Raw genomic sequence first — 72,089 nt, 5'->3', positions numbered from 1 at the left:
AGACTTAGAACCCATGCTTGAGCCAAAGCCTCCATTAAAACCACTGCCCCACCCTGCATTTGATGCTGATCCCCAACCAATTGCTGCCCCAGAATTAGAACCACTATAAGAGTTATTTCCAGAATTGAAGGCCTGATTTGGCTCCCTCTGCGTGTTGCCTTGGCTTTGGTTATTACCCAATGGGCCTGGCTGGTTCTGCCGGCTGGCTAACATGCCCATGATGCCCCAACTGCTGTGTAGCGCTGCCTGGGCTGCAGCCATCATGGCTGAATTAATGCTGAACTCACCAAAGTTTATCCCACCACCCATATTACTACTTTGGTTGTTTTGCAAACCAGCTCCACCCCCTCTACTATTACCAAATCCACCCTGATTCCCAAAGCCACCTGGATTACCACCAAATCTTCCACTTCTTTCTGTCTATTGCTATTGTGCTTAGGTTTGGCATTGGGTATTTGAATGCTGATTCCTTTAATGATCAAGTCCTCTCCACAAAGAGATTGTGCAACCCACATATGTTTATTGCGGCACTATTCACAGTAGCAAAGACTTGGAACCAACCCAAATGTCCATCAATGACAGACTGGATTAAGAAAATGTGGCACATATACACCATGGAATACTATGCAGCCATAAAAAAAGGATGAGTTCATGTCCTTTGGAGGGACATGGATGACGCTGGAAACCACCATTCTCAGCAAACTATCACAAAGACAGAAAACCAAACACTGCATGTTCTCACTCATAGGTGGGAACTGAACAATGAGAACACTTGGTCACAGGGAGGGGAGCATCACACACCTGGGCATGTCAAGGAGTGGGGGCCTGGGGGAGGGGTACCATTAGGAGAAATACCTAATGTAAATGACGAGCTGATGGGTGCAGCAAAACAACATGGCACATGCATACCTATGTAACAAACCTGCACGTTGTGCACATGTACCCTAGAACTCAAAGTATAATAAAAATCAAAAATAAATTTTAAAAAGAGAGAGATTGAGCAATCTGATCATCTGCAAATGTAACAAAGGTAAAGGCCCTGAATGGCTTGGAGATGAAGACATTACCACTTCCCCGTACTCACAGAAGAACTGCGACAGCTCATCCACAGTCATGTTCTCTGTACTGCCCCCAAAACACTTTTCTGCTTCTCAAAGTTTCATCTGGGCTTTGCTTAGAATTAGAAAGTTTACAGTCACACCATTGTCCATCTACTATATGTCGCTGTGACATTACTTTCACCTGTGTTTCATATTCCACAGAATGAACAAAGCAAACCCCTCTGAATGACCAGTCTTAATATCTTTTTAGACCTGCACCGTAAGAACTCCAAAGGTACTAAAATGTTTTTTCAGATCCTGTTCAGTTGTTTTCCATGGGAGATCCAGCACTTTTCACTTTCACTGCTGATGAAGCATCTGTCTCATCCATTTTGCTTCTGTTGTCTTTGGGATAGTTGAAAACATATACCAGATTTCCCCAGCCAGCATCGGGGCATGCAGAATTCCTTCTACCAGCCGGAAACCTCTCATACACTGAGACACTGGATTCCTGTAGCAAAGCCTGCGAGCCCCTTGGCCGTAATCATGGACAGCAGCGCCGTCCCATTGTTTTCTGGTGGTATTTAAATGGGCTAATTGTTCTCATCTTCGGTTACCTGAATCTATTCAGACATCTTTCACTTTTCTGCTAGGCTGCTGCTGGTAATCCCAACAGGGACACCGAGGGAGTGACAGATTCAAGCACAGCCCAATAACCACTTCGCTCCCACAAAATGCTAGGGGCTTTTTATCAACTCTATAAAGACAACATCAACTCCTCAAGCAGTCTATTCATATCTGAAAATATGGCATTCCAATGAAAGCCTTGGTAAAATAACCAGTGTCTCCAATGTCCTGATACAAAAGAAAACATATTCTTATTGAACTTATGCAAATAACTACAGTGTCATAAAATAATACTCATGAATAGTTTTTAAATTCTGGAGAAATCAGGTAGAGAGAAAGGTAAATGTTTCAATTTTGCTCAAAAAAGTATATTTTACCCAATTAATGTAAGCTATAAATGACCAAAAGAAAAATATAAAATGATTTACTGACTCTGGAAAACAAAATGGAAAAAGAAGGCCTGGTGTGGTGGCACGCGTCTGTAGTCCCAGTTACTCTGGAGGCTGAGGTGTGAGGATCTCGTGAGCTAGCAGTTTGAGTCCAGCCTGGACAACATAATTAGATACAATTTCTAAGGATAAAATTTTAAAGTTAAAAGGAAAAAGAAAAGGAAGATTAGAGTAGTAGAGAAAATCAGAGGCAGTCTTTGTCTCTTCAAAAATTTTTTTTAAAGGAATCATAAGGGTTTCAGAAAACAAAAGTCATAAACAATTATATCAGTCTTTTATCAGTTAAGGCACATATAATGAATTCTTGTTTTGTTTGACGTTGGCCTAGCAATCTTCACGAATACATCAGCTTTTAATTAGAGATCTGGAAGTTTTTAACCTCATCCAATGGTATGATCTCCAAAGTTATCAGAAATCTATATTCAACAGTACTTATCAGTGTCCTTTCCATAAATTTCTTTGAAAAGGCAAAGTTTAGACTTTAACAAATAGTAAATGGCTTTTTAAGATAATCAAATTAAAACAATTTGGCGGGGCGCGGTAGCTGATGCCTTTAATTCCCAGCACTTTGAGAGGCTGAGGCAGGCATATTACCTGAGGTCAAGAGTTGGAGACCAGCCTGACCAATATGGTGAAACCCCATCTCTACTAAAAATACAAAATTAGCTGGGCGCAGTGGCACATGCCTGTAATCCCAGCTGCTCAGGAGGCTGAGGCAGGAGAATCACTTGAACCTGGGAGGCAGAGGTTGCAGAAAGTCAAGATCATGCCATTGCACTCCAGCCTGGGCAACAAGAGCAAAACTCCATCTCAGAAATAACAACAAAAACAATTCTCTGTGGATAACAAGACTTAGAACAGCCATGATTAAAGATGCAACTGAGGCTGGGAGCGATGGCTCACGCCTGTAATCCCAGCACTTTGGGAGGCCGAGGTGGGCAGATCACCTGAGGTCAGGAGTTCGAGACCAGCCTGACCAACATGGAGAAACCCTGTCTCTACTAGAAATACAAAATTAGCCCAGTGTGGTAGCATATGCCTGTAATCCCAGTTACTCAGGAGGCTGAGGCAGGAGAATCGCTTGAACCAGGGAGGCAGAAGTTGCGGTGAGCCAAGATCACGCCACTACACTCCAGCCTGGGCAAAAGAGTGAGACTCAGTCTCCAAAAAAAAAAAAAAAAAAAAGACGCAAAGACGCAACTGACAAAGAAATTTGATTATTTCTGTGGTATAGAAGTTAATGTAAAATCATATTATGACTGATAACATATACCAAGACATATCAGAATTTAGAAATATCATAGAATATTGGAACACATGTAACCAACACATGTATATGTATACAAATATAATTTAAACACCATTTCTTATTTGACAGTGCTTTCCATGTGATTTTAACATGCCAAACAAGCCTAATATGTCTCTTTTGGACGTCCAGGGACTTCCAAGTTAGTCAGGTGAAAAAGACTTGATTTTAGAATTTGAAATTTGATTTTGGGGGAAGTATTTCAAATATCAAAGTTTAAGATACTTGTCGTTTCTCAGCCTTTTGGCTAAGATCAAGTATAAAATGATTGATGTCAAAATCGGATCACAAATCACCATAAAATAAGTCAGTCATTTAGCCAAAGTGACAAGACGTTTCAAAAAACAAACACCTTTACTCTTTGAGAGAGGAGACTCAGTTTCCCAATCAAAAGACCCAATACAGACAGCATAAAGCCAGCTGAATCTATCGTTCCCTCTCTCCCTTCTCTCTTTTTTTTTTTCGGCAGTTTACACAAAAGGTGAACAAAACCTTTTAATATCCCTTATTAATACTACACTGAAATCTTGTTCATATAAGAAAACCAAATTAGACCTTTGCATTAGTATATTATTAATGTGAAAGCTAATTTTAGTAAAAACTTATAAATAAATCTATGCAATCTCAATCTGCTTTGACCACAAAAGTTTTTTTATAAAATTTTATAACTTTTTACAAATTTTTAAAAAGTCTTCTTTTCCCAACTTTTAATATTCATTTAGTTTCTCTACATAATTTTTAAAATGTGAAATGTGTCCAGCCTCTAAACTAGACAAAAGTACTTTGCCTTTAACAAAAACTACATCTTCTGGGACCTAAATGATGAGAACACATGGACACATAGAGAGGAGCGCACACAACAGGGCGTTTGGAGGGTGGAGGGTGGAAGGAAGGAGAGAATCAGGAAAAATAACTAATGGATACTAGGCTTAATACATTTAATAACTAAAATTAACTAATGGGTACTAAGCTTAGTACTTTTCATATACCAAGACATATCAGAATTTAGAAATATCATACAATATTGGAGCACATGTAACCAACACAGGTACATATTCATCACCTGGGTAATGACATAATCTATACAACAAACCCCAATACACAAATTTACCTATGTAACAAACCTATACTTGCAGCCCTCAACTTAAAATTAAAGTATTAAAAAAAACTGTATCTCATTTATTTTTTATAATGCTCTTCATGAAAAACACATCCTGTTTTTGTTGTTGTTGTTGTTGTTTGTTTGTTTTTTGAGACACAGTCTCAGTCTGTCGGCCAGGCTGGAGTGCAGTGGCACGATCTCGGCTCACTGCAACCTCTGCCTCCCGGGCTCAAGCAATTCTCCAGCCTCAGTCTCCTGAGCAGCTGGGATTACAGGTGTCCGCCACCACTCCCGGCTAACTTTCGTATTTTTAGTAGAGATGGGGTTTCACCATGTTGGCCAGGCTGGTCTCGAACTCCTGACCTCAGGTAATCCACCGACCTCAGCCTCCCAAATTGCTGGGATTACAGGCATGAGCCACCACACCCAGCCCACATCCTGTTTGTTTGTTTTTTTTTTTTTGATACTTTGCATAAAGAGTCTTCCTCTTGTATCTAGCAGTTTTAATTACATATATTAATTACAATGTTATATCTTAGTAAGCCTTATTTCCAGTGAGAAAACTAGGAAGTGATTTTGAACTGTTTTATATCAGTATCAATAGATTAAAACCATTTCATAATTTTGAGGAAAATGTCTTCTCATTTTTTAATTAACAGATCTAAATATATTGTTTTTAATATTAAACATAAGATGCCAAAGTATATAAACTTTACCTTATACGTAATAGTGTTTTAATATTTTAATTTACCTAGCAACGACTCCCTCTTTATGATTCCGTTACTTAACACAACTTTTTAATATTTTAAATTACTAATAAAAAGTTTCTGTGCTTCTTGTTTCCACAATTTTACCTAGTTTCCTGCCAATGTCAACATTTTGCAAAACTAGAGTTCTATATTACTGAAAGGTTCTTGTATCAGTTCGAACCCCAAGAGCGGCCAGCAGACAACACCGGGTGGTGTGGAGCAACACGCTGTTTTAATGAGCGCCTGGGTGCAGGTGAGCTGAGGCCTAAAATGGCGTCAGTACCAAATGAGAACGGGGCAGGGGTTTCATAGTCTCCTGCAAACAGGAAGTGCCTCAGTCTGATGTAACTGCTATGCGTGGTATCCAGACGGCCTCTCTCTGAGCCTTCAGGCGGGTATGTGTCTTCCCGCCAGCTCTCTTCCTGCTTCTGTTATCTTGCTGGCTGCTATCTGGCAGGCTGCTGGCACAAGTGGTCTTGTGCCTTGGGACTGGGCCTGAGAAGGGAGAAGTTATTCATTCCCTTAAGCGTTCAGGCCCTGGAGAGAATCTTTCAATTACGATCAGGACATTGACATCAATACACTAAGATGCAGAATTTTCCCTCAAAACAAGGGTCATTTGCGTTGTTCTTTTATAGCTAACTCTACGTCTCTACTGCCCCCAATTCCTCCTTAAACACTAGTAACCACTAATCTGTTCTCTATTTTCTAATTTTGTCTTTTATTATTATTATTTTCGAGACAAAGTCTTGCTTTGTTGCCCAGACTGGAGTGCAGTGAGGCGCTATCTCGGCTCACTGCAACCTGCGCCTCCTGGGTTCAAGCGATTCCCCTGCCTCAGCCTCCCAAGTAGCTAGGATCACAGGTATGTGCCACTACTCCTAGCTAATTTTTTTGTATTTTCAGTAAAGACGGGGTTTCACCATATTGGTCAGGCTGGTCTTGTACTCCTGACCTTGTGATCCACCCACCTCAGCCTCCCAAAGTGCTGGGATTACAGACATAAGCCACTGCGCCCAGCTGTATAATTTTGTCATTTTGAGAATGTTAATATAAATAAATTCTAGGGGAAGTTTACCCGTCACCCTCTGCGGGTTCACTGAAAATAAACTGGAAAAAGATAGATTAATAGGAGAAAAAAATCGCACATAATTTTTTTTAAATGACCACACTATAGGGGAAGAGCAGGAGAATGATTACCCAAATAACCCAAGAGATGTAGAAACCTGTTTATCCTTTTTCATAGAGTAGGAAGGAGATTGAGAATGTAGACAGTTCTTCTGAGGGATAGTAAATCATTAGAGAGAAGTGAATGAACCTGGGAGGTGTTAGGCAGACATTATGGGAAAGTGAGGAATGGAGTTGCACAGGAATTAAGGTTGTCTTATTATGTGAATGAAGTCCCCCAGGTAATCTCTGGGAGCTGCCCTTGGAAGAATAGATGAAAAGTGTGTTGGGCATGGTGATTACTCCTAGCCTCATCTCTTTTCCAGTAGTTAATCTTTTCCAATTATTTTCTGAGATCTCTAGGGAGCGGATTTAAGACATTGGAATTTCTTTTAGAAAGAAAGCTTTGTTGATCAGACAAGAAAACTCCAAAGAGAGTATTTCTCTGCATTTGGGAGAGAAGGAAGGACAAGGTTAGAGAAACCTTGACTTTCAGGCAGCATGCAAGGCTTCCTAGCATGTCAAAGTGCCAGTCTTTGGGGTATCACTTGCTGAGCCCCAATAGATTCATATAGTATATGAACCATTGAGACTGTTTTTTTTCACTCAGCATAATTCCCTGGAGATTTATCAAAGTTGATGCGCATGTCAAAAGTCCTTTCCTTTTTATTCCAAGTGTCAGTGTAGCACAGTTTATTCAGCCATTCAGTCACTATGATATCTGGGTTGATACCAGTTTTGTGTTATTATAAATGTCAACTGAAGAATGATGTTCATAAATTTGGAGAGGAGAGCTTTATTTCTTATAAAGAGTTGCAGCCTGTAGGTTGGCCATTCTTACAGGCTGGGAAATGCAGCCTCTGGTCAGAAGCTGAAAACAGACACTTGAGGGTAGAAAGAATAAGACATGGATTTATGCTAAATGAAGTAGCAAAATATACATATTCAATAAGTAATAGGAGCAGTCGTGAATATTCATGAAAGGAGAAACCTACATGTGCAGTTGAGCTTCATGCCTCTTCAGGGACCCATGTTCAAAAACTAGTGGCCATAACAATCTGAGGGGAGAGTTTTTGGCCCCCCGACATCAAAAGGTGAAGCAGAGGACACAGCCTCACTGAGCTAGACACAGCGACTCATGCCTGTAATCCCAGCACTTTGGGAGGCTGAGACAGGTGGATTGCTCGAGCCCAGGAGATCAAGACTGGCCTGGGCAACATGGCAAAACCCTGTATCTACAAAACACACAAAAAATTAGCTGGGTGTGGTGGGGCGTTCTTGTGATGCCAGCTACTTGTCAGGCTGAGGTGGAAGGATTGCCTGAGCTGGGGAGGTGGAGGCTGCGGTGAGCCATTATCATGCCACTGTACTGCAGCCTGGGTGACAGGGTGAGATCCTGTCTTAATAAAAATAGTAAAAACAAAAACTCTCACTGTGCATCCTCTGTAGACTGGCCAGAATGACTCCATGGTCAGTGGTCTCTATCAGTAAGGAATGCTAGTTGGTTACCTTGTTGAAACTTCAAAAGGGAGGGGCAGCATCAGGCAGTTGGTTGATATCAGAGTGGAGTGAGTCTTTCCAAAGGGCTGGTTTCTGTTTAACTCTTAGGAAAGAAAGCCTAATGGTGGTTAGTAAGGGAGGGAGTATAAGGAGGGAGTATAAAGAGGGGTACAAGGAGGTGTGTCCAACCCCAGGTTTCTCTGGGGTTCCCTTGGCCAAGAGGGAGTCTGTCCAGTTTGTTGAGGGTCTTAGGATTTCATTTTGATTTCTCACCAATAAAGTGACTATAAACATTTGTGTACAGGTTTTTGCATGAATATGAAAGTACATTAGACTTATATTCCTGCTGTAACGAATCATCACAAATTTAATGGCTTAAAACAATATAAACTTATGATCTTACACTTAGGGAGGTCAGAGGTCTGCCTTTCTTCTGGAGGCTCTAGGGAAAAAAAAATCCATTCTTTGTCTTTTCCTTCTAGAGGTTGCTGGCATTTGTTGCTTTTGGCTTCATTAATCCACCTAATTTAATCACCTCTGCAAAAAACCTCTGCCATGTAAAGTAATGTGTTCCCAAATTCTGTGGATTAGGATGTATACATCATTATGGGGCTATTATTTAGCTGGGCACAATGAATTTTCACTTCTCTGGGTTAAGTGTAACTGCCCAATGGGTTCACCTTGCCTGCTGCCTAGACAGAGCTTATTTATCAAGATAGGGGAATTACAATACAGAAAGAGTAATTCACGCAGAGCCAGCTGTGCAGGAGACTGGAGCTTTATTATTACCCCAATCAGTCTCCCCAAGCATTCAGGGATCAGAGTTTTTAAGGATAATTTGGTGGGTTGGGGACAGCCAGTGAGTCAGGAGTGCTGACTGATTGGGTAAGGAGATGAAATCATAAGGAGTCAAAACTGTCTTGCACGGAGTCAGTTCCTGGGTGGGGATCACAAGATCAGATGAGCCAGTTTATTAGTCTGGGTGGTGCTGTTACTGGAGGGGGTCCTGATCCAGACCCCAAGAGAGGGTTCTTGGATCTTGCGCAAAAAACGACTGGAGGCAAATCCATAAAGTGAAAGCAAGTTTATTAAGAAAGTAAAAGAATAAGGAATGGCTACTCCATAGGCAGAGCAGCTGCTGTTTTAATGGTTATTTGTTGATTATATGCTAAACAAGGCATGGATTATTCAGGAGTTTTCTGGGAAGAGGGTGAGCAATTCCCAAAACTGAGGGTTCCTGTTTTTCAACTATATAGGGTAACTTCCTGGCGTTGTGGTGACATTTGTAAACTGTCATGGCACTGGTGGGAGAGTGTTTCAGCAAGTGAATGCATCGTAATTAGTGTATAATGAGCAGTGAGGATGACCAGAGGTCACTTTTGTCACCATCTTGGTTTTGATGGGTTTTGACCAGCTTCTTTATCTCATTCTTTTATGAACAAGGTCTTTATGACCTTGTGCTGACCTCCTGTCTTATCCTGTGACTTAGACTGCCTGACCTCCTGGGAATGCAGCCCAGTAGGAGAAGCCTTATTTTACCCAGCCCCCATTTAAGATGGAGTCGTTCTGGTTCATGTCCCTTGGACAGTGCCAGCTGATTCATGAAGTGCAGGGGCTGTAAAATATCTCAAGCAGTGATTTTAGGTTTTATAATAATAATGTTATTCTCCAGGTGCATGACTCCAAAACCATAATTTCTAATCTTGTGGCTAATTTGTTAGTCCTACAAAGGCAGTCATGTCCCCAGACAAGAAGGAGGTCTGTTTTGGGAAAGGGCTTTTATCATCTTTGTTTTAAACTACAAACTAAGTTCCTCCCAAAGTTAGTTCAACCTATGCCCAGGGATGAGCAAGCATTATTTGGAGGTTAGAAGCAAAATGGACTTGGTTAGCTAAGATCTCTTTCACTGTCTCAGTTATAATTTTACAATGGCAGCTTCACAGGTATCCAAGTGCAACAATTTGTTCATATGATAGTTGTATGTATAGTTTTTTATGAAATTGTCAGTTTTCCATATTGACTGCCTCAGTTTATAATCCCCTAAGCAACATGGGAGTGACATAGTTTCTCTACAACTTCACGAGCATTTGGTGCTGTCACTCTTTTTTTATTTTAGCCATTCTAATAGGTGGTTAATGATATCTTACTATGGCTTTAATTTGCATTTCTCTAATAGCTAAAGATGTTGGATATACTCATGGTTTTTACATGGCATCTGTATATTCTCTTTGGTAAAGTATCTGTCCATATCTCTTTGTCTGCATTATTTTTAATGTAAATAACCAGCAGTTCTTTAGAAATATTTTCACCAGGGGTAATAACAGAATTAAGCCATTCTTTGGATAAATTTTTGACCTCCATCTCTGGGGAAATTTTAGTGTAGTGCTTCTAAAACTTTAGTGTGCATCAGAATCATGAGTAGAGCTTATTAAACAAATTGTTGCGACGCAACCAAAATTCCAAAATTTCTGATTTAATAACTATGGGGTGGGCTGTAGATAATCTGCATTTCCAATGAACTCCCTTGTGTTGCTGATCCTCTTATTCCAGGAAATAATTTCCTGCTGCCTTTTTTTTTTTTTTCCTTTGAGACAGGGTCTCACTTTGTTGCCCAGGCTGGAGTGTAGTGGTGCAAACACAGCTCACTGCAGCCTCAACTTCCTGGGCTCAAGTGATCATCCCACCTTAGCCTCTCAAGTATCTGGGACTACAGGTGAATGCCACCACGCCCAGCTAATTTTTGTAGTTTTTGTAGAGATGGAGTTTCACCACGTTACCAAGGCTGGTCCTGAGCTCAAGGGATCTGCCTGCCTCAGCCTCCCAAAGTGCTGGGATTACAGGTGTGAGCCACTGCACCACACCCACCATTTTGTCATTGTAAATTTTCCTGTAGTAAACTGACAATGAATGAGAAAGTTGTGCTCAAAAGTGAAGTGCTACCAAAAAACAAAAATGGTTGGAGACATGTCAAAAAGACACAAGAACCAACCTGATCTTCAAAAGGCTAAAACTAGAATAATTTGAACAATAAAATAAGTAATAACTGTACTGGATTACAACCTAAAGAATAAAACAAATATCTCTAAGTCTTGTGAAAGGAAAATATAACTTTGGACCCCAAATTCACTAAGCCAAAGGGAAAAGTCAAGCTGTAGGGTAAAACTGCCTCCCATTGTATTCCTAAATAAAATAGCTACAAAGATAAAAAAGCTGTATACCTCCCTCACAACTTTCCCACAAGGAAATTTCTTGTAGACAAAGGACAGAAAGAACTCAGTCATCCCTCTGCTCCCATGAGACAAATGCATATGTGACTGCTTCCTTTGCCCTATTGTTTCACTAAGCTAGACAAAGGCATAAGTGACTACTACTATAAGTTGTGTATTCAAAGGCTCATCAGAAACTCAAAACAATACAATCATTTGTCTCTTATCTACCTATCCAGATGGGATAATTCCCTTGACCCCCTTCATGGGCAGGAACTGGAATAGTTTGTTTCGCTTAGCCCTCCGCTGGCCACTCCTCATGAGAGGGAACGTGCAAGCAAGCAAGTATGGGAACCGGAGCAACTGAACCAAATGAACGCTGTAACCCACCTGTTGTTACCCTCTGATGGAAGCAGGCTCTGTGCAGCCCCGTGGCAGCATCCAAGCATGTTACAACCAATGCTCTTTCATCTCTGCCATCTGGGGATAGCCAAGTGCCAAACAGTTGAAAGGGTCAGGTTGGCAGCCCCTGCCCTCTCGGTACCTGGGTTCTTGTTCGGCGTCCAGGAAGAATCAGGTCACATGAATGGATTGAAGGGTAATGTATGTGGAGGATTTTACTGGGCAGTGGAAGTGGCTGTCAGTGGAATGGGGAGTGAGAAAGGGGATGGATGGTATGGGAAAAAAAGTGATCTTTCCCTGAAGACTGGCCATCTCCGGCCAGGCCTCTCTCTGAACCCGCACATCTGAAGTTAGCCATGTCTATCCATAGTCTCCAATGCTCAGTTGCTTCTCTGCTCACCACTCAACCACTTGTATGCCCAATGCTCAGCTGCTTGTATCCCCAACAGTCGCTTATGTTGCTCTGCCAGCTGAAGTCTTTTTATGGGCACATGATATGGGCATGGCAGATCAAACAGGCAACATTTGGGTGGAAAAAATGGGGTTGGCTGTTTTTACTTAGGGCCTCAGTTTCAGGCTTAAGGGTAGGGTTTAGCAGGGAGCCCAGCCCTTCTGTATCACTATGACCTGGACGCCCCATCCCCACTTCAAGTTGTCCCACCTTTCTGGACTGAACCATTGTGCATCTTACCTATATTGATTAATGTCTCATGTCTCCCTAAAATGTATAAAACCAAACTGTGCCCTGACCCCTTTGAGCACATGTCAACAGGACCTCCTGAGGCTGTCATGGATGTGTCCTTAACCTTGGCAAAATAAACTTTCAAAGTTGAGTAAGACCTGTGTCACATATTTTGGGTTCATAGTCCATTGTTATATAAATAAATGGGGGAGGCTGGGTGCCATGGCTCACGCCTGTAATCCCACCACTTTGGGATGCCAAGGCGGGTGGACCACTTAAGGCCAGGAGTTCGAGATCAGCCTAGCCAACATGGTGAAATCCTGTCTATACTAAAAATACAAAAATTAGCCTGGCATGGTGGCAGGGACCTGTACTCCCAGCTACTCAGGAGTTTGAGGTGGGAGAATTGCTTGCAACTGGGAGGCGGAGGTTGCAGTGAGCTGAGATCACTTCACTGCACTCCAGCCTGGGTGACAGAGTGAGACCCTATCTCAAAAAAAAAAAAAAAAAAAAAAAAAAAAAAAGAATAAATGGGGGAGAAGGGGCAAGCCTTACTTACATATGAATTCTAAATAACATATCTAAGTACTCTCCCACCAAGGAGGTGAAGTTTTAATTCTCTTCCTCTTGAGTGTGGGCTGGATTTAATGACTCATCTTAAGGAGAAAATACTAACTTTGCCATGGAAAAATCTGGCATACATCATCTTAACGAAATGATCAAGAGGAATATCACCAATATATACATACTGAAGTCATGTATGATATATGATGTGATGAGAAAGGCACCTATCCTTGTGGTACTGTCCTCCCGTGGCAGGGTGAACTCACAAATTGGGGCTCAGTCTGGAAGGACAAGTGGCTTCTTGGCTTCATGCAGGAAAGAGCTCAAAAGCAAGCTGACAGAGTAAAGTGAAAGCAAGTATGTTACGAAAGTAAAGGAATATCAAAGTAATAAAGCCATTTATGACAAACCCACAGCCAGTATCTTGCTGAATGGGGAAAAGTTAAAAGCATTCCTGTTACCGGTAGAAGGTATCCAAGTTGCCAGTGGTGAATCCATATGGGTCTGCAGCAACCTCAATTCTTGCCTCCTGAGAAGGAAGAATTCAACTGAGGGACACAAGGCAGAAAAGGAGACTGAGAGGCCGGGCGTGGTGGCTCAAGCCTGTAATCCCAGCACTTTGGGAGGCCGAGGCGGGCGGATCACAAGGTCAGGAGATCGAGACCACAGTGAAACCCCGTCTCTACTAAAAATACAAAAAATTAGCCGGGCGCGGTGGCGGGCGCCTGTAGTCCCAGCTACTCAGGAGGCTGAGGCAGGAGAATGGCGGGAACCCGGGAGGCGGAGCTTGCAGTGAGCCGAGATCGCGCCACTGCACTCCAGCCTGGGCAACAGCGTGAGACTCCGTCTCAAAAAAACAAAAAAACAAAAAAACAAAAAAAAACCAATCCTCAAGTTGAATTTTCTACACTTCGTTCATGTACTATGTATGTTACTTAAATAACAGAAAGCCTTAGAAATTTTGGCTTAAACACTGGTAAAATTCAAAGATAAGTTTAAGTGCTGCTAGTTAACAAAGCAAATCCAGGAAATTACTAGGCACAGAGTTTACTACTAAGTATCTCTCCAACCATTCTCCCCTTCTTCCTTAGTAGTAAAAGCCCTCATTTTAACTGAACAAATGGCCACTCAGAATATATTTTCCAGCTTTCACTTAGCTTTAAATACTTGTAGGAAACTATGTTTTAGTTAGTAGGAAGTAGCCAGAAATGGTAATATAGTTTGGATGTTTGTCCCCTCCAAATTTCACAATTAAATGTAATCCCTGATGTTGATGGGGGAGAGGCATTTGGATCACTGGGGCAGATCCTTTACGAATGGTTTAGCACCATCCCCTTGGTGATGACTGAGTTCTTTCTGTGAGTTCACAGGAGAACTGGTTGTTTAGAAGTGTATGTCACCTCCCCCATCTCACTCTTGCATCCATTCTCACCATGTGTAAGCCAGCTCCCCCTTTGCCTTCTGCCATGATTGTAAGCTTCCTGAGGCCTCACCAGAAGCCAAGCAGATGTTGGCACCATGCTTCCTGAATAGCCTGCAGAACAGTAAGTCAACTAAACCTCTCTTCTTTATAAATTTCTCGGTCTTGGGTATTCCTTTATAGTGATGCAAAAACAGACTAATACAGATGGGAAAAATGCAATTTCTACAAAATGTCCTTAAAGGAGAACAATGTGCTTTCTGTTTTTTTTTTTTTTTTTTTTTTTTGAGACAGAGTCTCGCTCTGTCACCCAGGCTGGAGTACAGTGGCTGGATCTCAGCTCACTACAAGCTCTGTCTCCCAGGTTTATGCCATTCTCCTGCCTCAGCGTCCTGAGTAGCTGGGACTACAGGCGCCCGCCACCTCGCCTGGCTAGTTTTTTTGTATTTTTAGTAGAGACAGGGTTTCACCATGTTAGCCAGGATGGTCTCGATCTCCTGACCTCGTGATCTGCCCGTCTCGGCCTCCCAAAGTGCTGGGATTACAGGCTTGAGCCACCGCGCCCGGCCTACAATGTGCTTTCTTAACTTTGTTTTTCTGCTGGTGGGAATGTGATTATGATGGCTGGAAGTTGAGCAGCCATCATGGGTCACAGGTAGAGGTATCATAATGAGGATTGTTAGATATGAGTTCTAAATTTCTTTTCAAAGAATCAGTATGTCAGTATGTTCAATTCTTTGCCTTCTACTTTTAAACTTAACTTCATCGTAAAGCAACCTTTTTCGATTACCTGCTCCACCCTGATTCATTCCCATTACTGACTCATTCCGATTACCTGCTCTGTCATAACCATTTTTCCCGCCAAACCACTCACCCTGTCAGTCTCTTTAAATTAGCCAGTCAGAATTAGTTTAGCCTGTGTGGTCTAACCCTAGCTAACAGGGGAACGACACAGCAGCAGGGGCCACATCCGTCAGGGATAGAACCCCTTCCCTTCCCTTGTCCAAGTGTGTGCTCACCGTTATTCCATCTGTAAGGGTGCACCCTTCTATGGAAGTAACTTGGCTTGCTGAGAATTAAAAAGAAAATTCTATATTCGAGTGCTGTTTCTTTCGTGGCAACGAAACTTTATTTATAACAGGATGGTGGAGCAACAGACTAGATGAAGCCTGGATATCTGATACAATGGCAACCCAACTCCTGGACTATATCCAAACTGCTGTTATATGAGAAAAACAGATTTCTATCTTCACCTCTTGTTATTTTGAACTTGATACTACTTGTAGCTGAACCTAATTTGAACTGATAGAAGCAGTCATACAGAAGTTACAGTTGTGCAGAATGGAACTTCACTGTCTGTCATTTCAGCAGTTTGGGAGGCCAAGGTGGGAGGATCCCTTGAGCCCAGGAGTTGGAGACCAGCCTGGGGAACACAGCAAGACCATGTCGCTATAATTAAACAACAAAACAACAAACAACAACAACAACAACACAGGCACACACAAACACCAAGGTTTGCTGAGGGAAAAATGAGGCCTTAAATCCAGCCTGCCCTCTCCTTTCCAAGCTTTGCACTGTGATGTGTGCTCCAGGAGGCTGACATACCCTAATAGCTCTGCAGAAGAGTGCATTTTTATTTAGAATCTAGGCTCTGTGGCAACATATTTCAAAATATCCTCTCCATTCTCCTTGCCCAAGACCATGGGAACCCATCTGTTGCATCAGCATGACCTGGATGTGAGACCTGGAGTCAAAGGGGATCATTTTGGAGCTTTAAAATTTGACTGCCCTTTGCATGGGCCCTGTAACCCCTTTGTTTTGGCCAATTTCTCCCATTTGGAATGGCTGTATTTACCCATTATCTGTATCCCCATTGTATCTAGGAAGTAGCTTGCTTGCTTTTGATTTTACAGGCTCATAGGCAAAAGGGACTTGCCTTGTCTCAGATGAGACTTTGGACTGTAGACTTTTGGGTTAATGCTGAAATGAGTTAAGACTTTGGGGTACTGTTGGGAAGGCATGATTGGTTTTGAAATGTGAGGAAATGAGATTTGGAGGGGCCAGGGCAGAATGATATAGTTTGGCTATGTCCTCACCCAAATCTCAACTTGAATTTATCTCCCAGAATTCCCACAGGGGGAGGTAATTGAAGCATGGGGGCCGGTATTTCCCGTGCTAGTATCATTATAGTGAATTAGTCTCATGAGATCTGATGGGTTTATCGGGGTTTCCTGCTTTTGCTTTTTCCTCATTTTCTCCTGCTGTCCCCCATGTAAGAAGTGCCTTTTGCCTCCTGCCATGATTCTGAGGCCTCCCCAGCCATGTGGAACTTTTAAGTCCAATTAAACCTCTTTTTCTTGTCAGTCTTGGGTATGTCTTTACCAGCAGCATGAAAACGGACTAATACACTCCTGGAGGCAGTGGAGATGGTTTTTAGGTAGTCCCCAGATGTACTTCAAAAGTCTGTTAATATTAAATTAAGTAGGTTTATATTTGAGGTTAGTTAGCACTACCAGCAAGTTCAGACCTCATTGCTAGGAAGAAAAGCCATAAAGGAAGAAGTTTGTTGAGCAGAAATGAAAGAGAATAGAAGCTCATAATATTATGTCATTAGCCAGTATTATATGGTAGTTATTAGAGTGGGAACTTGGGAGTCAAACTGCCTGAGTTCAAAACCTGGCTCTCATAGTGACTGGCTGTTATTCATGGCATGTTTCCTAACCTCACTGTGTCAGTTTTTGCAATGGCACTTCTGCAAGGATGCTGTGGGAATTAACATGACATATAATGTGTTCTCAATAAATGTAAGCAATTACTATTTCTGGGAATCTTTTAGCAAAGGAACAATTCACTACCTGCATATAGCCACAGTTTGTTGAAAGCTTACTTGTGTGTCAGGAACTGTACACAAAGGACCTAATTTTACTTACGAGGAAGCCAAGGCTTAGAAAGTTTCAGGCCAGGCAGAGTGGCTCACGCCTGTAATTCCAGCACTTTGGGAGGCCAAGGCGGGCGGATCACGAGGTCAGGAGATCGAGACCATCCTGGCTAACATGGTGAAACTCCATTTCTACTAAAAATACAAAAAAATTAGCTGGGGTGGTGGCCTGCGCCTGTAGTCCTGGCTGCTGGGGAGGCTGAGGCAGGAGAATAGCGTGAACCTGGGAGGCAGAGCTTGCAGTGAGCCGAGATCACGCCACTGTACTCCAGCCTGGGTGACATAGCAAGACTCCATCTCAAAAAACAAACAAAAAAAGTTTCAGTGCCTTTACCAAGGTTATAACACTAATTCTTGCTCCACTAGAATTCAAACTCGAATTGATTGGGTTCCAAAGCCATGATACTAAGGATCAAAGACAAGGCTTTCAAGATTTCATAAGCCTCCTCTTGTATATTCTCTCTCAAGTTCCTGGTTCACAGCATGTACCAGCAAAGTCATTAAAACTAAAACGGTGTTTGGGAGTGAAGGATGTGAGACATTGAGAGCAACAGCAGAAAGGGTTCGGGGAGTCTTGGGAAGTGCAAGGGTGCTCAGGTTGGGACCTGTGGCAATGAATGGGAGGGCCAGGGAAACTGACCAGAACTCAAAAATGCCTCTTGGTGATTCACAAGAAAAGTCGCCTCTCAAGTTTTTCTATTATTCAGTGCTTCTAAGATACTGTTGCACTGTAAACTACAAAATTAATCTTATGATTCTACAATTATACTTTCTAAATGATCACTTATTTGATGGTTTTGAAGTACAGAAAGTATTTGGTCATTTAAATTATTTCCTTCCACGGAGTCTGTATCACTGAAAGACAAGCAATGTTTGCCTTTATTGTAGATATTTCAATGAAAATGTCAACATGTTGCAAATTGGCATCCTTTGGGTTTGCCAATATGTGGAAAAAAACTTTTTCAATGGAAATTTCCCTCTTTTTAGGGTCGAAAAGACGCTCTGCAACTAAAGTATCCCAGGCAACTTTATTCATTCAAAAAAATCAGAGCGGAGTCAAAAGCACAAATCCATGAATTGGGCGGCGAAGTCTGACTCCAGAGATAACGGCTGAACCGGGTTTGGAGAGACTGAACCCGCGCCGGTGCTCCTCCCGTTTGCTTGGACATGTTTGAGTACCACAGCTCTAACCCGCCACTTCAGCTGCACTGGCGGGTTTGTGGGGACGCAGCAACTCCGTCCCGAGGGCAGCTGAGTCAGCACCCGTGCCCGCGGCTTTGGGCGGCCGCTGGAGGTTCCTGTTAGGCCCGGCCCGCTCACCGGGATGGGATCTTCCCTGCCTCCGTCCAGTCAGCCTCCAGGAGGGCGCCGCCGGCCGCCGTGACTTAAGCAAGGCACTACTATCTCCATCGGCCGCCGCCTCGGCCGTCTTCCTGCCCCGAGTGCGACAAAATCTGGCCAGCCTTCCAGCTGACGCCGCTCGGCCAGGGCCCTGCAGCATCGGGGCGGGATAGAAGGAATCCGCAGACCAGACGCTGAAAGTTGGCGCTCGCGGACGCCGCGACGCCCTCCCTCCACGACGCATGCGCCCACGGGCAGTCAGCGCGGGTCCCGTCTCCGGTGACGTGGCGGTGCGGAGGCGGAGCCAAGACCGGCGGCGGGAGGGTGGGGGAGGAAGAGCGAGGTGAGCGCGGACGTCAGAGTGGAGAGCGGAAGGTCAGGGAGGCTCGGAGCGGAAGTGAGACTAGGGAGTCTGTCCGCCATTGTGGACCCGAGAAGCGGAGAGCGAGAGGGGGAAGAGGAGCGTGCAAGCGGAAAAGACGGGCCTCTTCCTCCGACTCCCGAGCGCGAGGCCCTCATTTTGGGTTCTCAGCGAGTGGCGGCAGCGGCGGCGGCTGGAACAATCACTCGGCCAAGGGCGACAGCCAACTGCTGTGAGTGCACGGGGAGAGGCCCAGGCAGCGGCGGCGGCGGCGGCTCTCGGGTTGCGGTGAAGAATGTCAGCCACTAGCGTGGATCAGGTGAGGGAGCAGAGGCCCCAGGCTCGGCGAAGGCCCGAGTCCCGGAGCTCCACCCTCGCGCGGGGCTTCGGCTCCTCCCCGTCGCCGCCGCTGCCGGCCCCATAACGGTGCCCCGGGCGCAAGTTGCTGCGGTGTAGCTGCCTGGGCCGGGGCGTACGTCTTGGCCCCGTAGCCTGCGGGCGGGCGCGGTGCCGCGGTGGGTGGGGGCAAGGACCGGTCTTAGGGGCCTTAGGACATATCCTGAGGGCGGCAGACATGGGGCTGAGACCGGGCGAGCTCTGCGAGAAGGATTCCGAGTGGCGGGTGGGAGGTTTAAAGGCCGGGGGTGGTTGGGAAATTGGTGGCTGTGGAGGATATGGTGGGTTTTTACTCCTACGCGGATAGTCTAAAATAACTTGTCTTTGATAATGCCTTTGATTAACACACTTTCTCTCTTCTTCCTTTTTCTCCTCTTTACCGCATCTTTCGTCTTGCTACACAGAGACCTAAAGGGCAAGGAAATAAAGGTGAGTTTGGATTTTTTTTTCTTACTGCTCAATGTTGCCTTGATGTTACTTTTAAACTCTGTGAGGATTTTTTGTTTAATTTTGCTCCCTCTTGGGAAAAAATGTAGGATTAGAGAAAATATTCATCATGGCTAAGGTAGCCAAGTTCTATCCAGAACTTCGGTAGTTCGTTGCTTTGAAGCCACTTTATAGAAACCAAAGTAGTACGAGAAACAGTTTCCTTGTCAGTTAAGCAGGAATTGGTGTGAACCTAGTGGTATTTCTTTGGTTTTCCAGTTTATCTGTGTTATGTAACTTCTGCCACAAAAAATTTCTACATATGTATGTAGACACGTATATTCTTAAAGTGGACATTTTGTTTGACATGTCTGGATTACACTGGAAAATGGAACTCTACATAGTATTCCATCACATTAATGAAAATTGTACTGTTAATCACAGATTCTATTGAAGTCAGTTGCAAGGAGGCAACAATACGAGAGAGATTAGAATTAAGTAGGCATGCCATCTTGCACTGTTGTCCTGATTGCAAGGTGTGAATCAATCTGGTATTCTATAAAGGGCTGAGAATAAAATAATTTGTGACTTTCTTTCAGGATTTTATAATTTCCTCTTTAGTAAAAGTAGCATTGAAAGAAAAGTGTTTTTTTTTTAAAGTGTGTTTTGTATTAATATGGAACAGTGCAGTCAGCTGACTACATTAGTCATGTGACATTTAGTTAAGTATAGAACAATAACTGCTTTCTTGGGATAGTGCCAATTAAATAACATCAAAGCAAATTATATGTAACATTTTGTAGTGCTTGAAATTACGCTAAAATTTGCTTTTTGTTGATTTCAGTAACACAGTGTAGGAAATTAAGATCTATAGTAGCCTTTTAGATATAGATTGTCTTTGGTGCCTTTTAAATTCTTGTTAGGGTATTTATTTGCTATTGCAAATTTGGTGAATTTAAAATAATAGGTTTTGGAAATGTAGATTAGTTAATTTCCTTTGAAATGTGGAATTTGTACATGCCAATTACATGGCACCATATTAGGTAACATTTATTGGTTTGTTTTTATTAAAGATGTTTTCTTGCAGTATATAAATATTTAGACATTTTAATTTTTAAAATTTCATTTCTAGAATTTTTTGTTATTGTAAGCATAAACCTGAAATAAAATTGGATATTGATTTATTTTAAATGAGTTTTTAAAAATTTGTGAATTTTAAAAAGAATGATCCTTTAATTTCTTTTTTTGCTAGTCTACCCATTAGGAATTATATAGACTTGGAGATTGTGAAATTGTTGTCATTATTGCCTAGCATAAATTATTTTATCCTAGATCTGTGGGGAGGTGGCACTTTGCAAGGCTATTTGAAATGCTAAGTGTTTTGTGTTACCTGCTTTAAGGTAAGTACACAAGTTCTATGAGGTACTTGTTTGTTAAAAGAGTCTCTACAGCATTGTAAGTCAGTAAAATAAATTTGATTTATGAGTGGTCATTTCACTTAGGTAGGCACTGGTGGCATCTTTGATATTAGACATGAGTTATCTATAAACTGCATAATATATTCACTGTTCGCAAATAAGTATTTTTTGGTTATTTCAAAAATTTTTATCCGTCAGTATCACTTCTGTTAGGTGTATTCAGACACATACACAAAGTGTTTATTTTGATAGTTTTTTATTCTTAAGAAATTTTCTTTCTTTCCCCCTTGTTGTTCAGTTTATTAATTTCATATAAGGTTAGAATAATGGATTGGGATTCCTTGGAGTCCTGAGTTCTAATACTGCCTTTGGCTACTGACTTGCCAAGTGAGCTTGAAAACATTCTACTTGTTTGTCAGAATCTCCCCTCTATAAAATAAAAATAATAACTCTAGTCATAATTCCTGTGGTATGTTGTGAGGATTCTTATAATTACAATAGTTCGCTGCTCTAGTAGCAATTACATTTGCTGGATTTCTTTTCACTTTCCTCACTTAATCTATTTTTAAGATGTGGGAAGACTCCTTTGCATGGAGCCTTGGCAGGAGGGGAAAAATGTTACTGGCCTGAAAGTATTGCTAATCATTTAAGTTCCTTAAAAATGGCAGATGCTACAAGTGCACAAATACACATATACGTTATTTGTATTTTTATGACTCTGCAGGGAGAATTACAAGGCAAAGGCAGCACCACCAGTGAACCTCATATTAGTAGCTATGTGTGTATTTGAGAAAAGCTGTTCTGCCTTAGCTTGTTTCCAGCTAGTAAAATTATTTTACAATTCTGTTTACTTTTATTAAGTTATTTTTCTTTAACTACAAGCTCAGTATTCTAAATATGTGTAATCTTGAATTCAGAACTTAGCAAGCTTATGAAAAATAATATGTCCTTGAAAAGCTGGTGTCAGTTAGAGTTTTGAACACATAATCCTTTTCAGTCAACTTACTCTAATTTCAGAGATTCTGTTTCTTTTCTGAATTGTCTTCAGTTGACAGCATTAGCCTAACACCTAGTTTTAGTGTCTTTGATTTTCTGTATATCCTTAATTACTTAATTCATTACAGAAGCCAAAAGGAATTCTAAATAAGTGTCTTTGATATGGCAAAAATGTTTTTGTAGATAAGTAATAATTCAAGGTTTACTTGTTTTCTAAGTTTGAATTCTTTTTTAATTAATAGACTGTCCCTGTGTTAAATATCAGAACTCTTTATTATCCTTGGCAAGAGTAGTACCAAAGGATAGTAGAAATTTAAGGATAATTATTGCCTATTGGTTCATAATTTAACACTGACTTTGTATTTTTTTTAATATTAACAAGTAGAATTTTTGCTTATTGAAATAAAGGTGTGCAGTGCTTTTATTTGGGAGTACTATGGATGGAAGTGTCAGATGCCATACTTACAGTCTTAGGCCATACTGCCTCCTTTCTCCTCTTCCTAAGTTTATAAATAGCAAATTCATGGAACAGGATTTATCTTTTTCCTCCTCTCCACTCTCTTCCAACAGAGAGGCATATGCATTGTTTTATACAACTATAATTTAAAATAATTAGGTTAAATTTGGCTAAGGTTTAATTTTCAGGAAAGTAGTGGAAAATGTCTTGCATTTTGGCAATATTCAGTTGTATTCTCTCCTCATCCTCCCAAGAAATGATTTCAAAGCACTTTACTGTCATTATTTTAGGCTTCATTTTATCAATCCTCACAACGCCCTTGTAAGGAGATAGAGGGTATATGGTATTGTCGCTGTTTTTGTAGGTGGGGAAACATGATGCACAGATCTGTTGACTTTCCTAACTTGATGTAGTCAGGACCAGAGCAAAGAATCACCTGGCTCCTAAGGCCCATGTTCTATCTTGATTTGACTCTGTTTCATAGAGCAGAGGAAACAGGCGAAGAATCATGTAAGTCATCTGTTCTTTTTTCCCCTGAAGAACTTTTACAGACTATGGAACTAGCTTGGATTTCAATTCTATTTAATGGTTTTCAGACTCCAAGACATTAGTTTGTCGTTAAGTAATATTCAAAAACGAAAGTCTTTACGATCGTTTTCTTAAAGATACACTTCCAAAACTTAAGGGCTAGTTTAATGCAAATAGCTTCTCAGTATATGTGAAGTACTTTTAATTGAACTTTTTTTTTAAGTAGATTAACTTCTTGTACTATATTTTAAGACTTTGTAGACATTTATGCATCATTTAAAAATGACTGTAGACTGTATTTGTAATAGTATATGGGTTGTTCTCAGGCCTAGCCTTAGAAGAGAAAGAATGGAACAAAAGAAATAAGTAAAAATAGCAGTATAATATACAGATAAATTTTAAGTAAGTACTTTTTTTTTTTTTTTTTTTTTTTTAAAATAGAGACAGGATCTCGCTCTGTAGCCCAGGCTGGAGTGCAGTGACATAATCATAGCTCAGTGTAACCTGGAATGCCTGGGCTCAAGTGATCCTCCCTAGACTCCTGAGTAACTGGGACTATAGGCACATGCCACCACACCTGGCTAATTTCTAAACATTTTTCGTGAAGATGGGATCTTGCTAGGTTGCCCAGGCTGGTCTTGAGCTCCTGGCCTGGCAGTTTTTGTATTTGTATGAACTAGATTTTTGAGAACCTAGTGGATATGAGAGATAGTCATAATTTTTAAGTTGTTAGCTGTTGCAAATATTGACTAACATGTATGAATGTAATAGTGAAGAATATTTTTTCCAGAAGTAATAGACCAGGCATAACTACCTTTGATTTAGGAACAGTAAAGCCGGTGTCAGAGGAGAACAGGTATGTCAGAATCTCTTGGACTGAAATGAGTAACCCAGCCTTATAATGGCACTAGAAGTAACCTAAGGCACCCTCTTTATTTTGGTTTCTAGTGGCTATTACATATTTAAATTCCATGGAGCATATTTAGCTCAACTCTAGTTCTGATGCAGTCCTTATCAGACGTAGTTAAATTAACGTTAGTGGAGCCAGGATCAAGTTGACCTTCACGTTGCTCTTGTGGCCTCTGAGGGGCAATGTGGTGTAGTAAGAAGTCTACTTGGAATGCTTTACACAGTAGCATCATATCTTTGAGTGATCTTTGCTACTCATCGGATGGCAAAGATTTAAGGGATTTTGTGTATCTTTGCTCCCAAGCCACTGTTAACTCATAATATTACATTTTAGGTGCTCTATACTCATGGGAAAATTTAGGGATAATGAAAATGTTACGATATTACAGAGGAACACATAACTTAAACCCATCACCCTCCTAACTTCATAAAATTTGGTGATGTTGTACCTTTGAGCAATAAATCTTTAGATATTGAGTTCTTTTTGTTTCTAATTTGTAGACATCCATCGGAAACTTTATCAACTTTTTTCATCTTCACTAGTATAGAATAGTATATTTACATAGTGCCACCCCAGCAAGTATTAGCCTAGTAACACTTCCGTTTAAATGGTTCTAAAGTCATCTTAGTCCTATTTGGATCTTGTAATATTTAATGTGATAATATCTAAGATTATTGAACACTGTCATTTAATAATCAGATGAGATGAGGTAGGTACTATTCATAACCTTCTGAAACAGAGAAACAGTCAAAGGTTAGAGAGGTTAAATCCCTAACTGGAGAGCATCTCCTCAGTGGGGGACTTGAGATTCAAATTCAGGACCTTACTTCTGGAGTCTGCTCAAAAGCACTCTGAAACAGCCTCCAGAGAATAACAACTTCAGAGTGTTTATGGAGATGACCTTTGAACAAAATTATTTTCTGACTTGTTTTCTCATCTGTTGCAAGGATGATTATGGCTATCATTTGTGTCTTAATTTTGTTTGTCGTTTCATGTGAAAGTCTTCGTTTTAGGGGGCTTAGAATTAAAGCCCTCTTTCTTTAGACATTTCATAATTATAAGTCTATTCATTGTGATATTGTTTCAAGTTAATTTTAGCCTAAACTTTACTGGAGACATTTAAGATATTTACTGTAACATGAGATTAAAAAATAGTTATTTTTTTATTAGAGTAAATAATTTAGAGATTTAAACAAAGTTAGAGAACATTCAGAAATCTTTTTTATTGCCTACAACACTACTTGAAATAGTTATTTTAGATTCAAATATAGCATTAGGAAACTCTTTCCAACATTGTTATATAACAGTTTACTCACTACAGTGTTGAGATTGGGATATTTACTTAAAGTTTTTGGTAAGGGGAAGTATATATATGGCTTGATGTAGTCTTGGGCTTATATATCAAAAGACTTTTAAGTATTTGTGGCACATAAATATTTGTATCTAAAATAGTTTATCCTTAAGAGGGTTCTTAAAAGGAAAAATAACTCAGTATTATTTTTTCTGATTACTTTTTTGGCTTGAAAAATATTAAAAACATTAGATTGTGCTGTGAGTTTCGTAAAGATAGCTACAACACTTCTAATACAAACGTATTTTTTAGTTTCAGTACAAAACGGTTCGATTCATCAAAAAGATGCTGTAAATGATGATGATTTTGAGCCATACTTAAGTAGCCAGACAAATCAGGTAAGTCTTCTGACAGTTTCAGATTTTAGGAAATTAACCTTTTATTAATATTAATTGATTTTCCAAATAGATTATTTAATGAGATTAACCATAACATGGATTCATTCATCTTGTGTACCTATATAGTAAGTGAGTAGTGAGTAGCAGTTGCAGGTTTATGGCACAGGAGAGTTCTTCAGAAAGTATAGGCACCAGAAACTAGGTTATGAAATACAGAATAAAGATTTGAAGGTGACCATTATTTGTATATATTATGGTTAGGTTTTGTGTGTGTGTGTGTATTGAAGGAACTTAATTTTTTAATGTCACTGCTATGTCTTCATAGCTTAAGCTAATTAAAAGGCTTAATTAGCTAGAAATTTGTGTATTTGGAGGAGGGATTAGTTGCCTGAAATTGCCTGCAATTTTGAGTCAAGTGTAGTGTTTTCTTTTTTTAAAAACATTCCAATTTGAATTCATTGATAACTATTGAAAATTTTAACATGCCTTGTTAATGTTAGGGATAGAGTTAAGGAGTTTATAAACATACTTGCTTTATAAACAGTTGCTTGCGTATTGTAGACATGGACAGTTTTATCAAAGCAAGTAATTGGTAACTGGTGGCCTTGAGTATTTGTGTACAAGCAGAACTCCAATTTAAACATTGAAGAACAATGGTATCTGTATGCCATTTCTGCATCCATTTCTGTCTGTTATTAAAAATATGCCACTGATAGAAATAAATGAAGAAAATACATTTTCAGTATTCACCAGTTTTTTTTAGAGAGAACATTCTGGAATGAAACTTTTTGTTTTGCATTAAAAAAGCAAAAAATGCTCAAGAGCTTTGGGTCTTAAAATTAGTTATGTAGTTCTTTGGAATAATTTTATGATTAATTTCATTGGAAATTCAGTTTTTTTGTTTGTTTGTTTTTAATTTTTGAGACAATCTTGTTCTCTTGCCCAGGCTGGAGTGCAGGGGCCCAATGTTGGCTCACTCCAACGTCTGCCTCCCAGGCTCAAGTGATTCTTACTGCCTCAGCCTCCTGAGTAGCTGGGATTATGGGCACATGCCACCACGTCTGGCTAGTTTTTGTATTTTTTAGTAGAGATAGAGTTTCACCATGTTGACCAGGCTGGTCTTGAACTCCTTACCTGAAGTAATCTGCCCGCCTCAGCCTCCCAAAGTGCTGGGATTACAGGCGTGAGCCACCGTGCCCAGCCGAAAATTCAGATTTTAATTGGCACTGTTAAAGATGCCAGTTAGTTTATGTGCATAAATTTGAAGAGTAAATTGGAAAACTGAAGTTTGACTTGTCTGCTTGCATATATGGAGAAAATGAAAAATGTACTCTAAAATTTTAACCTAGATTTTTGAAACTGTGAAAGAACAAGGAACCAAAACTTACTACAGAATTGAACAATTTGTACAGTAGAGTTATAGGGAAAATTTGAACAAAAAATAGTTCCCAATTTGTGGGATGCAGGATTATTTTTAGGACCAAGGAGAGTGGTGGTTGTGTTCAACCTCATCTACCTCTTGGTTACTTCTTCCCCTTGACCACCCCTTCTGATCTACTGAGCAACATTCCTAGCATACATTGGAGGAGAAGAAATAAATGGGAAAGAAAAAAACTTTACGATCTCAGCAAAATTACTTTTCCACCTAAAGGTTATGAAAGTAGATCATTTGTTGTGAAATGTAGTGCAAGTTTTAAAAGAAGTGTGATTTTATTACATTCTGGCTCATAGAGTGATCTCAGTTAACACTTATGGCAATATGGCAGTATTTTCCAGCTTTGCTGAGAAATTTTGATATTAGGAGGTGTAGTAAATATTCCTTCAAAAAGATCTCCATGTTTAGATAGGTTTGAGAAATTTTGAGGGCTAAACAGTTGAACTGTTTTTTTTTTTTTGCTACTTGATTTCATAGTTTATAAATTATAATTGAAAATGAGGTTCTTAAGATGAAGATATAGTATAAAAAATCCTGACTTGTTCAAACTGTTTATTTTTTTTTTTTTGAAACGGAGTCTTGCTCTGTGGCCCAGGCTGGAGTTCAGTGCCATGATCTTGGCTCACTGCAACCTCTGTCACCCAGGTTCAAGAAATTTTCCTGCCCCAGTCTCCCACGTAGCTGGGATTACAGACACATGCTACCACACCTGGCTAATTTTTATATTTTTAGGAGAGGCGAGGTTTCAACGTGTTGGCCAGGCTGGTCTTGAACTACTGACCTCAAGTGATCTGCTTGCCTTGGCCCCCCAAAGTGCTGAGATGGATTACAGGCATGGAACACCCCACTCAGCCTTTCAAACTCTTTTTTAAGGAATTTTAGTGGACTGTAAAAGACAGTTTTGAAATTGCTACCTGAAGTAATCTTCTTGCATGTTTTACTTGGTAACAGATATTTTACAATTTTTTATTATTTGTCACAAGGACATAGAAGGGTTTCTGTTGGAGGAAAAATTTTTGTCAAGAGAGCTTCTGGTATTTCATAGAGGCACTTTAGTCTCTTCCTAGGGGAAAAACCAGTGGAGGGTGCCTGAATCCCACCAGTGTAGCAACCAGTGCTGTGGTTTGCATTTTATCTGTTCTGTATATTGGAATTGTGCGTAAGACTTTACTTGTAAAAAAAAAAAAAGAAAAAGTTTTAAAAAGTGTTTGGGAAACCATTACTTTTTAAAGGATATAAAGGCATTTACCTTAGTGAACCCAAATGAATTTTTTCAGCTACATCATTGCGGCTTACATTGGGACAAAACATTTGTAAAATATTTGTTTTAATGTTTTAAAAGATTTGTTTTAATTCATGACATTTGGAATCAACATTTGTATACTGTTTGAAGAGAAGTTGTAAAGTTTGATTCCAGTAAGGCCTGTTCTACCTATCCTTTGCAGTACTAAATATATTTTTAGCAGTCGTCTTTCTTTAATATTAAAAATAATTATCTCTAGCAAGATACATATTTACATTTTAAAGAGGAGTAATACTGTAGAATATTGAAAACTGGGTTTATTGAAAATTATCTGGAATCTTCAAGGTAAATTGTATGAGAATTTAGGTTACTCTCAATTACCTAGCTAGAAAATTAAATAAAATGTTTGGACCTTTTAAATAGTACTATCATAATACATGAGTGAAAACTGGATTTATTGGTGAAAGATCTCAAGAAGATAGTGGCAAATTTAAAGTTATACAACTATTTAATAAGGTCCTTATACACTGTACACAGTGTGTTTTTAAAATTAAATTCATTTATCTGATTTTAAAATTATAAATAAAAATAAGTATTTTGATGGGAAAGGTGTTTAACGTCTTTTGCTAATGATTTAAATTGTTTTGTATACTTTGATCTAGTTCATATCAAACCCAAGGGTACTTTAAAACAAGTTGTTGGCCTTTCTACTTCTGTGGCAGCGTGTTTCTTCTATTTTATAGTGTTCAGTTTCTGAAGGAATAAGTATTAAGTTTATAGTAATTTTGAAAGTAAATCACAGTCCTTCATTTCTTAAAATTAGTTCTTTATAGTTCTTCAGAATAATTTTATGACTGAATTGATTGGAAAATTTAGATTTTAATTGGCACTGTTAAATATGCCATGTAATTTGTGCATATAAATTTGAAGAATAATTTGGAAAACTCAAGTTGAGTTTGTCTGCTTGTGTGTTCGGGAAAGTAAGTTCTTAGCTATTTTTATCAGAGAAGTAATATAGAGAATTAAATTGTCGTTTTCTGCCGTTGTCATCACTGTCCTTAGTTAAGGTATTCATTAGTTCTGCCTATTGATGTGATTTTCTAACTAATAATTCTGTACTGCCACTCAGCAGTCTTAAAATCCAAGTCTGATTGTGTCACTGTAATGTCAAATAATTACTGTAGCTTCTCAACAGTGAATACATTTATTACATGAATGCCCTTAAAGTGGTGGTTCCACTTCCCTTTCTAGCTCATCTTCTGCCAACTTTCTCCATCTGATTGGCAAAATAGAACTTACCATTATTTTATGCAAGTATAAGTATTTTCTTAATGTTTCTTTCACGATCTCAATTTTTGTATGTATGTCTTATACAAACGTGTACACACACCTATGGCATTTCCTTCAGGAAGTCTTTTCTGATTTTCCAGTTATTTACTCCCTCTTCTTTGTACTTAAGTGTTTTGTTTTACTTTCTTTGTGCTTCAGTTAGAGTAATTATCACATTATAGAGTAAATAAGTCTTCCTCACCATACCTGTGAAGTGCTCCCGATTGGAGACCATGTTATTTTTTTGTCTCCAGTAACCAGCATGGTATCTGGCACATATAGCATTCATTATTTATTAAGTGAATGGATGGATTAGGTTATCTAATAGAATTAGAGAATGAAGAATTATGGTTGGTGAAATATTCAGGTTGAATATTATTATGACATTTTTCTTATGACATTTTTATGATTAGATATGCATAAATTATACTTTTAGAAAATTATAATAGGAGAAAGTACATAGCATAATACAAGCATTAAAATTAGAATGAACATCGCTTAACTTTTTGCTTTTTGTTGTTAAATCAGAAGTCACTTCAGGAGTTTGAAGCACTTCAATTTGTGTGTGTGTGTGTGTGTGTGTGTGTGTGTGTGTGTGTGTGTTTTTTTTTTGTTTTTTTTTTTTAAAGAGGGTCTTATTCTGTAGCCCACACTGGAGTACGGTAGTGTGATCATAGTTCACTGCAGCCTCGAACTCCTGGGCCCAGGCGATCCTCCCACCTCACCTCCCAAGTAGCTAAGTCTACAGGCATGCACCACCATGCCTGGCTAATTTTTTTTTTTTTTTTTAATGAGATAATCTCTTGTGCAGGCTGGTCTTGAACTCCTGGACTCAATTGATCCTCCTTTTCCAGGCTCCGGAGTAACTGGGATTACAAGCGCAAGCCACCGTGCCTGGCTTTAAGCTAATAGCTTTTATAAGAGTTGCTAAAAGTAAAAAACCCAAATAGGTGACAGAGACTGAACATGGCTTGATTTACTTGTTGGCTTCTTAGTTTCCTGACCCCTGAATAACACTATGGGTATAGACAAATTAAAAACTTTATGTGTAACTATTGTGTAGAATTCAGCATTTGTCATGGTGAAATAAGAATATTCAATATAAATTTTGAGTTTAATTTTCTGAATGCTTTCTTATAAAGAATTAACATAAAAACTTCCTACTTTGTGTGCTTTTCCACTCCCACATCCAGATGAAGACTGCTGAATCTGGATTGCATTGCCAACAATCAAAATTAAAACTTGGAAACCAGTTACCTTCATATTCAGCCCACCTTTACTATGCATCTCCATGTGGAATTTATCCACTTTCCTGTATTATTTGTCTTTTCCATTTAACTGTAGATTTTCTTTTAGCATGAGAATCTTATATCAACGTTTTTTGCAATGTATGCATTTGATTAGTGGTTGAAATAAATAGTTAAAATTATAAATAAAGGATATGTTTAACGGTTTAAAAAAAGGATGAAGACAATATACAGTTTTTTTTTTTTTTTTTTTTTTTTTTTTTGGGCTGGAGTCTTGCTCTGTCGCCCAGGCTAGAGAGTGCAGCGGCCGGATCTTGGCTCACTGCAAGCTCCGCCTCCCGGGTTTATGCCATTCTCCTGCCTCAGCCTCCTGAGTAGCTGGGACTACAGACACCCGCCACCTTGCCCGGCTAGTTTTTTTGTATTTTTTAGTAGAGACGGAGTTTCACCGTGTTAGCCAGGATGGTGTCGATCTCCTGACCTCGTGATCCTCCCATCTCGGCCTCCCAAAGTGCTGGGATTACAGGCCTGAGCCACTGCGCCTGGCCTTCTTTTCTTTTTTGAGACAGTCTCGTTTGTCGCCGAGGCTGGAGTGCAGTGTTGTGATCTCGGCTCACTACAATCTCTGCCTCATGAGTTCAAGCGATTCTCCTGCCTCACTCAGCCTCCCGAGTAGCTAGGATTACAGATGTGTGCCCCCATGCCCAGCTAATTTTTGTAATTTTGGTAGAGATGGGGTTTCACCATTTTGGCCAGGCTGGCCTGCCTTGGCCTCCCAAAGTGCTGGGATTACAGGTGTGAACCACTGCTTCCAGCCCAGTTTTATCTTTTAATCAGTTAATGTATATTCATTTATACTAGATGAACTTCTCATTTTTATTAAACTTTTGAGAGTTTTATATCACAATGACTTTTTGTCAGTGTGAAGCACTGAATACTTTTCATTTTTAGTAGATATTTTAGTGATCAAATTGTACACATTTGTGTGTGTCATCTTCATAGCTTCCAAAGTTTAGTCATTAATTTTGTTAAGATTTTTTTCTTCAAAAACTATTGTTGGTGTATTTGAACTTCCCTCAGGCTTTTCTTTATAGATATATTTAAATATAGCAGTCAATACTTCCAATATTGATTTCTGTAAGATGCTACTATTGCAGTTTTAAACATGCTGTTGATTCCTTTCATGTGAATATTGTGAGCATTCTTTGACTATATTTGCAGTTAGAGTTACTAAGTATCCATTATAGCTGAAGAATGTGTTCAGTTAGTAACACATGAATTTTCCAGTTTTAAGTATAGTCAGCCCTCCATATCTGCAGTGTCTACATTCACAGATTCAGTCAGTTGTGGATCAAAAATACAGTCGTCTCTAGGTATCTGTGGGAGATTGGTTCCGGAACACCTAACAGATACCAAAATTTGCATGTGCTTAAGAACCTTATATAAAATTGTGTAATAGTTGCGTGTAACCTATGCACATCCTTCTGGATACTTTAGATCATCTCTGGGTTATTTATAATACCTAATACAGTAAAAATGGTTATACTGTATTGTTTAGGTAATAATGACAGGAAAAAGTCTGTATGTGTTCAGTACAGATGCAACTATTCATTTCTTTTTCACAGCTGTTTTCAATCTGAATGGTTGAATCCACAGATGTAGAACCACTGATATGAAGGACTGATTGTGTTGGAAGAAGAAATAACAATACAACTGGCAATAGCCAGTAAATCTTCATCAGAATTATTAATTTAAATGTAACCTCTATTACATTATATTTGGTTCTTAAGTTATTTTAGTCATATCAGAGAATCATTTCAAAAAACAATATGTTAAGTTAGCTTTCCATAGACAGTAGACAGTTACAAGAGTATAACAAATACTTTGTATACCAAAGGTAATTTAATAGTAAAACAAGTAACTTAGTAATAAAACATCTCAGTTTTCAATGATAAGCCTTTTGAAAAATAATTTAAAATTAGTTCCAGGTAGGAACTGTGATGTTGTTGTCACACATTCATGAGTGGAAAAGCAGCCACGAAATAGTGACAAGAGTGTAACAGTAGAAGAAATGGATTAAGAACTTTACTCCAAAGAACTTTGACTGTCTATATAAATTAAATAACCTTCAAAATGGTATTGACCTTTGAAAAGTAATACCAGTTGTACTGACAATATTAGTGGATTTTTTTCACTTTGCGTAAATCTACAAATTGTGAAGCTCTGTGCAGTGCTTTAAAATCACACATAAATCACACTTTGGGTGGCTGAGACGGGCAGATTGCTTGAGCCCGGGAGTTCAAGACCAGCCTGGGCAACATGGTGAAATCCTCATCTCTACAAAAAATACAAAAAATTTGCTGGGCATGGTGGTGGACGTCTGTGGTCTCAACTATTCTGGGAGCTGAAATGGGAGGATTGCTTGAGCCTCGGGAAGTGGATGTTACAGTGAGCCAAGATAGCGCTGCTGCACTTCTGCCTGAGTGACAGAGTGAGACTCTGTTTCAAAAATAAAATAGAATAAAAGCTCACCTAAATCAAAGATCGAAAATCTAGTTTCAGAGCTTTTTTTTTTTTTTTGCCTAAGAAGCTTACTTCAAAAGAAATAAGTATTTAAAATACTTTATTTTTTATATTATCTAGTAACAAATTTGAGCTTTTTTTTTTCTCCTTTAGTGAAATTTGGTGCCTTGATTTTTGGCAGTTCACTAAATGATGAGTATAATGAAGGTTGATTGAATTGCAGTAATTCTGGAAAAAAATTTATATGAACTCACTATTTCTAAATTAAAAAAACAAAACTGTTCTGTAATAGGTTTATTGTGTAAAATTTGGGGAAACGGAGAGTATAAAGAAAAACATGTCTGTTATTCCACCAGTAAGAAACTATGATGAGGAATTTATTTCTTTTTGAAATGAACAAGGCAAAGCAAAACAAAAAGAAATTTGGATCCTGCTATAGACATAATCTTGAATCTTCTCAGACTATGAGCATTTCTCCATTTTCTCCGTAACGAAAGTACAAAATGTAATGACTGAACTGGATTCCATCATATAGATGAGCTGTAATTCTTCTATTATTTGGCAGAGTTGTCTAGTTTATTTAATCCTTGCATGTAAGTGATTGCATACATCAGTTGGTTAAAGTACAGCTGGCTGTAAATCGTAATTTTGTGTCCACAAAGTTTACATATTAGCCTTCTGTAGAAATTAAGATATTTTTAAATTGTGACTGAGGGCCTGGCTCTTCAAACAAAAATAATACTCATTATACCCCCACTCTCGTCCCTGAAAAAAGCCTTATAGGTTATTTTGTAATAAATATTTTAAGATGTGAATACTCATTAGCAAATTTTTCTGTTGATAAAATTGGATTTGAAATTTTAGTTTTGTTTGTCTAGAATAGGTACATCTTTTATTTTCATTTACTTAAAACTTCTTGATTTTAATCTTTCAGATTTCGTTTTTTGCCCTTTTAAGAGGACATTTCGCTACTGATTGTGATATTTTGTTTTGCAGAGTAATAGCTATCCACCAATGTCAGATCCGTACATGCCTAGTTACTATGCTCCATCCATTGGATTTCCATATTCTCTTGGGGAAGCAGCGTGGTCCACGGCTGGAGACCAGCCTATGCCATATCTGACAACCTATGGACAAATGAGTAATGGAGAACATCACTATATACCAGATGGTGTATTTAGTCAACCTGGGGCATTAGGAAATACCCCTCCATTTCTTGGTCAACATGGATTTAACTTTTTTCCTGGTAATGCTGATTTCTCTACATGGGGGACAAGTGGATCTCAGGGACAATCAACACAAAGTTCTGCTTATAGTAGCAGTTATGGCTATCCACCTAGTTCTCTTGGGAGAGCTATTACTGATGGACAGGCTGGATTTGGCAATGATACTTTGAGTAAGGTGCCTGGCATTAGCAGTATTGAGCAAGGCATGACTGGACTGAAAATTGGTGGTGATCTGACAGCTGCAGTGACAAAAACTGTAGGTACAGCTTTGAGCAGCAGTGGTATGACTAGCATTGCAACCAATAGTGTGCCCCCAGTTAGCAGTGCAGCACCTAAACCAACCTCCTGGGCTGCCATTGCCAGAAAACCTGCCAAACCTCAACCGAAACTTAAACCCAAGGGCAATGTGGGAATTGGGGGTTCTGCTGTACCACCACCTCCTATAAAACACAACATGAATATTGGAACTTGGGATGAAAAGGGGTCAGTGGTAAAGGCTCCACCAACCCAACCAGTTCTGCCTCCTCAAACTATAATCCAGCAGCCTCAGCCATTAATTCAACCACCACCATTGGTGCAAAGCCAACTGCCTCAACAGCAGCCTCAACCACCACAACCACAGCAGCAACAAGGACCTCAGCCACAGGCCCAGCCTCACCAAGTGCAGCCTCAACAGCAGCAGCTGCAGAATCGCTGGGTAGCTCCTCGGAACAGGGGAGCAGGCTTCAACCAGAACAATGGAGCGGGCAGTGAAAACTTTGGTTTAGGTGTTGTACCTGTCAGTGCTTCACCTTCTAGTGTAGAAGTGCATCCCGTGCTGGAAAAGCTAAAGGCCATAAACAACTATAATCCCAAAGACTTTGATTGGAATCTGAAGAATGGACGTGTGTTTATAATTAAAAGCTACTCTGAGGATGACATACATCGTTCCATTAAATACTCTATCTGGTGTAGTACTGAGCATGGTAATAAGCGTTTGGATGCAGCTTACCGTTCCCTGAATGGGAAAGGCCCACTCTATTTACTCTTCAGTGTGAATGGCAGTGGACATTTTTGTGGAGTGGCTGAAATGAAGTCTGTTGTGGACTATAATGCGTATGCTGGTGTCTGGTCTCAGGATAAGTGGAAGGGCAAATTTGAAGTTAAATGGATCTTTGTCAAAGATGTTCCCAATAACCAGTTACGGCATATTCGCTTAGAAAATAATGACAACAAACCGGTTACCAATTCAAGGGACACTCAAGAGGTACCCCTAGAAAAAGCTAAGCAAGTGCTTAAAATAATTGCTACTTTCAAGCATACCACCTCAATCTTTGATGACTTTGCACATTATGAAAAGCGTCAAGAAGAGGAGGAAGCCATGCGTAGGGTAAGAATATAGTAATTTTTTGTTTGGGGTCTTTGTATTGCTGGTGGGGTGCATGGATAGGTATTCTTGAATGCCTGTTAGTATTCTGAGTTTGAGAATTTTCTGTGAAGGAAACCAACTACTTAAGAAACAACTCTACAAACACCCTTGAAGGTATTGTGTGTGTCCTATATGAGTCGTTTCTTTCCTTTCCCAGGGTAACTCACGCTGAGTTAGCCTCTTGCACATTCTTCATACTCCCTAGATGATAAAGGCCATTGGGCCGCAGTGTTTATCATCAAAGCTGAATAAATTTTGGCATTTGTAACTAAACAGACTTTGTAAACTAACCAGGGGCTCTAATTACTAATAATATTAATCATACTAAGATAGGAGAAAATGTATTTAGAGTTTGAAACAAAGAATTTTTTTTTTTGAGATGTCATCTTGCCATGTTGCCCAGGCTGGAGTGCAGTGGCTATTCACAGGTGCGGTCATGGAATATAGCCTCAAATTCCCGGCCCCGAGCAACCGTCCTGCCTTAGACTCCCAAGTAGCTGGGACTACAGACCTGTGCCACTGAACCTGGCACTTAAAACACGTTTTAGTTATTTATTTATTTATATTTTATATATTACTTAATTTTTTTCAGATAGGGTCTCTCTTGTCCCAGCAGGAGTGTACTGGCGTGAACATGGCTCACTGCAGCCTTGATCTCCTGGGCTCCAGCGATCCTGCTACCTCAGCTTCCCGAGTAGCTGGGATTGCGGTCACATGCCACCATGCCAGGCTAATTTTTGTGTTTTTTTGTAGGTAGAGGGTTTCCCCCTGTTGCCCAGGCTGATGTCCTGAGCTCAAGGGATCTGTCCCCACCCCTCTGCCTCCCAAAATGTTGGGATTACAGTCCTGAGCCACTGCACCCGGCTGAAACAACTTTTAAATAAATGTTTTACTCTAATTTTGTGTTTATAAGAAATTGCATGTATATATATATTTTTGTTTTTTGTTTTGTTTTGTTTTTATTTTTTTTGAGATGGAATCTCTCTCTGTCACCCAGGCTGGAGTGCAATGGCGTGGTCTTGGCTCACTGCAACCTCCACCTCCTGGGTTCAAGCGATTCTCTTGCCTCAGCCTCCCAAGTAGCTGGGATTACAGGCGCCCGCCAGCACACGTGGCTAATTTATGTATTTTTGGTAAGACAGGTTTCACGATGTTGGCCAGGCTGGTCTTGAACTGCTGACCTCGTGATCCGTGCACCTCGGCCTTCCAAAGTGCTGGGATTACAGGCATGAGCCACCGTGCCTGGCAAAATATATTTTTAAAACATAAAACTCTTGAAGTATTTTTGTAATTTTTATACTTAAAGCACTTGTACAAAATACAGGCTTTGCAGAATTTGATTCCTAATTCTGTTATGTACCCTCTGTAAGATTGAGGGAGACATTCCTGAAATAAAACATGCTGTTTATCCTTATATTGGCCAGAATTTTTTTATTTTTATTTTTAAAAAATATCTTACTAAGCGGCCCATATGGGGATTAGCCCCCCAAATATTGGCCAGACTTTGATCACAGGGCCACAAGAGTAAGTTGAACTAGGGAATGTTTTCTCTTCCAAACTGTAACATAAAATTGGAGTTCTGTTTTTAGGTGGAAAGAGAAAATGGATGGGCTTTTCTATAGGGGATACATTTAAATTTCTTTTGAAACTTAGTAGGGGTTAAATTAGAAGCTCCTCTAGTAAATAATGCTTGTTACTATGGAAAGCATGTTCTTACAGAATGCCTGTTCCTATGTAGAAATTAAGATAAAGAGGTAACTTAATTTAACTCTATGTAAAATGTCAGTGATTTGTTTCTGTGGGTGAAGCTGAATATCTTGTCTTCATGGTTGTGTGCAGCAGAGGGAAGTGTTTCAACATTTCTCGGAGGGAAGATGTTGGAATAATGACCCCAGAGCAGTAGTTTCCAGACCTTAGGTCACATAAGTATTAATTGGAGTGTTTACTGAAATAGTAGATTCTTGAGACCTATCCCTTGGTATATTTGTTAAAGGAACTTGTAGTGTACTTTTTAAGTATAAACTACTCCAGGTGATTCTGGTGCTAGTTATTGATTGCTGTGTTGGATTGTTAGAAACTTTGCTTTGGAGTAATTAATACAGATGACTTTAAGGCTCTGCTGAACCTTTTAGATGGGTTGCTGAATATAATTGTGTTTTCTCCCACTTAAATGTGGGAAATGAGAGAAATGGGATCAAAAGTAGTTACTGAGTTTCAGTTTAGCAGTTAAGTGGTCATACTGTAACTGCCATTACAAATAGCGCATCAGGAGAAATGATTTGAGGTATGAAAGGTGGGAAGCAAGTTGAGACTTCATTTTTAGATTGTGCTGATTTTAAGGTACCTTTGAGAACTATAGGCAGCAAAATCTCTGATTAGGCAGTTAGATGTCGGAGTCACAGATACGGGGACCTTCTGTTCTTAAACAGTTGATAGTATGGAAGTGGGATGAGATTACCTAGGACAAAGGATACATGGCAAGGAAATAACTTTTCTTTCGCCCACCACTGAGGAGATAATCACCCTTCTGTCTTTTTTTTTTCCTACCCAACTTGAAAGTTTAATCCTAGTTTTGTTATAATGTATTTGGTATGTTAATTTTGTGTAGTTGTTTCAGGAAATTTTTAATGACAGGTATATGTTTGTAGCTATATTATGATGTATATTGTAGCTGTGTACACAACAGTGATTTAAACTTTAACTTTACCCTTATATTGTTTCATTATTTTGTTAAATAAAGTTTGTCTTAAAGCTGCCTCCTTACATATTTTAAGTCTAGCCTAAAGGTTTTTCTGTACATGGCGAACTATAACAAGTGGAGGTATAAACAGACCGTAGCCTACTCTTGTGCTAATCGCCAAATTTTGGCTGAATAAAATGTAGCCAACTGTTCAAATAAGGCAGATGCCAACCTGTAACCAGTCGAGCTGTTGATCTTACTTCCGTTTTCTGTACATCACTTTTCCTTTTTCTGTCTATAAATCTTCCACGACAGGGCTGCACTTGAGTGTCAGAGCCTACTCTGGCTGGCTTTGTGATTCGTGAATCACATTCATTGCTCAATTAATCTCCTTTCAATTTAATTCAGCAGAAGTTTTTCTTTCTGTCACATTGCTGCCACCGTTTTTAATGCCTAGCACACCTTTGACGGCTCTATTTTGAATCTTATTTAACTTATTATTTATTAGTAAGCCTTTAGATCCATAAAATGTCTTTGGTCAGAATATGTAAACAACCATTTAGCTAGGTATAGAATTCTTTCTAGTCAACAGCCTTTTCACTTAAGGTACTATGTATAGGCTTTGCTTTATAGTTAAATGGTTTTATATTATGGAAAATTCTGAGGCTAGCCTACATTTTTTGTTTGTAAATAGCTGTTTTTTTGGTGTGTGCACAAAATATTTTTCTTTATTTTTACATTGTGAATGTAAATGTGAAAACATGTACATGAATATTGTTTTCTGTAATCCTTTGTCTGCAGGCCACTTTTTTCTATTAATGTCAACAAATTTGTTGAATCTTTGTCCTTGAGTTCTGTTGGTTCTTTATTCTTTTTCTCTTCTTTTGGAGGATTTGAATTTTCCTGCTCACTTATTTTTCATGTGTATTTGATTTGTGCTGTTTCTGTGATTTGTGAGGTTTTGCATTCTTCACTGATAGTAATTGTTTGCTTCTATTGTCACATTCAGCTCCCCCTCTTAACTCTGTTTTCTTAATGGAATCCCTTGATCCTAGAATTCATCTTGATTTTATTGAGCACAAAGGACTGTTTAAAACTTACGTCTGCTTTCTGTCCTTACTGTTTTTTAGAAATTTTGTATCTTTTTCTTCTAAAAAAAATTAAATATACTAAAATTGTAAATTTCCTTGACCTGCCAGTTTAGAGTCAAGCCCTCTCTCCCTCTCATTACTGAACCACTGATTGGTTGTTGGTCCCTATAAGACATTTTCCATATTGTCATAATTGAAATTATGTACTATATGATCTTTTAAGACATTTATCTTTCACTCAGCATGGTATCTTTGCAATTCATCTATGTCGTTGTATAACTCAGTTCTTTTTTCCTTTTTATTACTAGGTAGTTTTCTATTACATAGATGGACCATTGTGTCTATTCCATTCATTCTTTGAAGGATATTTGGGGTGTTTTCCTTTTGGGGGTATTGTAAATAAGGCTCCTATAAGAATTTGTGTATACTTAAAATATGTGTATTTTATTCATAAAATTCATTCGTACAATGAAATTCATTTTTGGGAGGTGTACAGCTCTGTGAATTGTAACATATGTAGATTTGTGTAACCACATTATCAGTTAGGATACCGAACAGTTTCATCATCCCCCAAATCCTCCCTTGTATACTAGCCTTTTGTTTTTCCATCCTTTCCCAAGGCCTAAGCCCTGGCAGCCACTCATCTGGACTCATAATTTTGTTATCTCCTTTGTGGTTGGGGGGAGGCTTCAGGACTATCCTTTGGGCTTTTTGTGTTTAGTCATTGAACCAGTAAGAGGATCATTGAGTTCAGTTACTTGCCTCAAAATGGATACTTTTACCTTCCCCACCCCATTTCTTTCATTGCTGGGTGCTAGTTGCATATACCTTTCCCTTTACAAATGTGGAGATGGGAGAATCATGCTGTAAATTGATTTTACCAGTTAAGTGATTCACCAGTCTGTGGAGATTTAAAAGGGAAAGCCAGTATAATGGGTTGTGCTAGGTATTTGACTGTCCCTTAAGTTTGAAATCACTGTGTTAGGAACCAGTTTTCCTTGCTTGTTAGCTGGTTAGCATATAGGGTACCATGTGTTTTTGTCCAGTTTTCTTCCTGGTACTTTTAGCTTTGTGTAGGCAGAATTTGTATTTTCATTTGTAGATTTTCTCTTTGATATGCTTGTGCTTGCATTTGGACTTCCCAGCATAACTGCTTTCAAATACTTTTGTCATTTTAGTGCTGAAGGAAGGATGTACTGCTGTCTATTCTAAGTCCTTCTTCACTTCATTGAAAAGAACAAATCAGTGGTATTTTGCTAGGATTTTCTTTACTACTTATGCCTTTTTTTTTTTTTTAAATAAAAGTAGTTGTAAGCCATTATTAGTGTCTGGTTTTAATATGGTCTTATCTCTCATGTATTTAGCTGGAATTTCTCAAAGCTTCTGGTATGTGGATGTACCGTATCCCCAAGTGGGTATCTTGGAAGCCTTGGGTAAAGGTTGGGTTTCATAAACAAGACACAGGCAGCACTAATTGCAAAAGACTGCTAAATTTGATTAGATTAAAATCTGTCCATCTAAAGATGCTTTAAAGAAAGTTTAAGTGGCCTGGCTGCTCATCGTGGCTCATGTCTGTAATCCCAACACTTTGGGAGGCCCAGGTGTGCAGATTGCTTGAGGTCAGGAGTTTGATACCAGCCTGGCCAACATGGTGAAACTCTGTCTCTACTACAAATACAAAAATTAGCCAGGCACAGGCATGGTGGTACGTACCTGTAGTCCCAGCTACTTGTGAGGCTGAGGCAGGAGAATTGGTTGAACCGTGGAGGCAGAGATTGCAATGAGCCAAGATTGCACCAGTGCACTCCAGCCTGGGTGATAAACTAGACTCCATCCAAAAAAAAGAAAAAAGAAGAAGCTATGTTTTTTAAAAGACTAAAAGAAATTTGAACATAACTGACTAAAGATTTGTGTCAAGAGTATATAAGCTAGTGTAGTGGTGCATGCCTATATTCATAGCTACTCAAGAGGCTGAGGCAGGAGGATTGCTTCGGCCCAGGAGTTTGAGACCAGCCTAAGTAGCACATGAGAACCCATCTCTAAAATAAATGAATATATATTTTAAAGAATCTATATAGAAATTCTATGTATTAATTTAAGAAAAGATAACCCAATAGAAAAACAGTCAAAAATGTGAATAGGCATTTAATGAGAGAAAAAACATGTAGCTAATAAGAATATAAAGGCTTACTAAAAATGAGGGAATACGAATCAGGACTACAGTGAGAATATTTTATATCCATTCATTTGGCAAAATTAAGAAGTTTGACAATATCAAGTATTGGAAAGATTGTAGATAACAAGACCTCTTACACAGTTGCAAATGGGAATCTAAATTGATAAAGTCACTTCAAGAAGCAGTTTTGTATTTTCCTATAAAGTTGAACATACATCTACCTTATAATTCAGCAGTTATTTTCTGGGTTGCATACCTAATAGAAACTTTCATGTATAAGAATGTTAGGAGCAATCAATAGTTTTTTTTTTTTTTTTTTTTTTTTAAAGGCAGCAATTCAAATGTCCATCATTAGGAAAATGGCCAAATATATTGGTGCCAAGATAATAGAATAGTTAAACTGTAGTTACATGCAAAAGTATTGGTAATTATACTTTTGCTTCATCTTTTTGGTTGTAAATAAGCTTTTTGGGGGAGGCCGGGCATGGTGGCTCATGCCTGTAATCCCAGCATTTTGGGAGGCCGATGCGGGTGGATCACCTGAGGTCAGATGTTCGATAGCAGCCTGGCTAACATGGTGAAACCCCTTTTCTACTAAAAATACAAAAAGTTAGCCGGGCGTGGTGGCGCATGCCTGTAATCCCATCTGCTCGGGAGGCTGAGGCAGGAGAATTGCTTGAACCCAGTAGGCGGAGGTTGCAGTGAGGAGTTCGTGCCATTGCACTCCAGCTTGGTCAACAAGAGTGAAACTCCATGTCAAAAAACAATAAAAATAAAAAAAATAAATTTTGGGGGGAATAAGAATATGTGAAACATTCATACCTTTTATCCAGATTCACTTATTATTAACATGCTTCCCCATCTGCTTTATGGTTCTTTTTGAACCACTTGAGGTAACTTCCCCCCAAAAAACTATAGTGTTTTTTTCTATAGGAAAGAATAAGGGTATTATCTTGCATAACCGTAATATTCTCAGATGATCTATGAAATTCCTTATTGCTTTCTTCTAGTAGAGAATCCAATCTAGGATCAGGTAAAGGATCTAACTTGGTTACAACAATTTTGAATAATAAGTTTAGAAGGGTTATACTAACCTGCCTTCCCCAAGTTTGGGGAGATTTTAACTAAAATTTACATTGAGGTCTATAGTTACTGTATCTTTCTATCATTTCCTACCTATGTTCATGTTTTTCTTTAAATTCTTGACCTTGATTATGACAACAAATAAGGACTTTAAAAATCTAATTTCATCTCTTGTCATTGCTAGATATTTTTTATTGACTGATTATTTTGGCATCAGGAGTTCCTTGGCTTGCCTTGGCAACCAACAAGGCTCTTCCTCTGGAGGAGCCAACCTGTCATATCCTGTCTGCTTATATAAAACTTGGAATGTCAGGCCCTCTATTTCAGAGTGAAGGGTATTGGTGAAACATCAAATTACAGGAGAAATCTGTGCTAGTTAGTATTTGTATTACATTTGAAAACATAATTTTAATATATTTGAGTAAAATCAAGCTTAATGAGTTACCAATACCCCATTAAAAGTAGTAGTAATTCCAGCAGTGAAAGATTATTAAAAATACAAAACAAAATTGTAATTTGTATTGTTAGGAAGGATTCCTGTGTAAAAAGAACAGAAAACCAGAAAGTTTTATTGGAAATTAGAAACATAATTATCAGAATTTTAAAAATCTGAGTAACCAGATTAATAAAATGTCATGTTTTAGATCCAGTTGATGATCTGAAACTTCAGATTAGAGAAAAATTTCAAATGCGCAGCAATAGAGATGAAAATACAGAATGGGAAAGATGTGATGGAAAGAGAGGTTCTCCTGTATTTCTCTAAAAGAGTGTTAAAAGAATATAGGAAACAATAATCAAAAGGAGGAATGATTAAAGAAAACAGATAAATGTTTTCAAATGGAATGGGCTGTAATCCCAGCACTTTGGGGAGGCCAAAGCAGGAGTAACACATGAGCCCAGGAGTTCAAGACTACCCTGGGCAACATAGTGAGACTCTCTATTTACAAGAGAGAGTGTGTGTGTGTGTGTATGTGTGTGTCAAGGTCTCACTCCCATCACCCAGGCTGGAGTGCAGTGGTGTGATCATAAGTTCACTACAGCCTTGACTTCCCAGGCTCAAGTGATTCTTTTACCTCAGTCTCCCAAGTACCTGTGACTACAGGCATGCGCCACCACGCCCGTCTAATTTTTCCTTTGTTTAGTAGAGACAGGGTTTTGCCCTGTTGCCCAGGTTGGTTTAGAACTTACAGACTCAAGCGCTCTACGTGCCTTGGCCTCTCAAAGTTCTGGGATTACAGGCATGAATCACCACACCTGGCCTTTACAAAAAATTTAAAAATTAGCCAAGTGTGGTGTTAAGTGCCAGTATTCCCAACTACTTGGGAGGCTGAGTTTGGAGTATTGCTTGAGCCTGGGAAGTTGAAGCTGCAGTTAGCCATGATTGCACCACTGAACTCCAGCTTGGGCGACAGAAGTCTGTCTCTTAAAAAGAAAAAAAAAATTAAAGACTGAGCTTGGTGGCTCAACACCTGTAATCACAGCACTTTGGGAGGCCAAGGCGGGAGGATCACTTGAGGTCAGGAGTTTGAGACCAGCCTGGCCAACATGGTGAAACCCTGTCTCTACCAAAAATATAAAAATTAGTGAAGCGTGCTGGCAAGCACCTGTAATCCCAGCTCCTTGGAAGGCTGAGGCAGGAGAATCCCAGGAGGCGGAACCCAGGAGGCGGAAGTTGCAGTGAGTCGAGATTGTGCCACTGCACTCCATCCTGGGCTACAGAGCAAGACTCCATCTTAAAAAAAAAAAAAAAAAAAGAAAAGAAAAGAATAAAAAAGGACAAAGACAAAATTTTAAAAGCTTCCTGAGTAAAAGACAAATTACCTACAAAGAAAGGAGAATCAGACTGTCATCAGAATTCTATAGCCCTGGATACTCCAATTTAAAATCTTTATTTTTGGGTTGAGAGGGATGGAGAGGAGTGGTTTGTGGAATTTTACCTGTAACGATGAGTGTTTAATTATATCAGTGAGGTGGGTTGGAGAGGGTTGAGGGAGTAAAAGAAATATAGACTTAAAAAAAGAAATGTAGACTTAAAAGAGCTTAGCCACATGCTGTTCATGAAAACCATACTTAAAGTGTTTCAGCAGAATGAAAAAGAATTCAAGAAGGAACAACAGCCCGTAGCACCTGGTTATACTAGAACAAATATCTCTTAGCAGGGACCCTATGTGTATTTTATGTTACACAGGTTGACATTGTTTATAGAGGATCAGAACTTTTGGCCATCTCATCCTGCCTGCTTAATTGGTATTATCGTCCTTCACGCCTGACAATGTGGGCCCTTGGTTGGGAACCACTGACCTTGGAGAATTGAAGGAAGCTAAAAAGAAATAAAATTTCTAGATAGCCTTTGTCATATTGGAAGATAACCTCTGAAAGAGCAGGATTGACTTTGCTCTCTGCTGAATCCCTAGCACCTAGCAAAATGCTTAGCACACAGTAGATTTGAAGTAGACATTTGTTAAATGTGTAAATGCTTTGAAGAATCTCTTCCCATTTGCAAAGTATGAATGTCTGTAGGATTTTTTCTTTTTTATAGGTGTAATCGCTGTGTTACTTGATCAATGAAGTTATATAAAATGCTGTCTGTTGGTGTTTTTCATTTGTAGAAATGGACAGTAGAATATGAAAGATTTAATTATATTTAGAACAGAATGTTATGAGATGGACGAGTTTAAGGAAGAGTAAATCACTTATTTTCTAATCTTTCTGACAGTAGCATAATTCTTTAAAGATATATCAAGGAACAGTACCTTAAGCATATTGTTTCAAATCATAAGCATAGCCACTGGAATAATTAAAAATAGTGTGGCTTGTAGTATAGAAGTGGGATATACCGTATTCACTGTGATATGGTAAATTACTCATGTACAGTGGGAATCGATAGTGTCTGAATTGATAAGCAATTTTTGTATTAGTATGCTATTTAAATTCATAATGGCAACCCCTCAGAGGAACTGAATAATAGAAGGGAAAAGAAAAATAACTAATAAAAATCCTGAGTATATTTGTCCAGTATAAATTCAAATAATCTGCATAGCAGTAGAATCTACTTTTGACTATTGAGGTGATTCTTTCTTTTGATATTTTTCCATTGTTGTAGTGAATGTGAGTCATTTAAATCCCCCTATATTCCTTCGTTCTTGTAAATCTTCATTAATCAGGAAACATAATCTGAGACTATTTTTGGTTCAGTTGCTCTTTTAATTCCACATAGGAATAATTAGAGTTTTCAGTTGCCTATAACATTGAGATAAACTTTCAAATCATGGCATTATGTATCCCCCCGAAAGAGATGGAGCCCTGCAGTTTATGCAGAAATAAGCAAGGCATAATTATAATAAAATCTCTAGAATTTTCTGTGTATTTTAGTTCTTTATGCTGTTACGTAGTTGAGCATTTCTTTTTCTTTTTCTTTTTTTTTTTTTGAAACGGAGTCTCGCTCAGTCGCCCAGGCTGGAGTGCAGTGGCGCCATCTCAGCTCACTGCAAGCTCCGCCTCCCGGGTTCATGCCATTCTCCTGCCTCAGCCTCCCAAGTAGTTGGGACTACAGGCGCCTGCCACCACGCCCAGCTATTTTTTTGCTTTTTTAGTAGAGACGGGGTTTCACCCTGTTAGCCAGGATGGTCTCGATCTCCTGACCTTGTGATCCACCCGCCTCAGCCTCTGAAAGTGCTGGGATTACAGGCGTGAGCCACTGCGCCCGGCCTTCTTTTTCTTTTTTCTTTTTTTTTTTTTTTTTTTTTGGATACAGAGTCTTGCTCTGTCACCCAGGCTGGAGTACAGTGGCACAGTCTGGGCTCACTGCAGTCTCCATCTTTGGGATTCAAGCGATTCTCATGCCTCAGCCTCCCGAGTAGCCAGGACTACAGGTGTACGCCACCATGCCCGGCTAATTTTTGTATTTTTAGTAGAGATGGGGTTTCACCATGTTGGCCAGACTGGTCTCGAACTCCTGACCCTCAGGTCATCTGCCCACCTCGGCCTTCCAAGGTGCTGGGATTACAGACTTGAGCCACCATGCCTGGCCAAGTTGGGCATTTCTGAAGATTTAAGTTTTAGTGCCTGATACAATTTTTTTTCATATTTGGAATAACTTTGAAATGATGTTAGGTCTATCTTAGAGTACTCAACTTTGTGTTAACATAGAAGAAATTACTTCAAAAATAGTTATACCTGTGACAACAGCAAACATTTCCCTGGCGGTTTTTAATGATGTGGGTTGAAATCTATCCTATTACCCTTTGGTAAATTTTTCTATGGTTATAGTTCTCTGTTGCTGAAAAAGTTGATTGTAATTAACAGAAACAAATTTAATATGTAAAATCTACTTTTCCTTTGATCATCGTAAAATTTGAAGAATGTTTTCCTAGAAAGTGAAGTTGGGCCCAGGATGTAACACTTTTGAGACAATAAACTTTTATGTAACATATTTAATTAAATAATGTTACATATTTAATTAAATAATTACTTGATAAAAACATTGAGTGGTATTTTGAATAGTCAAGATGATTGAGTTTTTAGTTCAGTGTTACTCTATTCTGAACTTGGTAAATATTTTTTATGAGTTAGAATTGGAAAGGGGGTGCTTCAGTTAACATTATATTGATTTGTTTTTATTTTTTTCTCAGATTATTAATAGTGGTTATGTTTCAATGCGATAACTGTATCAAGTTAATCATAGATCTTTGGGAGATACTTCTTCCATACTGTAATTGTGAGGTAATTAAATTGGACAGAATTTCATTTATAGTCATTTCTTGGTATATACAGGGGATTACTCCAGGACCCTTGTGAATACCAAAATCTGCACATACTCAAGCTCTGCAGTTGCCTCTCCCTCCATATAGCCATGTTTTACATCCCTTGAATACTGCGTTTTTTATCTCTTTAGTTGAAATCATTATAAATGGACTCCTGCAGTTCAAACCAGTGTTTGTTAAAGGGTCAGCTGTGTTTCATTTATCTTTTTCTTCAGCAGTTACATAACCTGAATAGCACATATATTTAACCTTAGGTGGATATGAAATATCTTATGTTTCCACAAATAATTTAAATCATTAAATTATTCCGGTTTAATAGTTTATTTTAAATGTGACATGCAGTTTCTTAAAGTATGTGTGTCCAAGGAAAGAAAATATTTTTTCATGAATAGAAAGCTGTATTTACTGAAGATAAGAGTTATTCTTCCATAAGCGTCGTTTGAGGTGCTTAACTGACTTTACCTGTTTCTTGGAATGGCTTAAACATTTTTTTTAATTTATAAAAATCTGTTGGGTATTTTACCCTACTCATACATGAATACTGTTGAAGTTAGGGAAAGATATCACAGCTCCATTCTCTGTACTTTGGCCTTTGTTGTATTAAATGAGTAGGGATAGTGTTTGGTCTGTTGTGAATTGCTGTCTCAGTTACTTGTGACTGCCTAATAAATTTCTTCAAAACTCGTTGGCTTAAAACATACAGTTTACAGTTTTTGCATGTCAGAAATCTGGGCACAGCTTGTCTGGGCCCTCAGCCTTAGGGCCTCTCACAAGGCTGCAGTCAAGGATGGGCTTGAGGTCTCATTGTGAATACTCTGCTGATGAAAGATATGCGTCCAAACTCAGGTGGTTGTTGGCAGAATTCGGTTTCTCAAGGGTTGTTGGACTAAGATCCTCAGTTCCTGTTGGCTGTATGCCAGAGCCTGCCTATACTCTGTTCCTTGCCACATGGGACTTTCCCATAGGAGGCTTGCTTCATCAAAGCGAGCAAGCTGAGAGGGCAGTAGAGTAAGCTGAGGAGACAGTAGCTACCAGGACGGAAGTCACAGTCTTTTGTAACTTAATTACCGAAGTGACACCCTGTGGCCTCTGCTGAATTTTTTTCAAATTTTTAAAATTTTTAAATTTCTTTTAAAACTTAATTTTTAAATTTCTTTCATGTTTCTTTTTCTTTTCTTTTTTTTTTTCCTTATTCTTTAATTTGAGATACTGGGGATTGAACCCCTGCTGAAATCTATTGATTAGAAGCAATTCATTCATTGGGTCCAGGCCACACTCGGGGGAGGGGATTTATAAGGGTGCGAATACCTGGATGCAGAGACCATTGTGGTACTGCCTGCCACAACTCTTGAACCTTTTAATGGGTGGACCATATGGTTACATCAAATCGTGCTACCTGATTTGAATTTGTGGTGGTCTGGCAGTGTTTGTTATGATTATCAGGTCTTCAAATTTTTATTTGTAAACCAAAAAATTAGATTAAAGCCTTATTCAATTTAAAACATGTTATCTTTATTCCTAGCAAATACAATTTTGATTGGGAGTTTCAGGGTGTCAAGGTGAATTTTTAGGATGGGCCTTGAATGATAATATGTAGGATTTCATAATAAAGTCAAGACAGGCATTCAGAGCCTAGGGTATTGTGATATGTTGAAGTAATCTAAAATAGTTAAAACTTAGGGAGGGGAGGCAGTACAGAAAAAGGGATTAAGTTGGAAAGATAAATCACAAGTTGAAGACATTTTATTCAGCAGGCATTTTTGAACATGCTAGACACTTTAAGGGATAGAGCTCGTTAAGAAAATTTCTGTCTTCAAGGAGCTAAAGTCTGATAGTATTGAGGAGTCATTTTTAAAATTTTTAAGCAAGGAAGTTACATACAAATTAGGTATGTTGAAGTGTCACTCTAGAAATATCTAAGTCTTCAATCAAACAAGGATTGCAAAAAATGAGAGAAATATCTAAGCCATTGCATGTATTTATGTAGAGATTTACAGCCAGGTGTGGTGGCTCATGCCTGTGATCCCAGGATTTTGGGAAAGTGAGGCAGGAGGTTTGCTTGAGGCCAGGAGTTCGAGACCACACTGGCCATCGTAGACCCTGTCTCTATATTTAGAATAAAAAATAAAGGTTTATATTATGTTTTCAATTACATAGGAAATTATGTGAATGCCAGTAAAACCTTTACTACTATTTCTTCATTTCGTTAACAGCATAAGTAACATTGTATGCATAAAATTGTACTTATAGTTGGTCTCTAGTTAATAAATATAATTTACCAGATGTTGAGTTAATCATTTTCATTGTAGAGAATCCTCACCAAACTTTACATTGCACTCTAATTTCTGAGTGAAATTGACTTCACTGTTTTTGGCAGAAAATTCTGAATTTATTGAAAGATGATTCAGCTCTGGTATTGTCTGCATTTGACACGCTTGATATACTTAAACTATTAGTGAACAATTCTGCATGTGAAAGACGGTCTAGAATATAATAATTATTTTTATTTTATCAAAAAGAGCCCAAAGTTTGGCATCCCAAATAGAATTGCATATGCATTCCTTTGCTTGGCTTTAAGAGCCTCTGTTACCAGATCTTTTTTCCTGAGATTTCTTCCAGCACACATCTTGTGTTCTAATCAACCTGTGTCATCATGTATTTAGATCCTGCAAGTTCTTTTCTTAACTGTGTTCCCTCATTCAACAGATAAATAATAAAGGGTACTGTAAACCACCAAAGATAAATAACCCTTTGTAGAACTCAGTCTACTTAGGAAGCCAAATGTTTATTTCCTCTCTGGAGAATTTTGCAATGCTAGAGCCTCATTAAAATGTAAATGTAAGTTGAAGAAATCTGAAGAGTTGATTTCCAAAACAGAACATCTCCATCCCCAAAACATAATCATTTTCCTTTCCCCTGATAATTGTATAGTTTTGAAATTAGTTTTAGAGTGCGGAATTGGTTTGTTTCCTTTACAATTTTGTCCTTTGCTTTTTTAATGCCAGAGGATCCATCCTGTTCTTGGGACAGTGCATGCTAGAAGCATATCTAAGTATTATAGCACTTTAAAGGTGGACATATGTGCAGGCTTTGAGCAGCTGGGGTTTTATCCATCTGCTACTGCCCTTGTTCTACTCTTTTTTTTTTTTTTTTTTTGAGAGGGAGTCTCGCTCTTGTTGCCCAGGCTGGAGTGCCATAGCGTAATCTTGGCTCACTGCAACCTCCACCTCCTGGGTTCAAGTGATTCTCCTGCCCCAGCCTCCCGAGTAGCTGGGTTTACAGGTGCCCGCCACCACACCCAGCTGATATTTTGTATTTTTATAGAGACAGGGTTTTGACATGTTTGTCAGGCTGGTCTCAAACCCCTGACCTCAGGTGATCCACCCGCCTCAGCTTCCCAAAGTGCTGAGATTACAGGCATGAGCCACCGCAGCTGGCCCTTGTTCTACTCTTTAGCATGAATTTTTTTAAACCTATCAGCCACCTATGCAGATTTCATTCCTGGTAAGTCATTAATTTTCCTAAATAATTGAATCTATTAGATGTTTTAATTTCATTGTTCGTTTATGAACGTCGTCTTTTCTTGAAACACGCACACTGTGATTTTTATTCTTAATTTTAAAATGCAGTCTGCTGGGCACGGTGGCTCACGCCTGTAATCCTATCACTTTGGAAGGCCAAGGCACACGGATCACCTGAGGTCAGGAGTTCTAGACCAGCCTGGCCAACATGGTGAAAACCTGTCTTTACTAAAAATACAAAAATTAACTGGGCGTGGTGGCAGAAGCCTGTAATCCCAGCTACTCGAGAGGCTTGAGACACGAGAATTGCTTGAACCTGGGAGGCGGAAGTTGTAGTGAGCCGAGATTGTGCCACCGCACTCCAGCCTGGGTGACGAGCGAAACTCCGTCTCAAAAAAAAAAAAAAAAAATGCAGTCTGATATATTCCCTGGCTTTAACTTTTGGGTGAAATTTCAGTAACACTTTTATCCTCATAAACAATAAGGATAAGCAGGGCAACCATTGAAATAGTAATACCTTATAGAATATATATACACACACACACATATTTCTGCAATAGGGTATTTGTTATTTGGTAGTTGTATGCAAGTTGTAGTTTACTAAATTTAGTGATTTTTTAAAACTTTATTTCAAAATAATTTTAGATTTACAGAAATGTTTCAGAGATTACAGGGAATTTCTGTATATTCTTTATTCATTTTCCCTAATATTAACACAGAATCATAGTACATTTATTTAAATTAAGAAATGAACATTGGTACAATATTAACTAAATTACAGAGATTTTCCACATTTTCCCAGTTTTCTCACTGATGTCGTTTTCTTTTTCAAGATCTAGTCTGGACACTAACATTGATTACATTTAGTTGTCATGTCTCCTTACTCTCCTCTAAGCTGTTATAGTTTCTCCATCTTGCTTTGTTTACCATTACATTTTTAAGGAGTACTTGTCAGGTATTTTGTAAGATATCCCTCAATTTCTGTTTGGCTGATATTTTCTCATGATTAGACTAGGACTTATGGATTTTTAAGAAGTATACCACAGAAGTGATGTATCCTCTTCATCTCATCATATATCTTATTACTAGCGATCTTAACTTCGATTGGTTAAAGTAGTGTCTGCTAGGTTTCTCCACCATAAAATGTTCTGTTTTCTCCTTTGTGTACCCTAGAGGCAAGTCATGCACTGTGCAGTCTACACTTGAGGAAATCAGGCCCCACCCACCGCAAAGAGGAATATCAGACTTTGTGACATTTTTTGTTGTTTATCACCCTTCTGTTTGTTCTTTTTTCTGCTTCTGGAATATTCATTTTTGTCTTGGATCTGTCTTCTCATTTTTTTTTTTTTTTTTTTTGTGCTTTCCATTTCTTTATTCTTGCTCTGTGATGTGAGATATTTCTTGGATTTAATATTCTACTCCACAAATGAAGCAGTGACCATTTCTCCCTTAATTAATCTACTGAATTTTTCAATTTGAAAATCAAGATTCTAAGCTACAAAATTGTTTTTATGTTTGTTGCTTTTTTTTGAGATGGAGTTTTGCTCTTGTTGTCCAGGCTGGAGTGCAATGGCGTGATCTTGGCTCAGCGCAACCTCCACCTCCTGGCCAGGGTCAAGCGATTCTCCTGCCTCAGCCTCCCCAGTAACTGGGATTACAGGCATGTGCCACCACGCCCAGCTAATTTTTTGTTACTTAGTAGAGATGACGTTTCTCCATGTTGGTCAGGATGGTCTCGAACTCCTGACCTCAGGTGATCTGCCCACCTCGGCCTCCCAAAGTGTTGGGATTACAGGCGTGAGCCACTGCTCCTAGCTTGTTCGTTGCATTTCATATCAAGTAATATGATTGCTTTTTCTCTTTTTCAGATATTCACTGCCCTTCTTCAGCAGTTCTGTTTTATTGTTATTTATGTTCTCAGTGTTTATTCTTCTTTTCCTTTTGAATGCGATGGCCTTTTAGATACACAGTTACTTTTTCCCTTGTGGCTCATTTAGACTCAGTTCTGGTTACTGAAATATTGCTAATGGTGATAAACCTACAGAAGATTACAAGGAGAATAAGTCATTTATCTGTCTTGTCTTGTTAAGGGCATGCGGTAGGCTCCTCTTAGGACATTGAAGAAAGTCTTGGTTTTCAGGCTGTTTCCTGGTTTGAAGTCTAGGGAAGTCTTAGCTCCTTTGTTAACCTCTGTGAAAAAGACAGGAGTTCTCAGTAAACTTCCTTCCGGGCTCATTTCCATGTGACAAATTCCAGTCTTTGCTCTAGGATCCTTTGCTGGTCTCCAGTGTATTTGCTTAGTTCACAGTGGGGAAGAAGCCCGGTACCACTTAGTTTTTCCTCAAGAGATTCAGCCCTTAAATTTCAGAATCTGTCCACAGTGTCTTTTTCTAAAGTATAACTAGGGGCTTAGTCCTTCTCCGGGTATATGGGATCGTGGCTGTTTTTGTGTAATTCAGGTTTCCTTTATCCCCAAGTTACTTTCCAACAACATACCAGTACATGTAATTATGATGTTAACTATGTAATACCTCATTTTATAATAACATCAAAAGTTAATGATATCACTGATAGCTCATAATTTCTTTCTTTCTTTTTCTTTTTCTTTCTTTCTTTCTTTCTTTTTTTTTGAGACGGAGTCTGGCTCTGTTTCCCTGACTGGAGTGCAGTGGTGCAATCTTGGCTCACTGCAGCCTTCACCTTGTGGGTTCAAGCAATTCACCTGCTTCAGCCTCCTGAGTAGCTGGGATTACAGGTGTATGCCACCACGCCTGGCTGATTATGTATTTTTAGTAAAGACAGGGTTTCCCCATGTTGGCCAGGCGGGTCTTGAACTCTTGACCTCAGGTGATCCACCTGCCTCAGCCTCTCAGTGTGTGGTATTACAGGCCTGAGCCACTGCACCTGGCCGCTCATCGTTTCTTAGTCTCACGCTTCTAGTGGTCTGTAGCTGATAGTATGCCCATAGATATTGTGTTAAAATATTTTAATAGTAACACTATCAGACACAGTCCATCTTGCTAATATAAATGTGGGGTTTTTTTGGTCTTAAAGCAGAGGTTTTTAAAAAATGGATCATAAACTTTGGGAGGACTTGAGTTCAGTTGATGGATTTTTACCATGCTCTGTGGACTTTCAAATTTGTATTCCACCTGGACCTTTTTCTCCTGTCTGCTACTCATGTATCCAGTTGCCTATTTGACATCTTTATTTAGTTGTCTCATAAGCAGCCTAAATTTACTGTAACTCCTGTTTGTTTGTTTTTTCTTTTTTTGAGACGGAGTTTCACTCTTTTTGGCCAGGCTGGAGTACAGTGGCGCGATCTTGACTCACCGCAACCTCTGCCTCCTGGGTTCAAGTGATTCTCCTACCTCAGCCTCCTGAGTAGCTGGGATTACAGACATGTGCCACCACAGCCAGCTAATTTTGTGTTTTCAGTAGAGATGGGATTGTTCAGGCTGGTCTCGAACTCCTGACCTCAGGTGATCCGCCTGCCACAGCCTCCCAAAGTGCTGGGATTACAGGTGTGAGCCCCCGTGCGCGGCCATAACTCCTGTTCTTTTGCCTGCTCCAAACTTTATTCATCTTAGTAGAGGAGATGGTATGATACCACTCTCCTTTCAGTTGCTTAGGCCAAAAGTTCTGGGCTCATACTTGATACTTCTTTCTAACCCCTGATCTAATCCATCAGTAAGTCCTGTTGACGTTACTTTCAAATATATACTGAATCCATGCACTTCTTAGTAACTCCATCTTTTTAAAGTTGTTTTTTTTTTTTCTTTAACATTCAGATTTATTGGCATATTAGCATGATTAACATTTTCATTTACTAATAATACTAAGTGTTCATATCTAGACTTCATTTTTTAAAAATCAGTAATTTCAGAGACTTTTCTGTTTTTTTTTTTCCCCCCCCTCTAGAACGTCAGCTTTTAATTTTGTTTCTCTTTTCTAATTTCCATTATGATGTTTTGGAGACTGTTAGAACTGTGTTTTAGAAGTACCAAACATGATTTTTTTTCCTTGTTATCTGTTTTATTTCCAAAATTGATGTCAGAAAATGTGATCTGTATGATACTAATTCTTTGACATTTATTAAGATTCACTGGATAGTAGTTCATTGTATACCTTAGTAAAATATGTACCTTGTAATTATTTGTCTCAGTTTTCTGTATTCTGTATACTTAATCTATATTTTTACTAATGTGTAAATGTGTTAAGTTCTCCTGCTCTCTTAGAAATTTGTCAGCTTCTCTTTGTACTTGACAACTTACTAATATATTTAAAATTGTAGTTCTAGTTTAGTATTGTTACAGCTTTTCAAAAACTGTTATGTAGCATGTGGTGACCATTGTGTCTCCAACAGTGGTTTTGACTTTAAGTCCACTGTCTGTTATTAGTATAGTTGTATGAGTATTCATTTGCTTTGTGTTATTATATGTCTCTATTAGTCTTAACTTCTCTTTCCTTGTGTGTTAGGTTTATTTCTTATAAATTATGTATAATGGGATTTTAAAGTTTTCTTAGCTGGTATCTGGTGGTTTCATTGATGGGCCTACATTTATTGTGACTCCTAGTTTAAATGATACAAATGTTTATTTCTACCCTCTTGTGCTTTCTAATCTAGATTTTTTTGAAACTCATTCTTCCTTTTCTGTCCTTTTGGGGTATTTTCTTTGTTCTCCCCTTGTCCATTGAGTTGGGAGTTATGCATTTTATATATAGATAGATATATATGTAATCTGTATATTTTAGTGATTCATGTAAAGTACATAGTTGATTACAATTCAAACTGAAACAGCATAACATGTGGTCCTCATTGTTATAACTGATCATCTTACTGGCATTAAACTACTCTTTGTCTAACTTATCCTTAAGAAAAGTTGCATTTTTTTCCTGTAGTTTCTAGGACTCTTCATGGAGTTGAGAAATTTCTCTCAAGTTTTGATCAGTTATTTTATGGGGAGAATGAGCAGATTGCCGTTATATCTTTTTACTTAATCTCTCTATGTATTTCGTATCTAGCTTATTAGAGTATGCTTCCAAATTTCTCATCTAAAGCTATTTGTTTCCTTTAGCAGTGAATTAAACTTTATGTTTCAACTGGTTTGTGAAAAGTTGTAGGACCTTTGTAAAATTAGACTACAGCTTCATGGTACCAAATCCTTGTTTTATCTTTTCTTCCTTTGCTGATATTGTGGGATTTTTGTTTTTGCTTACTCTTTTGAAATGTACTTAATCTAGCTAGCTGTGTCTGTTTTTGTTATTTTAGTCTTCCATTTCAGTGTATCTCACCGATACTCGTTAGTCTATGAAATAGTTTCATTTATAGTTATGTAGTAGGACATTTCTTTTATTAGCTTTATGTGTGAAATAATGCTCTGCAAATTCCAGGAATGTATTAAAATAAAAAAGAAAGGACTTTTAGTAACAAACAGCTGAGGTTCTCTTTGAAATTTACAATACAGTTTTCAGGGGATGGAAAACTAAATTGACCACTTGCAAAATATGATTTGTATTTGTTACAGTACATTTTATTTTTACTCATGCAAAAATAAAATGAGAGTAGCAAAAGCAAAGTGAGAGTCTCATAATGTGTTAAACACCAGTGGTTTTCAAAGTACAGTTTCTGGACCAGCAGTCCAGAATCACCTGTGAACTTGTTAGAAATTCAGATTCTCAGGTTCCATGTCAGACCTCTGGGGCCCAGACGTGCCATCCAGGTAGGTGACTCTGATACTTGTTTTAGAACCACTAAGTTACACATTAAAACAAGGTTGTACAAACTACTTGATGTGTTCAGTTGATAGGCATGTACAATGCTAGTCATTTTTTCATCAGAAATATTAAAAATATTTGATTACTAATAAACGTTATTTGACTCAGTTTAACTTTTGTTCAAGTAGTTTTTGCTTTTTAAAATAGGAATTATAATTTTTCTCCCAATTATGTTATAAGCCAGCATTCAACTGAATTTGTCTAACACTCATCTTTTTTTTTTTTTTTTTGTTGAGATGGAGTTTTGCTCTTGTTGCCCAGCCTGGAGTGCAACGGTGCGATCTCGGCTCATGGCCACCTCCGCCTCCTGGGTTCAAACGATTTTCCTGCCTCAGCCTCCCCAGTAGCTGGGATTACAGGCATCTGCTACCATGCCCAGCTAATTTTTATATTTTTAGTAGAGACATGTTGATCAGGCTGATCTCGAACTCCTGACCTCAGGTGATCCACCTGTCTCGGCCTCCCAAAGTGCTGGGATTATACGCATGAGCCACGCGCCTGGCCTCGTTTTACTTTCTAATGCGAAAAGTTATAGTGTGCTGAAAGAGAGAGTGTAAGATATGGAGGAAATTTGTGATTTAAAGTTTTTTTATTAATCTGAAATCTTCATTGAATGCAATTGTACTGCAGTTTAATGCAACTTTTAACCTTTTTCTCCTACCCCTACCTCAACCAATAGCTTTTAGTCTGACACCTCAAGATCAAAAACTCATTGAAAGGTTATAAAGACGTTATTATATTCTCATCATAAACAAACAATAGGGATGTGGAGAGGATCTATACTCTCCTGAAATAGGTCTTTGTGTTTGGGAGTTCTTTATTTAAAATGTTTTGTGTTCTGTGTTTGGGAGTTCTTTATTTAAAATGTTTTGTGGTAATTATCTCACTATGGTATATAGAGGTAATTATCAGTTGTTTTTAATTACTTGAATTAGTACTTGAACTTTATGTGGAGATGATTTACATTATATGTGCATATAGTTTAAATCTTTAAATAATGAGAGTTTTTCATTGTAATTCTTTGTGTTTTTTTTTTTTTTCAGGAGAGAAATAGAAACAAACAATAACCATATGAAGATGTCCTGTTAAATTTTCAACACTAACGATGTAGACTCTGGAAATGCCTAAAAGAAGACGTTATTAAAGCTTTTTTTCTGCTTAAGGTGACATCTTTGAACACTTTAACACAAAGTTGACTCTTCTCGTAATGGTTTTCATCAGCGCATCTGCCCTTATACTCTCACCAAACACACTTGAGAACTGTAACTTCGTCAAGCACTTTCTGTCCTGAAGCTTTTACCAGTATCTGCTGTCTTTTGTAATTATGCATCCTAGCTAAGGCACAGAAGACTGAATGAATGCAAGGATTCATTAACTCTTTGAATTTGTTAAATACTAACAGTTAACCATTAGAAGTGGTTCAATGATGTAAGAGTCACACTGCTTCAACTTTTTCTTTGTTGTAGTTTTTAAATTGTCGATTTTTAGCTATTTGACAGATTAAAAGCAAAATAATCATGCCATATTTAGTCCTGGAGTTCAAGTCTAAATGTTTATGTGAAAAATTATTGTAGTAAACTTTTAATATGGCAAAGCAACCTTAAGCTCTATTTTAGCCAAATGAAACATAATCTGAAATTATATTAGAACATTTCCCTTGTCTTCAAACTGTTTGGTGTAACAGAATATTGATATGCAGCTTGGTGGATTTCACCAGTTAATGCACATTCTTCTTCCCTCCTCCCCCCATTAATATGTATACTGAAAAATGTGCATTTGTCTGAGGAATTATTTTGTTTGCTACCACTTAATGAATCTCAAAATTTTGAGTAAATGTACCTCAGTCTAATCAGACTTTTTATGACCTTTATAACTACATTTAAAACCCTTAATTCCTATTTCTGGGTGTTTGCGAGCCTGATTGCTATCATGAAGTAAAAATTTATTACTCTAGGTATTCACTAGCTAAATAAACATAGTTCTTGTTTAGCAAGCATATATTGTTCCTCAGCTCTTTTCTCCAGCTTTTGCAGTGTCCTGGCATCCTTAAAATACTTTGAAAATATGGCCTTGATCCATGGATTAAATCAGTATCTAAGTGAATGTGTTGATGTTTTATTGATCAGCTCTATATCAGTGGGAATACAGCATATATCTGGATATTCTTATAGTTATCTTTTTAACATCTTATTTTTTTCATTAATTACATATCAACATTAATTTTGTATCTTGAAGCAAATTGATTTTGTATAATTAAATGTGTCAAGCATCTGTATTAATTGATTTGATGGCATAAGGTTATGAAAATAATGTACTGCCCCATGTATTACCGTTCCAAAAGGAGAAAGCTATGTAGAAAGATACATTAAGGGTGAAAATAGCAATACAGTATATTTGAATACCTTGATGTTTTTGCATTACTTCATTTATGTTTACATCATGTTTAGAAATGTTTGCATTTACTATGGTCTTTGGTCACTTCAGCTCAAAAACCTAGTGATGGATATTTCTTTGAGGCTTTCATTTATATAATTTTGTTTCGTACAATGTTTTTTTAAAATGTGCAAATACTGTATTCAAGTGAAAACAGTATTTGTAGATAACCATAGCTACTACACAGTTCTTTGGTAGTCCCAGTGTAGTTATATCAGTGTTTACTGAAGGGAACATCAAAATATTAATGGTATATTATAAAATAAAGACTTTCTTAAAGGAAAATTGCACCTATTTTACCTTTTTAAGAGTAAGCCATGAAATCTTGTAACATGTCTCTTAACTATTTATAATGAAAAGTGGCATTTGGGTATAGTCACCACAGCAATGTTCTACATCCCTAAGATTACATAGGTAGGACATGTCAAAGATGACTGTTGTCATTCTGGAGGTCCTATTAGAGAATATTATAAAAGGGTGACCTTGTAGGAAGGATCTGAGTCCTCCCCCTGAGGTTCTCTTTTTCTTGGTGCTTTATTAGCAACTCTGGATATTTTTATAAAACTAGTTACATTATAAACGGTTTCAAACATGTTTAATTTACATTAGGTTTTTATGTAAGAGTGTCATGGAAGCACTCAGCAAGCAGGCTGATTGCAATAGACTCAGACATGTGAATAAGTGTAAGTGAGAGTCTATTCATGGTGAGGAGTACATCCCAGTGCCTTTAACCTGGATTTCTAATCTTAAGTGAAATGGGTGCAGCATTCCTTTGGAAAAAAAAAACTTTTTATTTTCAAGTGATAATTTTGTGTTTTTCTCATATAAGTTTTCTCCAGAGCACCCACCTTCTCTTCCTTCTTGGTCTGTCATTATATTGCAAAATATTTTTCCTCTAAATGAAATTATTACAGGTTGTCTCAAGTACAACCAGCTGAATGTCTCTTAACTGTGGGGACCAAAAGGGAGAGAGCCTGGGGTCTACAAAAGGAGACACATCATCAAATGTTTGAATGATCACAAATTAAGACATTATCAGCCCAGTAAATTTCTTGCTTAATGTTTTTCCAAGTTCTGGCTTGAATATTTCTTATTAAAGTTATCTTATGTGGGTATTTTATTTTGAAAGGTATTATAGTTTGTATATTTAACAGTAAGGAGGAAACTGTAACCAAAATTAGTATTTCTCTATACATATTGGTACTTGAAGATTCCTTTCAAAAGAAATCCAGCCTTTTCCTAATTTTAGTTCTTAATTTCTCTTTTTAATTTAAGTGATCTTTCTAATTCGAAAGCTGTGTTCTTTTTGAATACCATGCATGGGGGTTAAGCTGATGTTAAAACAGTTTGCAATAAAAAAAGAATCAGCTTAAGTTATTTAATCATTTCAAGTGCATTCTGCATCCTTTAAAAATAAGTTTAAGAAATTTAAGAGAATTGTGTTTTCATTAAGTTTTGCATATCTTTTGTTATGCCATGTAAATTCCCTTTTTCGTATGATTAAAGGAAGGTTATGATAAAATGATTAGTTCATTTACATTCACTTGTAGCAATTACATGAGAATTTGAATTTTGTCGTGTTTGGGTTTGTTCATTCCTGTGAATGATGGTACAGTTAGGTGAGATTTTCTGTTATGGTACCCAAACTCACCATTTGGTCCTCTTTAATCTTTGAGGGTTTCAATAAAAATTGTTCACTCATATCTGTGTTCTTTCCATTTTATCTTCATGAGTATGTATTGCTTGCCAGAAAATGTAACATTTTTGCCTACTCTTACGGATTTCCTGATATATTTTTCACGTACAAATAGATTATATCACTCCTTCTAGTTGACTATTTAAATGAAGTAGAGGAATTAAACAGATTAATACTACGCTTAGAGCAAAAGAGAAAGAGAAGGCGTGTTTGTTTTTTGTAGCAGGAGGAAATAGTGGCAGCAGCGAATAATCCTAACGCCCCACTCTTGGTACCAAGGAATGCTTTTCTGACATTGTCTGCATTACCTCTTGGGATTGATAGTTTATGTCGATAAGATCATGGTGTCTCCAGATGATGCACTCATTATTGCTAGGCTCTCTAAGGTATTTGTTCAGATAGGAAAATTACAGAATTGTTTTGTGTTGTCAAAACCAGCAGGCTACATATAACACTACTGGTCTGTGACCCAGGCACAAGCTTAAAGAGTCGCTCCAGGTGCCTACATTGCAGCAGCATCAGAATCCTCCTTTTTATTACTGGTCATCTAGAGAGAGCAAGGGTGTATGTCTCGTCAGCATATTAAAATTGAGGACAGTCAATCATAGTTAGGGCCTAATTTAGCTTGGCTTTATCTTGCTTGGTGATACTGGATTTAGTCATTCTAGTCTATGAACCAACATATTCTTGCAGTCAGAAGTTAACTGACCAAAGTTGCTATCTTTCTAATCACAGTACTTGCCATTGCATAATCTTGATGTATTCTTTCCTCATTTCTCTTGGTGCAATAGTGAGAAAAAGAACTGTCTCTCTCTCTCTATATATGTGTGTGTGTGTGTATATGTGTGTATATATATGTATATATAACCCATAAGTAATGGCAGTTTAAATGTGATTTATTTGTAAATAGTGCACCAAATTCAGAATTTATCACCTTTATAATTTTAGTTACCTGTATAACGCTAGGACTAAATGTAAATGAAAAATTGTTTTTGTAAAGCTTACTGTTTAAGGAAGGTTATAAATGCAGGGTTAATAACGCTGGAAGATTCCCCACTTCTTCTGCCACCATACTTTTTCCTTCATAGAACACACTTAAAGATTTAGATATTAGAATGTTACTTAAAACAGTGTTAGATAATTCTAAGAGACCAATCTATAACCAGAATGAGATTACTGTCTAGGGGAAGATTTCAGTATTGAGAGTTGTAAGACCAGACCTAGTTATTTCCAACTAGTAGGCTTGACACTGATCAAATATTTCTTTTATTGTAAGTGTCCATATTAATAAAATCAGAAGGTTGGAGTAGAAGGCATCTCAAGTTCCTTGCAGTTCTAATATTTTATAATTTATGATTTAAATAGGTAGCTTTGTAGGCTGTGCTTTATTCTAGCAATGGTGAATGGGTTTTTTTGAAAGTGATGTTATATATATTCATATATAACATGTTGGTTTCCAAACATGCTTTTTTTTTTTTTTTTTTTTCTGGGTAAGAGAGTCTCCCTTTTCTGCCCAGGCTGGTTTTGAACTCCTGCCTCAACCTTTGAAAGTGCTGGGATTGTAGCCATGAACCACTGTACCTGGCCAGTATGATTTTTAATAATCATCCTTTATTCAAAGTATACGTAATAGCCCAGAAAATAAATGTTTGGAACTGATCAAATATGACTACTACTTTCTGTGAATTATGGTCTAGTGGTACAAAAGGTCCATCTTTTCTAAGCATTAGTAAAGAGAAGCAAGATAATGTGTGTCCCTAAAAAATCCTAGTTGTTTTTTACATTCTACCATTTCATATTATATTTGTATTTTTAAAATAGACCTTAATTTTTAGTACCGCTTTACAGAAAAATTGCAAAGACCATACAGAAAGTTCCCAGCACCCTGCACTTGATTAACATCTTACAAATGAATGAACCAGTATACACTGTCACTAACTAAAATGTTAGTGAATTTTGCAGAATTCCCGAGTTTTTACGTAATACCCATTTTCTGGTTCAGGATCTCATCAAAGATACCACATTACCTGTAGTTGTCATGTGTCCTTGGGTTCCTATTGGCTATGATGGTTTTGGTTTCTTCTTACTGTTTTTGATGACCTTGATCGTATTGAGGCATACTCAGATAATGTTTTAAAACTCCTATCTGCACCAGAACATCAGATTTGCAGAATGCTGCTCCTTTGGAATTTGGCTGGTGGTTTTCTTATGTTTAGACTGGCTTTGGGGAGGAAACACCACATTAGTAAAGTGCCATTTCTATCGTGTCCAATCAAGGATACATACCACCAGCTTTTTATGACTGTTGATGTTGGACCTTGATCACCTGGCTGAAGTAGAGTTTGTTAGGTTTCTCCACTTTATAACATTACTCTCCCTCCCCTCCCCGTCCCCCGCCTCCCCCCCCACACTTTCTGTACTGTACAAAGTCTTTGGAAGGAAGTCACAGCCCACATTTGAGTAGGAAATTATGGTCTCTTATCCTGGTTTTTTTTTTTATTTTTATTTTGAGATGGAGTTTCACTCTTGTTGCCCAGGCTGGAGTGCCATGGCCTGATCTCGGCTCACCGCAACCTCTGCCTCTCGGGTTCAAGCGATTCTCCTGCATCAGCCTCTGGAGTAGCTGGGATTACAGGCATGCACCACCATGCCCAGCAAATTTTTCTGTATTTTTAGTAAAGACAGGGTTTCTCCATGTTGGTCAGGCTGGTCTTGAACTCCCGACCTCAGGTGATCCACCTGCCTCAGCCTCCCAAAGTACTGGGATTACAAGTGTGAGCCACTGTGCCCGGCCTTATCCTGATATTTTTAATGGGGAAGACAGGAATCTGTCTTCATACCATTTGTCCTTCATACCATTTGTAAACGGAGGGTAACAGTTTACCCTATTTTTTATCCATTCCAAGGAGCTTATTGACTTACATGCTTTTAATACTACGCTTAAAGCAAAAGAGAAAGAGAAGGCCTGTTTGTTTTTTGTAGCAGGAGGAAATAGTGGCAGCAGCGAATAATCCTAATGCCCCACTCTTGGTACCAAGGAATGCTTTTCTGACATTGTCTGCATTACCTCTTGGGATTGATAGTTTATGTGGATAGGATCATGGTGACTCTGGATGATGCACTGATTATTGCTGGACTCTCTATCTAAGGTATTTGTTCAGATAGGAAAATTACAGAATTGTTTTGTGTTGTCAAAACCAGCAGGCTACATATAACACTACTGGTCTGTGACCGGGGCTCAGCAGGCTTGTGTGCCAATACATTTTTTTTTTTTTTTTTTTTTTTTTTTGCCTATATGTTTTTAGCACACTCCCCATTTTCCCCTCATTTTCAACAGGACAGTTGGATATTGGAAGAACTGTAATGAAGACTTATACGTATTTCTTGAATTCTAATTTTGTGTGTAATAAAGGGATTGAAGTAGTCATAGGGAATATTTAGATAAAAGCAAAATATCGGCCGGGCGCAGTGGCTGGCTCACGCCTGTAATCCCAGCACTTTGGGAGGTTGAGACGGGCGGATCACGAGGTCAGGAGATCGAGACCATCCTGGCTAACACGGTGAAACCCCGTCTCTACTTAAAAAAAAAAAATACAAAAACTAGCCGGGCGAGGTGGCGGGCGCCTGTAGTCCCAGCTACTCGGGAGGCTGAGGCAGGAGAATGGCGTGAACCCGGGAGGGGGAGCTTGCAGTGAGCCGAGATCCGGCCATTGCACTCCAGCCTGGGCGACAGAGTGAGACTCCGTCTCAAAAAAAAAAAGCAAAATATCTTGATTTTATGGTGTAGGTAGAAACAGATAGTCATTCAGATTTAGCTGAGGGAGATAAACCATAATATATTATGGTTAGAATGGTGCATTCCCTTGAAAAAACATTCCAAATACCTTGGCATCTGCTTTTTGATGTAATTCTTTTGAAATACTTTTGAGCCTGCTGTGTAATATAATGGCCAAGACCTTGGACTTCAGAGACTGATTGATCTGTCCTGGAATCATAGGTTCACTTCTTAACTAACTCGAAGCCTCAATTTTCTGGTCAATTAAAAAATATAAAAGAAGGATAACAGAACCTATTTCAGAAAGGTTAAATGAGGTAATTATCAAGTGTGTAGTACAATCCCTGGACCCATTTCAAGCCCTCAAAAGTTAGTTGTTAACTATCTTCTTTTGTTTCTTTGGGAGAATTTAGAATTTATTGATTGCCATTGAAGATGTTTTAGGATAGCCTTTACTGCTTCTAGCAGCTTAGAGGTTGTAGTCAAAGTTGATTACTTTCAATTTATAGAGTTAAATCATTGAGATCCTGAGAACAGCCACTGTGAATAAAGCTTTGTTAAATTATAGCTTATCTTTTGTTTTTGCTACTTTGGTTTCCAGTGTTTTCAGTGACAGCCATGCCTTTTCCAAGTAAAATGTAACAATATAGAGCTTATCCTGCTAGAGCAGATGGCAGAACCAAAGGCGAATTAGGTTAAAAGGAAAGCAAACATGGGGGAATAATGGTAAGAAAATGTGTAAACAATAGAATAAAATTAAGCCAAAGACAAAAATTAGATGTATTTTGATCTGCTTATTACAAATGCCCCTTGATATTTAGTGTCATTTAAATATATAAGTAAGATGTAAGCACTTCATTATATCTGTTTGGTATCATTACAGAATGGAAACACTAATGCAGATGTGTTACTTCCATATTTCCTCAGTGAAGTCATGCAACTTTAAAAGGAAGAGGTATTTGGTATACACAAACTTAGATGGCAATTCTATTCTAGTAAATATTCAAAAGGAAGATTATATCTTAAGTTTACACATGAAATACGAAAGCTCCAACATAATGTTGTTGCATGCTAATATTAAAGCTACTATCCCCAACAAATATATTGTTTGTTATTACTACTTTGCCGGATTAAGTGACTTGGTGTCCCCTGGAAAGCAGCCAGTGCTGAGAGTACAATTGGTACTTGTATCTCATAACTATTTTCTAGTTTGCTGATGTTTATATGCCTTCCTAGAGTCATTTGTGCTTCTTTCTGAACTTGTTGATTCCAGTTGTACTTGTTTTATTATGAAATTTAAATATGTAAGTTGATAAAATGCAACTGAAAAAGAGTTGTTTCTAAGAAAACTAAGTTGACTGCTTTGGAAATACCTGGTAAAGGTGAGTTGTCTGATTAGGTGGATGAAAACTTAAAAGCCACGGGACAATCATGAAACGTGGAAGTTTTTAATTTGCAAGTGTTTTTTCACTTCTCATTCCACTGAAAACACTTAGTGGATACAAGTATGCTTCATAGAAGAAAAGTATTAAGGAATTGAAATAACAGACTTATTTAAAGAAGTAGTCTTGGACCTATATCACATAATTGAATATGTGTTTTAAACTAAAATGTTTAAGGCAGGTTTGTATCACTTAAAGTCCCAAAACGTTTTTCTTCCGCGTTAAACAAGTTGACCATCTTCTGCATGTGGCTGCATGTGAACGTATGCAATAATAAGCTGTTATGATATCTTTGTAAATTAATAAAGAGAAAGAATTATTCATTCTACTTAGAAAATATAATGTGCTAACACATACTTGTCTAAACTGTAAGAAATATTTCCTGTATGAAATGTTGGAGAGAAGAAATGCACCCAACACCAAGTCTTGGTATCTAAATTTATTTATTTATTTATTTATTTAGAGATAGGGTCTGGCTTTGTCACCCAGGCTGGAGTTCAGTGGCGCGATCTTGGCTCACTGCAACCTCCATCTACTGGGCTCAAGCGATCCTCCCACCTCAGCCTCCTGAGTAGCTGGGACTACAGGTGCATGCCACCACATCGAGCTAACTTTTTGTATTTTAGTAGAGATGGGGTTTTACCATGTTGCATGGACTGGTCTTCAACTCTTGACCTCAACTGATCCGCCTGCCTTACCCTCCCAAGGTGCAGGGATTACAGGCTATCTACCACCCCACCCAGCCTTGGTGTCTAAATTTAAAGCCTCTGAAACCATGTCAGGTCTTGAGAATTGCCATGAGTAAATCATTTCTTTTAGAAGGGCACGTTTTGTTTCTCAGAGCTTGTATTAACTTTTTTTCCTCCATAATACTCCCTTTTAATGAGGAAAAAAAAAAAGCCTGAGGAAAAGGAAGTTAACCATTAAATACCTATCTTGGAATTTGTTTTAATTTCCTGTTACTTGCCAGGCAGTATTTGAAAGGTCATGCATTAAAAAAAGAAAGTATGTCAATAGCATATACATGTAGAAATAAATCACATCAGTCAGTGTTGATTTTCATAGGAATGCAGATAAAAAAGATTTTACAGAAGATACTTTGAACAGCTTTTCAACAAAGGCTCACATTTGAAAAAGAAATTAATGTACAGTTTTATTCACATAGAGACCACAGCCACTCTTTCCCTTTTAGTTCATTCTTATAGTTTGGTGAGGAAACTGCTCCACAAAGAAGTCATAGCTTTTGCCGTTTTCAAGGAAAACCTCAGGAGTTTCATCATTTTTTATCTTTTTTTCAAAACGCAATTCAGGAGCGTCACACAGACCCACCATAGACACAAATGAGCATCTACCACCTAAGTGGTTCTTGAGTGGTTTTGATACTCAGATCCACTTTCCCAGGTATCTGGTGTTAATGTATGCTCCTGATAATTAATAGTAAAATTATTAATGTCAAATTTGTAATATTTTCATGATAGATGATACATAATAATCTTACATTTATTAACAGGTTGGGCAGCAAAACTTCTTACTCTCAGGACTCCTTTAAATGCAAATTGTTGAGGAACCCAAAGAACTTTTTGCTTATGTGGTTGTGTTGGTTGATATTTCCCATATTGGAAATTAAAGCTGAAAAGTTTTAAAGCATTGTTTCACTTAATGGAAAGCAGCTGGATTTTCATCTCTGCTTCTGCATTCAATTGTGATATCTCTTGTCATGGAAACCTCTGGAAAACACTATACATATGAAAGAATACGAGTGAAAAAGTCTTAGTATTATCATTAATATAAATTTGGCATTGCAGATGTCCTTTGAGAACTGCTCTTTGGTGATACACGTCGGTGATGGACTGTTTGCAGTTTGAGTTCCTCTACGTGAATGGATATTCCCAAGAGGTTCTGTTGGATCACTTAAGCAGCCCTGCCTTGGGGCAACTCTGCCATGTACAGGCCTGCCCACCCTCCTACACACGCACACCAGCCTCTTTCCTTGACCTTATTAACATAAAATCACATTCTCATCTCAAGGAATGTATCTACTACTTGGAATCTATAGAGTCAGCTTTTAGTTATCAGTGAATTTTTTTGCTTCTGCTTCATACCATTTTCTTACCTTATCTGGTGATTCATTGCCTATAAAAATAACGAGTAGTTTTATAATCAAAATTAGCTTTAAATTGTGTTTACAAACGTGTCATAAATTTGTATGGATTTATATTTTTAAGGGATTTTTCTGAAGATACTTAGTATCTGAAGGGAAATGTTTGTTTAACCTTAATCTTCCTTGTCTATCCTAACCCCAACTCTCCCAGGGAAAAAAAGCTTCATTTTTTTCCCTCTGCTCTACTTTCAGTACTACTAATTTATTAACTCATCAAACTCCAAGCAAAGGTAGAGGTAACAAAAGCAGAGGAAATTGTCATCATTGCTTCCTCTTCTCCACCTCACTGTGTTTCCTCTGTCCAACGCAGCACTCTTCTGTTTTTAACCACCCTGGACTTCCTCTCACGTGTCAACTCACCCCATCTTCTGCCTTGTCACTGTGCTCCAGCCACACTGGCTTCCTTGTCTTTCCTCAAACTTTCACATGCATTTCTACCTCAAGGTTTTTCTATCCTCTCTGCTTGTGTCAGATGTTTCTTCTCTTCTGCACGAGTCTGCTAAAATCACACTTTGTTAGTGAGTATGTCCTTGATCACTGTCTAAAATAATAACTCTGTCCTCTATTTTCTTATCCTCTATTTACTTCATAGAAATTATCTAAAGTTAATTTGTGCATGGCTTTATCTTTATAAACCGAGATTCATGAGGGAAGGGACTTTGTCTTCTTTATTGCTGTAAACACTGCCTGGCACATAGCATCCTTAACAGCTACTGATTGAATGAGTCATTGACCATCCTCCAAGCTCATTCTTAAGTTGTGACAAATGGATCATTACTGTTGATGCTGCAATGACAGCTTTACTAGGGAGCCAGAAGTCAGTCTGTGAAACTGGTGATACTAGTAACTGCTTGAAAGAAAGCCATGTGACTTACATTTTTCCTACCAAAGGGAAAGTTGACTACTTGATAATATCCCCATTTCCACTTTAATACTCGATTTGGCTGCTCTTGTGAAGCTGCCTTCTCTCCCCCTCCCCCCTTCATTCCTTGTTTTCTTCTTTCCAAAATTACCTTTGACTCTCATTTAAACCAGATTTTTTTTTTCTGGGTCAGATAAGGGGGAGGAATACAGTGTGATTTACCCTGAGATCATAGAGTGCTGGAAAGGACCTATGCGGGTCATTTAATCTCATCTTCCTGTTTATAGATGAAGAAACAGCCTGGAAGGCTATAACTTTCCCAAGTGAGGGAGAGAATCAGGACTTTATAAAAGCCCTAATTTTCTAGTTCCTACTTCAATGTCAAGCTCATCTAAATCTGTGCCCTTCAGATTTTGGGTTTTCGGATTAGGGATGTTCACCTGGTAAATATAATGCAAATCTTCCAAAGTCCAACAAAAATGGGTATCTGAAACATTCTGGTGTTTAGAATTTCAAATAAGGAATACTCAACTCATATTTACTTGTTAACTGACCCAACAATTAAGTGCCTCTGTCATTTTTCTTATTTGTAAAATGAGAAACATCCTTACTCAGAATTGTTCAGAGAATTAAAAATGCATAATGCATGACATCTTTTTTTTTTTTTTTTGAGACAGAGTCTTGTTCTGTCACCCAGACTGGACTGCAGTGGCGCTGTCTCAGCTCACTGCAGCCTCCACCTCCCAGACTCAAGCAATTCCCCTGCCTCAGCCTCCCTAGTAGCTGAGCGTGTACCACCATGCCCAGCTAATTTTTGTAGTTTTGGTAGAGACAGAGTTTCAGCCTGTAGCCAGGCTGGTCTTAAACTCATGACCTCAAGTGATAACGCCCACCTCCCAAAGTGCTGGGATTACAGCCATGAGCCACTGTGCCCAGCCCATCATTCTCCCCTCCTTTCCCCTCTCCTCCTCCCCCTTCCCCTCCCCTCCCTTTTTTGAGACGGAGTTCCTTTCACTCCTGTTGCCCAGACTGGAGTGCAGTGGCGTGATCTCGGCTCTCTGCAAACCTCCACCTCTCAGATTTAAGCAATTTCCCTGCCTCAGCCTTCCAAGTACCTGGGATTACAGGTGTGCACCACCATGCTAGGCCAATTTTGTATTTTTAGTAGAGATGGGATTTCACCATGTTGGCCAGGCTTCTCTTGAACTCCTGACCTCAGGGGATCTACCCACCTAGGCCTCCCAAAGTGCTGGGATTACGCGCGTGAGCCACTGTGCCTGGCTGGCCCAGTCCGTGTTGAAGCCTTCATTGTGTTAGCTTTGGCTCCTGCCCCTCTTTTTCTAGGAGTCCTGGCTGTCCTCATGCAGAAGAACTTGCTTTTTTCCCTAAATTTGCTAGTGCTTTTTCTGCATTCGACTGTAGACCCTCTAGATCCTTCTCAAAGCCATTGGCTTTTCGGCTTTCACATGTCCAAGATTGTCTAGACAGGTGAAACTTACAAGTTTTATTTTTAAAAATTAGTTTGGTTTTTAGAGGTTGATGATGTTTCCTTATTAAAGTATATATAGAACTTTTCGGAAATCTAATCACTCTAAATCTACCTCTATACCTACCATATAGGAAAAAAAAGTTTGACCAGAAAATGGTCATTAGTCATAATACAAGAGTGATGCCTCCACTTTTAGATAAGAGTGGTAAGCATTTAATCAAATACTCTTCTATACTACCCAGCTTAATGTGGCTCCTGGTTGAGTAATTACAAAAAGATAAATAAAACAAAACAAAAAATTACACAAAAGGACAGCAGAGGGAGCTATTGAGATTTCATTATATTTTGTGTTGGGTTTTGCTTTTTTTTTTTTTAAAAAAAAGAAAAAACTATAATATTTTGACTTAGTCTTTCTCATCTCACTTATCAATATGCAGGGAAAGTTTTATCATATTGGATAATGTGTATGGAATGTGGGGGTGGCATAAGAAGAGGCTTTTTTTTTTCTGTCTGCCCCCACTCAAATTCTGTTAATCACCCCCATCGCTCCTATAAATGTAGCTGGTATAAGAAAAATAATGATAATTTTCCATAGTAATTTTAGAAATGTGTTTATTTCATTAGTGTAAATCTGGATCATGCAAAATCAACTGCTTTACAGGGCATTGTCTCTAATTGTGTTTTTATAGGCTTCCTGAAGACCTCTCCTGGGCTTCTAAAGTCTTCTACCCTGTTGTCCATTATAAGGGGTGGATTATGAGACCTAAAAGGGTTAAAATACATAGAATTTTATGAAGAGTACTCATTAGAAGAGGAGGATTGTACTTAGGCTAGGGGTGTGTGTGTAATGTACAGGTGGTGGTGGTTAGGGAGAGGGAAGTGAAAGGTTTGTTTCAGGCCTTTCTCCACAATCCTGATGCCACATTTCATGTGTACAACCCACTTCTGCTGTTGATATTTTTGTCTCTCCTTGTCCTACCCACAGTTCCTATGCTTACTAACTTGTCCTTCAGCCTCAGAATTCTACTCACTCCAAGTCCACCCTCCACACGTT

At 38.4% G+C, this 72,089-nt stretch overlaps 2 protein-coding genes and 1 pseudogene across 6 annotated transcripts; 1 reads left to right on the top strand and 2 right to left on the bottom strand.

The window, feature by feature from the left end:
* Positions 1–1,675, bottom strand: part of LOC126960927 (TAR DNA-binding protein 43-like) — a 1,693-nt pseudogene extending 18 nt beyond the window's left edge.
* Positions 1,676–18,163: 16,488 nt separating this feature from the next.
* Positions 18,164–18,737, bottom strand: LOC126960686 (uncharacterized). Its single transcript, XM_050800327.1, has one exon. It carries the CDS (start codon positions 18,735–18,737, stop codon positions 18,339–18,341), a length of 399 nt encoding a protein of 132 aa, XP_050656284.1. The 3' UTR covers positions 18,164–18,338.
* A 67-nt stretch (positions 18,738–18,804) lies between these two features.
* Positions 18,805–61,311, top strand: YTHDF3 (YTH N6-methyladenosine RNA binding protein F3). 5 transcript variants are annotated; one of them, XM_050802646.1, is made up of 6 exons: positions 19,151–19,173; positions 19,655–19,679; positions 22,912–23,057; positions 25,589–25,674; positions 34,448–36,046; positions 58,221–61,311. In XM_050802646.1, the coding sequence occupies exons 3-6, from the start codon at positions 23,000–23,002 to the stop codon at positions 58,242–58,244; spliced, it is 1,767 nt and encodes a 588-aa protein (XP_050658603.1). In that variant the 5' UTR covers positions 19,151–19,173; positions 19,655–19,679; positions 22,912–22,999; the 3' UTR covers positions 58,245–61,311. The 5 variants fall into 5 exon arrangements, with proteins under 5 accessions (XP_050658606.1, XP_050658605.1, XP_050658603.1 ...); XM_050802649.1 differs by lacking the exons at positions 19,151–19,173; positions 22,912–23,057 and adding an exon at positions 18,805–19,086; XM_050802648.1 differs by lacking the exon at positions 22,912–23,057 and having other exon boundaries at positions 18,805–19,173.
* Positions 61,312–72,089: the final 10,778 nt, after the last annotated feature.

Source organism: Macaca thibetana, chromosome 8 (genome assembly GCF_024542745.1).
Source record: "Macaca thibetana thibetana isolate TM-01 chromosome 8, ASM2454274v1, whole genome shotgun sequence".
Lineage (NCBI taxonomy): Eukaryota > Metazoa > Chordata > Mammalia > Primates > Cercopithecidae > Macaca > Macaca thibetana.
Note: the sequence above shows the minus strand (reverse complement) of the source record. Positions and strands in the feature narration are given on the sequence as shown.

Coding starts and splice junctions, on each gene's coding strand:
- LOC126960686 (XM_050800327.1), bottom strand. CDS start 18,737: ATGCGTCGTGGAGGGAGGGCGTCGCGGCGTCCGCGAGCGCCAACTTTC.
- YTHDF3 (XM_050802646.1), top strand. CDS start 23,000: ATGTTCTATCTTGATTTGACTCTGTTTCATAGAGCAGAGGAAACAGGC. Junction 23,058..25,588: donor GGAAACAGGCGAAGAATCAT/GTAAGTCATCTG, acceptor CGTATTTTTTAG/TTTCAGTACAAAACGGTTCG. Junction 25,675..34,447: donor TAAGTAGCCAGACAAATCAG/GTAAGTCTTCTG, acceptor TTTGTTTTGCAG/AGTAATAGCTATCCACCAAT.